At 36.6% G+C, this 72,089-nt stretch overlaps 1 protein-coding gene across 2 annotated transcripts; it reads right to left on the bottom strand.

The window, feature by feature from the left end:
- Nucleotides 1–4,530: 4,530 nt before the first annotated feature.
- ACBD3 (acyl-CoA binding domain containing 3) lies at nt 4,531–55,160 on the bottom strand. Of its 2 annotated transcripts, none has more exons than XM_044676565.1 (8): nt 54,811–55,160; nt 23,559–23,700; nt 22,636–22,776; nt 17,821–17,979; nt 15,938–16,112; nt 10,890–11,076; nt 9,437–9,703; nt 4,531–6,960 (listed from the first exon to the last, which is right to left on the bottom strand). In XM_044676565.1, exons 1-8 carry the CDS (start codon nt 55,121–55,123, stop codon nt 6,755–6,757), a joined length of 1,590 nt encoding a protein of 529 aa, XP_044532500.1. In that variant the 5' UTR covers nt 55,124–55,160; the 3' UTR covers nt 4,531–6,754. The 2 variants fall into 2 exon arrangements, with proteins under 2 accessions (XP_044532500.1, XP_044532499.1); XM_044676564.1 differs by having other exon boundaries at nt 9,437–9,721.
- Between the last annotated feature and the right edge of the window lie 16,929 nt (nt 55,161–72,089).

Raw genomic sequence — 72,089 nt, forward strand, 5'->3', positions numbered from 1 at the left:
AATCTCAGCACCAGAAGCAAAAGCAATAATGACTTTTTGTGATGGGATACAGGAAAGGGAACAGAAAAGTACCTTAGAAATCCAGTCCAATCCCACTCTCATTTTACAGATGATTACTAAATTAAGGGCAAGAGAGACTGTGACTTCCCAGGGTCCTCCTACATGTCAGTCAGCAGTGCAAGTGGAAGAAAGAACCTTACCCTCCTGCAACCAAGCTCCCATTCCAATGTGCTTTCCCCATCTGCCCTGACACTTGTTTTTGAATACTGCCTCAGGTCTAAGAATGGTTTTTACATTTTGAAATACCAACTTCATTATTTTAAAATGTAAAAACCAGTCTTTAATTCTGAGATCAGGTGGGTTGTTGACAGAAGATCCATGTTCTATAACCGTAATGCCCTTAAAAATATCACAAGGGAAACTGAAAAAGGAAGATTAAAGTACTTTGACTCGATTTCTGCTACAAATCCTGGGGTTCAGAAAGGTCACACCATTCAATCTGGTAGACTGGTATTTTTGGCCAGAGATAAGACAATCATCAAGCTATTTGACAGAATGTGAGCTGAGCTGGAGAGCACTGGATGTTGTCTTCCCTGTGGGTAAATAATATTCTGCTTTCAGGAATACACATTTTCCTAAGCCCTTGAAGGTATATAGTCAGTCACAAGCGCAAAACCTGTTAACTACACATACTGAGTACAAAAATGGTGTTCAAGGAGCACATATGGATTCTGATCTGTTGCTAATCCACTCAAGAGATTTAATTTTCTTGAACAAATCATTTGCAACCTCTCCAAAAGAACATCTGGGTCTGAAGGGTGATGATATCTTCCACCTCACTGTGGAACTATATTATTTACCTGATATCCCAGGCATCATACGCATATAAGCAAAGGCACATTTTGTAGGTGGACAGAGGTTAAAGGTTTTGCCCAAGCAACATTAATTGCTATTTCTGGGATATTACAGTTTGCATAATTCAGGAATGATTGACCCCTGATAGCCACAGGTGGGAGAATAGTTAAGAATTAAGGCTCACACTCCCTTCCTGTGTTTAAAGCTGGGCCTCATTCTATTTCTTTTCCTGTTGTGTACCCCCCTTCCCCAAAGAAGTCCTTATATATTGTAAAATATTGAAAAGGTATTTTGTAGCACAGAAGGAAGCCTTGGATTAAAGATACCTCTCAACTGCATTCACCACTGACATGTTTTAGGACTCCTAGGGAAGTGCAAAGTTTTGTTTTATCCACATCCTAATCCTGGAGTTCTTTCCTAATACAATCCCAAACCTGTGTGAAGTCAAAAGGGAGCGGCAAAAGTTCAAGACTTAGCATTATAAGAACCCAAATCTGAAACTTGTCCTTGTTACTTATTACTTACATGACTTTGAACAAGTGATTGCTTCTCTCCAAACTCTCAACTATAAAATATGAAACCTATACCAATCCCTTCCAGAACAAAGTGCACCAATAAGCATTTATTAAGTGCCTACAGTGTGCCAGGCACTGAGGATACAAAAACAGTTCCTGCCCTCAAGGAGCTTACATTCTATAAGTGGGGGAAGAATATACACATCTAAGTATATACATAATATATATAACTACACAAACACAAGATAATTTGGGGAGTGAGGCACTAACAGCTGGGGACACACAGGAAAGGCTTACTGTAGAAGGTGGCACTTGAGTTGAGCTTTGAAATTAGGCAGAGGTGTGACAGATGTACATTCCAGGCATAGGGAACAGCCTGCGCAAAGGCACAGATGGGAAACAGGAGTACTGTACGTGAGGAAAGGCAAGAAAGCCAGCTGGGTTGGACCACAGAGCACACGAATGGGAGTAATGTACAAGGTCAAAAAAAGCCAAACAAAGCCAATAGTAACAGAGGAGTTTTCATTTGATCCCAGAGGTAATAAGGAGCCACTGGAGTTTTTGAGCAGTGAAGTGACATGGCCTAATCTGTGCTTCAGTAAAATTCCTTTGGTAGCTATGGAAATTCTGTTATGTGGGATGATACAATCTGTCTTCCTTACACTGATCACCAGGATTTCATTCAATGTTTAAGATGAGTCAGAAATTCTGATCCAGCTGCTAGAGTGTGAAAAGCATTAACTCAAAAGCCAACATACCACCAGGCTGGCACAGCCTCCAGCCGCCTTAATGCATATGGAAGGAGGATCTTGTTTTTAAAAACTGAAGGAGAGACAGGCAAGACACCTCTGACAAGAGAGTTTCAGATTTTAAGAGATGAAAATGCTTGGGGGGGAAGGTAATCATTAAAAGATTATTTTGAGGGACAGCTAAGTGGTTCAATAGATAAAGTGTCAGGCCTAGAGAAGGGAGGTCCTGAGTTCAAATCTGTCCTTAGACACTTTCTAGCTACATGACCCTGGCCAAGTCACTTAACCCCAATTATCTAGCCCATACCACTACCATTCTTCTGTCCTGGAACTGATTCTGTGTTAAGTGTAAAAAAAGATTATTTCAAAATCTCATCCAATAAATGATTAGGGCAAAACAGGCCATTCTATACCCAAGTCTTTCACTGTAGGCAATACAGTTAAGAGGTTAAGTGAAAGAAGCCTAGCTGTTTCAGAGACATAAGTGGTCTAGATATACACTAGGAAATCAAAAGAAAGGTCACTGGATCTGAGAGCTAATAAATCATTTCACAAGTTTATAGCTTATAGGCAAAGTAGCAGTCATTCAGTCCTGAAGTACCACCCAAATCTGAGAATGATCCAGAGCCTGAGCCACTGAAACCAAGAAAGAGGTACATAAGCTCCAAGCCTGAGTGGAAAGTTAGTTCTCCTAGGAATCTTTCTCCATTATTATATGGCAGTAAGCAAATGGCCAGGTCCTTTAATGACTTTCATAATATCATCTTTCCCTCCCAAAAAATTCTCTTTCAAATATAGATACCTATTTATGTTATATTCTTTATGTATACAGTCATTGGCTCTGATGCCACTTATGCCTCCCGCCCCCCCCCCAAATACAGGGGGATTACACAAATCCAGGTTATGCCCAACATTCCCAAATAAGCTAGGAGGTATCTGGGACCTTTAGCACTGCCAATTATAAACAAGTCTGCTAATAGAAGACAGAAATGTACATCTGAACTGACGCAATGTTCTCTTCAATTCACATGGGCAGAAAATGATTTCAAGGCCCCAGATATATGCTCAAGCACAGGCAGCTATCCATTATCATAAGTGTGCTCATGGGACAATGGAAACTTGGTGCAACCTAGACAAATAAAGCACATTTCACATTCTATTTGATGGTGGGTAGAGAACTTTTAAAGTAAGGGTGAGTAAGAGATAGAGAGCGAGAGCGAGAGAGAGAGAGAGTGTGTGTGTGTATATGTATTTATGTGCATGCATGTGCACAAGAAACCAAATGACTGCCAGTTACTCCTTGGGTCACTTTGGGCAAATGATAACCTTCCCTGGGACAGGGAAATGAGGGGACTGAATATATCTATGCTTTCCAGCTCTAAATTGTATTCCCTCAAACTATTTAAACTGACATTTCTCCAAAAACTTATCAGGTGGCTGAATAAGGGATCAGTTCTATACCTCTTCTATAATGACTATATACGGATTAATATCAGAATACCTGAAAAGCTCACAAGCAAAGGTAGAATTTTGTGTCATTAATTAGATAATGATTATAAATTACAGCATGGCCTGTTAAGTATAGCTGATGTTTCTTTCTTTACTTCTCCAATCAGAAAGACTATTACTCTAACATTCCAGGTAAGGAATAAGGGAAACAATAATTAAGCTTTAAAAAAAAATCTACCAAAAATCAAGTCAAAGAATTCTAGGTTCATAAATAGTCAAGAACCAAATATGAACACTAATGATTGAAAACTTATTCATCAAGAGAATGATTATTCCCTCTTGTTCTGACTGATGAAATCTCTCCTGCCTCCCAATTCTAATTCTTAAATAGGTTATATCCTCACTGATGATCAAGTTCCCTGTAGAAGTGTAGAAGTGCTGCTCTGGTATAGAGTTGGGAAGGTGGGCATAATAGATCTATGTCTATTACTACATTACAAATTATTTTTAGCCAAGTCTCTTCTGTTGCTCCAAGAAAAAAGAATTGTTTCACAAAATCACAGCTACCAACAGGTCCTCTACACTACATGCCGAATCAAGAGTTCTCAATTAGCCCCTGGATTGGCTGCAAGGTGTCTCAGAACCAGGTATGGCAACCTGATCATTTTATTTTTGCTTTATAAAACACCACGTCACAAATGCTTCCAAATGTTTCTTAAAAAAAAAAAAAAAGTTACTCTGCAACCTCTAGAACCAAGTGAGGTCTATTTTAAATGGGTCAATTCCTGATATTCCAGATTACACCGATAAGGTATGACCCCACTGCTTCTGAAACATCAACTTTCAGGATCAGCAGGTTAGCTGCCCCATTTCATGTTCTATTTCAGAACATTCTTTACTTGTTTCAGGTAACAATATGTGCACACAATTGAGAAAGAGGAAAAAACTGTTTTAGAACAAGATGTTGAACAAGCAAAGGCAATGCTTTTAATCAATGAGTTTGAAAAAAAAATTTGAGGCCTATGTGAACATATGAGTGTCATTTATAGCAGAAAGAAAGAGTTGGCCAGAAAAGAGGTTTTTTTTGTGTTGCCTTTTTTTAAAAAACTAGGCCTTCTTAAAAACAGAAAAGGCCTTTTAATACATTTCTTTTTGTCATACCTGAATAGGAAAGCACAGTACTAACACTTCAGAAAAGAACCATATTTTTTTTAAAAAGTCAAGCAGTTACAAGTAAACATACTTTAATTGATTAAATATATTATTCTAAAGTATTTTTGAAATTGTATTTGCACTGTTCTAATCAATAGCCAAAGTGGAATAGAAAAAGTTAAAAACCAAAACATTTTGATGTGAACATTTGATGAACTATTGCCATTTAAAGTGACATGCTGCTCCCAAGAACAATGACATTCTATGAGTGAGATAATCTCAACATGGGCAAGGACAAAATCTGTAATCAAATCCTGGAAGAAATATATTAGTGTCTGCTTTTTTAAAATGTTTATTATTTTACATTTTTTTTTAAATACAGAATTCTTCTCATTAAAAAAAAATAGCAAAGAACTGCCTAACTTCATGGTTTTACATTCTGTATACACAAGAGAGCAGACTGTCTTAAAAATGTTTTGGGTATAACAGCACTGATAGCCATGAGCTGGAACTATGTTTCTGAACCAAATTCAAAAACCCCAAATTAATTGGTACTGTGGAAATACTTAGCAGGAAAAAAAAAAACCAGTTTGTGAATGAGGAGAAAAAAAGTTAGATATATAGATATATATATATTATATATACACAAAACCAAGGATCAAACAGAAACAAACCCAACACACAAAAAAACTCAAGTGTCCCCATTAGGTAGTGAACTGTACAAACTGTAGCTAATTAATGGAAATCCTTCTTCAAGAAGTGATTTGTGATTTTTAAAAATCCACATGTCAAAAACATACATTAACAGTGTTAAATGTATATTCACATCTGTCTACATCACATTCCTCCAAGGCTCCCTATACTGGCCAATTACTTTCACAAATATGGGCCTGACAAATCCATATTTGTTTGAACTGAACAGAACCACAAGATGCTCCAACATCATCCGTGACAGACATAATACAGATTAAAGCTAGAAGACGTTAAAATTTAGGTTATGTGATGGGGCATTTCAGCTTTCCACAATACTTCATTCTAAAGTAGAAATCGCATAAGATTTGTGCACAAGTGGTACCAAATGAGAAAATGGAGTGGCAGTGATTTATCAGTGCAACATGAATCCCCACACTGAATTATACTAAAATGATTTAAAATATTTAAATGCCCCAGGTGCCAATTTGCATTTATAAAATACAAAGCAAGATTACTGAACTGGATAGAAAACTAGGTTTGATATTTGACCTAAAAAGCCAATCAAGCCAATAATTTATTAACTTTCTTTTGCTACTGGTAGTCAATCTCAGGCAGAGATGGGAAGCTATTCAGCTGAGAGACAAGTTGACTCGCCTGTACTACCTATGTTGGTAATAAAGTTCATTCATTATCCTGGTTTAACAAATTCTAGCATCCAATTCTTCCAGAGAATCCTTCTTTGTATTACCTTGGACTAATAAAAAATAAAGGCAATCTGTCTAAATCATGCCATTTTGTGCTATGCAGGACACAGCCAAATAGAGACAACTCGTTTAAAAAAACTGCTTAAGGTAACAATTTCGAGTTTCTAATTATACCAAAAAAACCCTGACATTTCAAAACATTAACAGAGGGGCTTCAAATTAAAAGGCAATTCAACTATTAGTGATCATAAAGCACATGGGGTAGGCAACAGTGGACTAACCATCAGCCAAACAGGGTTCACACTGGGGCCTTTCATTTAGTAGGATTTGAAGGATTTAACATATGTAACTCACGTAATTTCAGCTTAAACACCATCCATCAGTGACTCTCTTGTTTGACCCCTAAAGTGCTGGATGAGTCTGGAGATCACTTTTCAACACCAAAAACTTCTTGTAATAATAATAGGGAGTCTTGGGGGTAATCTTGACTCTCAAAGAGTTCACAGACTGTTAAGACCAAAACCAAATGGGGTAAACACTGACTCTAATGCTCTGTAATGTTAGAAGAGATTCCCAAAAAAAAAGGCCATCTTCTGCCCAGCCCAAGCCTCAACTGATATTGTAACAAACACCACCTTTATCTAGTATAATAGACTCTGTAATAGACTAATTTCGATCTCCATAAAGAATATGAGTTGTCAAATTTAAGGAGATAGACTCCTTTCCCTGGGTACTGATGGCTGCCAGCATATACTTCCTCATGACAGTCTCGTCGATACACAGGTACAATTTCATCTAGCTGGGCCTTGTTGGACTTCCTTTTGGCTTTTTCTTCACTGTTTTCTGGATTAAAAAAAAGAAGAAGAAAAAGAATGAAGTCAGACAAATCACCAATTTAAGAAAATCATATCCATTTCAAACAACTCAACCAAAGTGGATTCTCAGAATAGCTATGATTTCTCTCAAACCATACCAGAACTATGGAACTTGGCAGCACAGTAGTATAAATTCTGTTTTTCTTCCCCTTTACCCTAATCTCCTTAATTACTAATGCTAAGTACTTTTCTTCCTCCACTAGGATGACCCAGAGGAAAATGTTACCATGATACTTTTTTTCAAGCATGGATTCTTATTCTTTTTTGGAGGGTGGGAAGGTAGGAGTAGACACAAAAAAGAGAATTGGAAATGACAGTTTATCTATTTTGAAAACTATTTGGCTAAGAGAGCCAGATATTTCATTTCACTTTAAAAGTAATTAGAATGTAGAACATATGGATAGATACCTAAGTGAAAAATAACTATATCTCTCTTGTTCTATCTGTGAAACTCATAGAATAGGGGTTCTTAATTTTATGGTATCACAGACACCTTCTCAGAATGTTTTTAAATCTGTAAAATAAAAGATAGGATTTACAAAGAAAATCAATGATACTGAAATTAGCAGAACTTTTAAACAACAATAACAAATCTGTAACAGTAATATATCTAGTGGCAGGTCTAATTACTATAATTTTGAAGTAGTGATGAGCATAAATAATTGAGATATCTGCAACAATTGTAATATAATATGAAAAATCTATAATTTCAATTGGATACAAATCACAGGTACTGTGTTATTATTATGGTAATTTAGTGCCTGTGTTAATGGAAGGAAATGCTAAATTTCAATTTGAGGTTAGTGAAAATAGATAATATATTTCCCATTCAAATTCAAAGACACCCTGAAATCTATGGGTTTTTTAGACTTAGGTTAAAAACCGCTGCTATAGAGCTTGAGGAGAAAACAAGTATTAAAAAGTATGACTTTTTTAATAGGTTTGTGTTAATTGCAGTTTCCTAAACATCAGTTATAATAGGAGATGAAAAGGGGGAGAGGGAGTAAAGAGAGGACTAGCCCTGAAATCTAATTTTTTTTTTTAAATGGATTTTGGTGGCAAAATTTTTAGAAATTCATGGTTATTATAAGGCATTTACAAATTTAATCCAAGTGAATAAAATCCAGAACATAAAATAAAAGCATCTAAGTTTGTGACCCTGGACATATATTTCTTTGGGCCTTAGTTTCCTCCACTGTAAAATGGGAATGGTTAAGAGCACCTGCCTCATAGGGTTGTCAGGATGATAAATATGTGTAAAGAGCTTTGTAAACCTTAAAGTACCATTTAAATGTTAGCTATTATTAAGATGATGGGGCATGGAGGCATCAGCAATTCCTCCCTCCACTCTTGGATGTAATTAAGGGGGCTCACAAGCAGCTTGAAGTTGCAGTTTGGGCAAGCAAACTTGAAAACTTTCACCAATGCTGCCCTATGAGGCTATATAATTTTATGAAAAGAATAATAAATCCTTTATTTGCCTTAAACTTTATCTCAGGAAGTGTTCTATATAAATGTTAATCAACTCAGCAAACGCTTTATAGAATACCATTACAGAGAACCAGAGATTGTAACACTAAAAACATTCAAATGTAGTTGCTATTCAAATGAATAAATACTAATATGTCTACATGGTGTCTAGAAATATGTGGAATTGAGCTTTTCTAGGAAAATGGAAGTGAGGAAACCAACTTGCTAATTATTCAGCAAAGTTTAGAGCATATTGTTTAAAGAATCTCCTTGCTAAACCAAAATGTCTGCCCCACTCCCATTGTTCTTCTGCCAGCTCTATCTGCTGATTCCACCAGATTCTGGCTTCAGATTTCTCTTCCACTTTCTCAATTTTCCTTTACCTATTCACTCCCAAGGCTTCGCTTCCCATTACATGAATACTCCTACATATTAATCTCCAGAAAAGAATTCATGGCTGAGAATAATACCTAAACAATGTTTCCATTAGGATATTCCAGATTCACATATTTCAAACTAGGCTTATCTGCTACCATGTGCCCCTGTCTAACCCATCCTTCACACTAGCCAGCACACATATATGATTGTCACTTCCATGCACAAAATCCTTCAAAAGTTCCCAAATACCTATGTAATAAAGTTCTAACTCCTGACCCTAGCATTCCACCTTAACTTTTCAACCCTCTCTCTCATATACTAACTCCCCTCCCCACATATACTGTGCTCCTGCCAAATTGTGGCAGTCACCTTCCCCTACATTAACATTAAGTCCTGCACTGTCCCTCCCCTCCAATGTCTTTTGTTCAGGTTGTTCCTTAAATCTGGAATCCTATCCTCCTCCTCTACCCCACAACCAACCTATGCCATTCAAAATACAATTCAAATTTTTTGTTCTGTCATTCTTACCAAAGATTTTTACAACCTATGTAGGCTTTTATTTTTAAGTAAGGTTATGAAAAAAAAAAATTCTATACCTTCATCTTCTTCATCATCATCACTGGATTCACTGACATGCACACTGACAGAAGTATTGGGAGAGTCTGTCCATTCAAAATATACCCCAAACCCAATGTCATAATTGTCTGTTGCAAACTCCCAGAAAAGGTAAGATCCTTCTTCATGTGTAGGTACTCGGACGGTGACTACTTCTCCTCTGCCCACTGTGATCACTGAATCTGCATCCTGCCGAATCTTCTCTTTAAAGTCTTTGATCTGAGGTCTCGTCCACATGGAAGGAGCAGCTATTACAGGAACAGAGTCTAGCGATAATAGGACTTATAAAAGTTAAACAGGCCTACCATCTATGTCTAAATGAAAGTATGTCTTAGAACTATTTACATAACACTACCTTGACAACCTTGTTCCACCAACCTAGTGATAAGGCTCAGGGGCTACTTCCTCTCTGGATTTATAAACAATAAATACAATCTCATGTCACTCTTTCCTCTTAGGCCCAATATATGGCAATACTTCAATATCAAGAGCATATAGAAGAAGTCATACAATATCTCAATTCTCATCAATTCCTACAATTCATAATCTTATTTACAACTCTTTTCTATACTTCATTTGTAAAAGGAACTTCAGCAATAGTATTTCCAGGGTAATTCCTGAAGTCCCATAAATAAATGAAGAGGCATTTTAACACAGAAAAGAAACTAAAGACACTGAGATACATTTATTAGATAGGTGATGGTCAAAGGAAATTTTCATTTTCATTCTACATAAAGCAAGAAGGTATATCTTTTGTAGTTCTCAAAACACCTTGAAATGGTCAAACAATAAAACTCAGAGGAATCCTCACTTCAATTTCTTAGAGAATGAAGTGAATGGAGGAACCCTGGATACTAAGAAGGTATACATATATACCCTGGAATATTGGACAGACCCTCTGTATTTAATTACAGAGATTTTGTTCAAAATTTCCCCTTGGAAAATGTTGATTTAGTGATAATGAAAGCTCCTATTACTAGGCAGAACAGCATGCCAGGGCATCTCTAAGGTTCCTTCTGATGTTACTTTCTAGAAAATGTTCCAGAGAGAAGCCACAAAGTATAAGTATAGTTTAGTTCTTGAGATTACAGTTACTACATGCCACTATCATTGCTGCTATTCCTATCAATCAAAAGAAATGTTTGTCTAGCATAAGATGTCTATCACAATGTAGGATTTTTACCTCTAAATCTATTGGATAAATAAAAGGATTAAGTAAGTGCACATACAATCGAGTAATCTTCACTCATTCATTTCTGAACTCTAGAGATAGGTCTGCTGGATGCAGTGTTTAGTCTATAACGGCAAAAAATGTTGCTCAACAGACAATTGTTGATGCTCTCATGAGTGATATTTAAATATGCTCAACTCACTCTCCTAAATTTTTTATTTTTAAAGTAGGAAGACTAAATGTTCACAAATTCCTAACAATACCTTTTGGTCCGTTCTCTAGGACTTCTTCTGAAATTTCTGGTTCCAGTTCTTTCACAGAGCTGTCTGGATGAGGTTTGGCCTGTCCATTGACTGAGAGTATTTCGCCAGGTGTGGTTGCATTCACCTTTGATGCTGCAGACAAAGACGTTCCAGCTGTTGCTTCCTCTTGCTGTTTCTGTAATGCTGCCTATAATTATATATATTTTTTAAAAAACTGAACGTGAAGAGTAACTATTTTTGCATAGATTGCTCTTTCAGAAAAAGAGAAAAATATGGACATTACTTCAAATAGCAATATGACTTAAGCCAACAGCCGTTAACAGAGAGTGCACAATACTCCTGGCTTATAAAAGTGCTTGAGACTACTAGTAATTGCACAATTGGGGAATGGAGTTATTTATATCTTTCAAATTTTTTTTCCTGGGGCAAATATCTACCTACACAAAGTAATTATTACTATGTTAAGTTTGTAAGGAGTACAACTTTCACTTAAAAAAAAAAAAAAGAAAATGATACATCAACTACAAGGTAGGAAAATTTTTTAAACTAAAGTTATTGTTAATGGACTAATATTTTTCCATATTAATAGGAAATTACCATGATTACAACAACTGAGGGATACCCGCAAAATTCCATTTCTAGAAATAACATGTTTTAAGTTTTTAGAGAAGATCACTTAATAATTCTATCTGGAAATATCAAGAAAGATACTATACTCAAGAAATACTAGTAACATAGATTTAGAGCTTACAGAGATCTTGGAGGCTACTGAATACAACCTTCTCATTTTACAAATTAAGAAAGTGAGGCATAAAGAGGTGAAATGATTTGCCCAGAGTCATATAGGTAGTAAGTCTGAGGCAGGATTTGAATTCTGGGTCTTCCTAAGTCCAAGTCTCCACTACACTACTTACCTACATGTATTGGCATCAAGAGCCGAAAACAAGGAGGTAGACAAAGGAATGCCAGCTATTGATTTTGGTTTCATAGATAAGAGGATCTCAGAGATGTGCCCTAACCTCTCATTTTATTTTTCTAATTTAAATTTTATTTTTGCAAAGATCTGACTTCTCTCCTTTATCTTTACCTTCCCTCCTCATTGAAAAATAAAACGAAAGTCCTATTACAAACATGTACACAGTGAAACAAATTCTCTCACTGGCCATGTAAAAAAAAAAGTCTCAAACTATATTCTGAGTCTATTACCTCTCTATCTGGAGATGGCAAGCATGTTTTTCAACATGAGTCCTCTAGAATCATATTTGGCCATTGTATAGATCAGGGTTCCTAAGTCTTTCAAAGTTGTTTGTCTTTACAATAGTGTTCTGTTCACTTCACTTTTGTGTAAATAGAATTAGCTGGAGCCCATTAATAGTCAAAATTCTACTCAACCTAGGCGTGCTAATGATGTCACCCTAACCTCCCTTAGTGGGGAGGGGAGACGAGTGACAATAAGTAACAAATCAAGAATAAGGGACTGCCCTTTGGGCAGTCCAAATCAATGTAGAAACTGCCATTTGTCCATTTGAATTAGAGGTGGACCACAGGAAGTGATGAAAGACACTATCTTTTTAAGTAAGTTAGTGAACTTCCTGTGGGGGCAGTTGCCATCTCGATCTGGAAATAGAAGCATCTCCTGAGACCACAGAACGCTTACACTCTATATTGTCACGTGGGTAAGTTAGGCTGACTTCCTTGGCCTAGCTGGGCCAATTCTAAACTCTGCCTATCTGGCTGTTGGGCCTGGACTAGCCTCTCCCTTTCTCTTTATTCCTACTCTTTACCTACCAGATTGTAAATAAACTCCTCAACCTGATGCTGACTTGGGTCTGATTTAATTATGGAATCAATCTGAACTGTTGATTCCTGGTTGATTCCTGGCGGCCACACATTCTAATATATATCTATAAATACTTAAATTTTCCTTCTTACAATTTGCATCTCCTGGTTCTGTTCACTTCACTCTGCATCAGTTCATACAAGTCTTCCTAGGTCTATGTGGAACTGTGCCCTCCATCCTTTCTCTTACAGCACAACTGTATTTTATCACATTCATATACCACAACTTGTTCAGCCAATTCCCAACTGATGGGCATCCTCTTAATTTCTGACTCTTTGCCATCACAAAAAGGGAAGCAAAAAAATGTTTGTATATGTAACCTCTCATTTTTATATATCAGGACACTGAAGCCCAGTTATAAGTGACTCCTCAAATGACTTAGAGTTAACTAAGTAACAGAGGAGCTAGTTAAACCAAGGAGTTTGGGCTCTGAATCTAATGTTTTCTAGTATATTGCATAGGATTCTCTACGAGAATTTTGTTTTTTCAATATGCAGCAAGGTTTTTTCCCCATTAACTAAGAAATCATTTACAAAAATGTATACCACTATGGGCAACTTTAAAAGTTGTAATATGATTTTTAAAAAGTCTTTTGCAGCAGAAGATGATGGAAGGAAGATTTGACTTAAAATTAAAAGAGAAACCGGTAATGAAATGACTTGTTTCTAATTTTTTAGCAGTCAAAGAATATTAAAATTTGGAAGGACTCTCAGAGGTCAATCTAGCCTAACCCATACATGAATGGGCCCAAATTTCCTCAACTATAAAATGGAGTTAATAATCCATCATACCTACCTCACACATATGTTGAAAGAAGCAAATGAAATAATATATGTAAAGCACTACCCACACACACACACGAGCAAACACATGCTATTTTCTTAATGCCAATTTTTAAAAATATAAAGTTTGAAAGAATGGGAATTATGAAATGAAGAAAAATTCAAGAAATAATTTTTTTCTCATTTAGCCACTATAGGGTGTGAATATATACAGTCACTTTAGCTATTGTCTGAAAATGTGAATCTGTTCCAGTATGACTGATACATTTGTGAACAAACTGAGCATAATGCAAATTTTTAGTTTGCTTTTACAATAAAAAGTAAGAAGGCATAAAACTGCACGAATTCACAATTACTCACAAACTACAACCTGTCCAATAATGCCCATTTCAACAAAGAAATTTCAGGTCTTTTCCAAGATAAAGTTCCATATTTATGTATATATTTTCTGGTGCAATAGGAACTGTTGGACAGAGAAGGGCATGCCCACATCCCTTCCCTTTCTGCCATGCTTCAGCCCAAAGACCCAGAGTTAGAAGCACACCTAGTTGCTTTTGCAACCTAGATCCAAAGCTGTGGAAGCAATTGCTATTGTAGTATGTATGCATTTCTCACCATTCAAGCTGTGTAAAACTTATGCTATCATTTTTCATTAGGTTAATATCTTTTTTATTTTGCTGACAACATATTTGTGTGTTATGCCCTTAATCCCGTTTTTCTCCACAATCCCAAGTAGTTTTTTTATTGCATGATTTTCCATAGCTAGGTGGTTTTGAGGAGCACATATATCATCTTATAGAAGAACTAATTGTATACACATTCCTCCAAAAATATAACTTGAATTTCAAATGAATTTTCATTTCACACCTCACCACTTTTCAACAGAAATCCATGATGTCTTTTGGCTTTTCACAGACATCAAAGATATAATTCATGAACAAAAAAGAAAACGATATGAGAACTCAAAGGACATGCCAGCTTGCTTCATACTGTCCTCTAAACTCTTGGTGACAACTCTTAATTATGTCACAAGTACAGAATTCACAAATTCTGTGTTCCAAAGAATGAGCTATACATTTGTACTATTTGGAAAACCTATTTATATAGAATGATTTGTGTTATATTGATGATAAATAGGAGGAATGTAGTCTCTCTTCACTCAGATTCTTTGCTCATAATTGCTCTATTACAGTGAAATAAAAAAATTTACTTGTAGATTTAAAGGCAAAACCTCAATGAGGTGGCAGGATCTGTCAAGAATCTGATCTCCATATGCACATCTTTCAAGAACCCAGAGCTACAGCCTAAACACAAGGAAGTTTCAGGGCCAGGGCTTTATCTCATCCATCTTATCAAACCAAGTATGATGAAAAGGAAAGTTCTGTTACCACCACTTTGCAGACTGGGAAACTGAGACAGAATCACATGAAGTTTAAATTATCTGCTTAAGTTCATAGAAATCTGGGAGAGCCAGGACAAATAAGTCAAGCCTGGTTTCTAGTCGAGTGCTTGTTCCAAAATGGTAGAACTAGGATCTTATTTTTAGCCTAGTGCTCTTATGATACATTATACTAGAACCCTATTATGTTCCATGGAGTACTGCCTAGGGACCTAACCATGGGTAGCAGGTCAGAGGTGCCTTCTGGACCACAAGCCAAGGTCAATTCAGGCTATCAATCAGCATCTTTCAAACTTATAGCCTAGGGAACGGTAATTTCTGCTTTTAGCTAGAGTCAGTTCTGTAACTTTGAAGGAGCTGCAGAATCAGAGGATCTATAGAGTTACAAGGATCCTTGGAACATAGATTCCAATCTTTCTCACAAAAAAGAGGAGAAAGCCCAGGGTGAAACACAGAGACAGGGCCTGGCACTAGGATTTCACTGGCGAGGGAGCTTCAGGTGAGGAAATGTTCTTCACAATGGTAGATCAGCACCTAATCTGAAACTCAAAAAGTTTTAAGAGAGCTGCCTCTCTTAAACACCCAAGAGGGTTAGGGACTTGCCTAGGGTCACATAGCCAGCATGAATCGGAGTGAAACTTAAAAGTCAAACCTTCCTGGTTCTAAGGATAGCTTTCTATTCTCTCTCTCCTCCATGCCATTAAAATTATAACTGACATTTATATAGTGCTTTACATAAATCATCTCATTTACTCCTCTCAATAATTCTATGAAAGACGTACTATACTACAGATTTATCTTCCTTTTACAAATGAAGAAAGGAAGTCTCAAAGAGGTCAAGTCATACCCATGGTCACAGAGGTCCTGAGAATCAGAGGCTGGAATGGAACTCAGGTCTGTCCTGATTCCCAGTGAAGGCCTCATCTTTCTAGAGCAGATTGTCTCTCAGCTACCATTTGCTAAAGTGAATCTCTCTTCCAATCAAACTGAAGACCTTCCCTAACACTGCATTCTGAGGCTATCATACCTGTTGCTGCGAAAGCTGGACTTGATACAACTGCTGCATGTACTGCTGATAATGCTGCTCTTGCAGCTGACGAATGAGAATCTGCTGCTGCTCATAGTTCCCTGGATACTGCTGGGCCGCGTACTGTTGGAACTGCACAGCAGTCTGGGAGTTTAGTGCTGCCATTATCTGTTGCCTAAAAATGTTAAAAATAGACCAGGCTGACTACAAAGGACTGTTTACTATGAAAGGCAAGTCATTGTTATATTTTAAATTTTACAAACCCTTTGAAATAACTAGGCCAGTTATGCTCATTAACACATACCTCTGGCCTAGAAATCAGGCACTGAACTTAAGCAGTTGTAATAAACTCTGTTTCTATCCAATTTTAGCTAACTTTCCAAGGCAGTCTGTCGTGGTGGTATTTCCTTCTTTCTCTTTCTTTTTTCAACAGGACCTGCCATTTCATTAGCTTAAGGAGCTCTTGGTGAAGAATTCCCTCTATCAATATGGACTGTGCCCTGCTCTGACACTTGTAGTCTTTAACAGACTTTGAGAGTTGCCTGGGGAACCAAAAGGTGAAATGGCTTGTTCTGTGCCAGAGGTGGGGCTTGAACTCAAACCTTTCTGACTCCAAGGCCAACTCTCTATCTATACATATATGGTGCCTTTTGTGGGTGCTTTTTATTAAGATATAAAGCAGCACAAAGGGACGAGATTTATTATTAGATAACAGTGGCTAGAATTATTAAATCCAAGTAAAATAAATAAAATTTTGTGGCTGCATAGGATTTTTAGGCCTACTTGAAAAAGTCCTCACTGCACTTCATTTTATGTAAAACCTTTTTTAAAAAATGTAAAAATTTCCCTCTTGTTGTTCACAAACACATAGATTTAGAATTAGAAGAAGCCTCAGGTCATCTAATCCAACTCCCTTCTTTTAAAGATGAGGGAACTAAAATTCAGAAAGCTTAAGTGACTTGCCCCAGGTCACAAGAGTAGTAAGTTGACAGTGAGGATTCAAACCAAGGACTTGATTTCAAATCACTGGTTCTTTCCACTCTCAACCTCTTTAGAACCTTGAAAAAAATTGTCTGGAATGATTTCATAAACTGAGAGCTATGCAGTTTAATCAACAGAAACCTAGAAGCCACCCAGGCACAGTGCAACAGCCCCAAATGTCACGACAGGTAGCATGAGTGCTCCCCATTTTGCTAACATAAGGAGAAAGGGGTGACATCCACAGACAGGATCTTCCCCAGGTCCTCTGATCTCAAAGTACTCAACAGTCTTCTTATTAATGCCAATAAGAACACCCAACCATGCCTAATTTCTCCCCACTGCATTTTCAGGTATTTGAGAACAGGGACTCAGAGTGGCAAGGTAGTTAAGACCATTGGACAGGAAACTTGAGGACTGGGTTTCAAATCTCAGCTCTGTCACTTTCTACTTGTATGACCTTGGACAAGGCACATAATCTCTGTTGGCCTCAGTTATTTCATCTACAAAATGACCTCTTTGAGCTCCAATTCCATGATCCTATGACTGTATCTTACTTATTGTTGCATTTCTCCTAGCACTTAGCCAAGTTTATTGCATGCAGTAGGCATTTACTCAGTGCTGAATGAAAGTGTCCAAGAAGACCAGAGGCAAGATAGGAGAAATTCCAGCTTTCTAAGAACCCCATCCCCCATGCCTAGAGGCAGAAGTCAAGAAAGAGGTCACTGTACCCCTTCAAGGACAAACCTTCAGGGAGGAGGCTTTTTTAAAATCAATGTTATCATTGGTCCAAATGGCTATCAAGCTGCAGTAACAGCAGTGCTCCAAAGCACATGATGAAAAGCAAGGCTCCAATGATTGACTTAGTAGCCCATTTTTAAGTGCAATCTAGGGAGTTAGCTTACTTCTGTTGTTCCAGACGCAGCTTCTCCTCCTCTATTCGCCTCTTTTCCTCTGCTTCCCTTTTCAATCTTTCAGATTCTTCCTGAATTCGTTTTTCTTCCTCTCTTTGCAAACGTTCTCTTTCTTCCTTTTCCCTACGCCTTTGCTCCTCCTCTTCCTTTCTACAAGACAAGAAACAGAAAGAATAAGTGTTAAATGAAACCCTCCCCTCGTTTTTAAAAGAGATGACAGACTTCAGACTCTACAATTTTGAAAATGTTCTGTGTAGCTAGTTATAATATTATAGGCAGTATGTTTCTGGTAAATTTAAACATAAAAATGGAAAAGCTAATATGAGAAGACATTTGCTGTCAAGTATTACTATGGTCAACATATATATAATCAATACCACCATCATCTTCATTACAGCATTTATTTAGTGTTTTGAGGTTTGCAAAGCCCTTTACATGCCGTCTCAATTGAGCCTCGCAACAGCTCTGTGAAGTAGCTAAAAAGTTTCTATTTTGTCAAATAAAGTTTGTGCAGTGAATCTTTGACACCAAAATACAAATAGTGTATTTATAAACCTATTATAGTAGCGACTCACTTGCCTGAACTCAAGCAGTGAGCTGTCCTGCATAAGTTAGTTTTTCCAGATAAAAGAAACTTATCCACACATTAATGCTAACATGTTTTCTATTTTTAACTATGTGGAATTTGAAATGTATCACAACCTCCTCTGGCATTTTAATATACACTATGCTGAAGAGAATTTAACTTCATCTTGGTGACTGATTATTGTTTGCCTCATTAACTATGTGGTGCCAGCCAAATCATTTAACCTGAGATTCAGTTTTCTTATTTGTATAATGACAATAATTAGCACTTAACCTCACAAGATTGTTGCAAAAATATATAAAGCACTTTGCAACCTTAAAGTGCTATAAAAATGAGTTATTATTATAAACCTCAATCACTAAGTTCAAAGAGTACAGGATTTGGAATCAAAGATCTGGATGCCACCTATGTGACTATGGGCAAATAACTTCTCTGATCTTCTATACGTTAATCTGCAAAATTAAAGGTCTGGACTAGATGACCTCTAAGGCCCTTTCTTGCCTAAACCTGTGATCCTATCTTGTGATCCTAATCAACTACAGTGATTGCTCTTAGGACTTATAATGGGTGTAGAGCTACTTGCCCCACTCTAAATGATCTTGTCTTGACCCTTGCTTTACTTTTAGTGCCTGCCTCTGAGGGTGCTGTCCCTTTCCAAGTGGCTGTAAAACCAGGTACACAATAAGAATACCTGGGTTCTACTATTATACATCTGGATTGGAAAGGACCTCAGAGGCCATTTATTCTCTTCTCTTCATTGTACAGATGACAAGTCCAGGCAGATTAAGTGATTTGTCCAGAGTTGCAGAGGCAATAAAAGCAGAGTGTCACGCCCAAGTCATCTGACTGCAAATCCTGCACTCCCCTCTGATTTACCATGCTGCCTCTCTCTAAGACGACTATATAAATTTCTTATGGCATCTTTTTGAGCCACTCAAGGGTCTCTTTTGCTTAAAAGACAGGATTCACCTATGTTTTGGATAATTCAAATTATGGATGTTTTATATAAAAATGCATATTTATACATTATATATTTTATGTTTATATATTTTAATATATGTGGGTATATGTTTTATATATATATTTAAATATATGTATATATGGTAAGAGACAGAGAGAGAAGAAGCATTTTAGCAAAAAAAGATTATTACTAAATTGAAAAAAAATCAAGCAGTTTTCTGCCTTGATTTCTAACTATGAAATCCCTTTCTTACTACTATCTCCTACTCTTCATTCAGATCTTTTCCTAACCTATTCTCTGTCCTCACCTAAGGTTTCCAGAGTCCTCACTCTGTTCCACAAGTACAGTACCACCATTCTAGTCTCACTTCCCTCCCTTGACACTCAACCTTTTGGTGAAGCAATTCAATCATAAACTATCAGTTATCCTTGAATCATTTACCTACAGTCTTCTCACAAGTCATACCTTGTCATACCCCAACCTTAATTTATCCTCACCATTCTCCTTCTTCACTCCTACTCAAGTGCTACAAATAGCATTGGAGAGTCACGCAATTGTGCCCACTAGGGTTACTACAAATGCATGTTACCTTATTTCAACCATATCTTCACTGTTACAAAACAGTCTTTCTATTCTTCCCTAATTAATTGAATCACACTCTAAACAGCATCCATTTCAAACCCTCTTTTTGTCTCAAACTTCTTATACCTCTCACCTTGTCTCCCCAACTCTTAAGCTCTCAGCAGAGAATCTTGCCTTCCCCTTAAAAAAATTAGATCATCAATGTAAGCTCCTTCCTTTCTTTTCACACCACACACTTAGAAATCCTTGAGCATCAATTTCATCCTCTCTTCTTTGCTGGAGCTTCTGATAAAAAGGTAGCTTTTCTTCTTACCCAGGTAAACCCCTCCACTCATGTTCTTGGATCTGGTCACCTCCAGGATTTTGTTCCTAAATCATTCCCTACTTTACTTTCAATTTGGTAAACATTTTTAATATTAAGTGCATCTTCGATCTCTTCTTAGCCACTGGCTCCTTCTCTACCATCTATAAATATATCTAGGTCTTGCTCCTCCTTAAAAAAATTATTTAACCTAACGATCTTCCCAAACTATCCCCCTTTTACAACCAAACTCCTAGAAAGAAGCACCTAAATTCATTTCCTCTATTTTCTCTCACTTTACACTCTCTTCTTAAACTACCCTAAGGTCTTCTACCCTTACTTGAAACTGCCCTGTCCAAGGTTACCAAGGAATTCTTTCCTGCTATATCCAAAGGCCTTTTCTCAACTTTCATTCTACTTGTTCTCTCTGCTGCCTTTGACACTGTCAATCAACCTCTCCCATCCCTGCCCTTCCTCTGGGTACTCTCCCCTCTCCCTATATAGCCTCAATTCAGCATCTTCTTTCCCGGATCATAATCCAGTTCCTACCCGCTACATATATTATGCACCTTTGAAGGCTCTGTCCTGGGCCTTATTTTATTTATTTCTCTCTATATACTTTTCCTCTGTGAGGTCTCATCAGCATATTCCAGATGATTCGCAAATCAATAGACCAAGCCCTAATCTCTCCCCCTCATTACTAACTACCTACTAGAGATCTTCACTCAATATCTTGAAAGTATATCAAAATTAACATATCTAAAAGAATACTCATATTTCCTTTCCAAATCCAACCTTCCTTTACATGTGCCAACTTTGTTGAGGGAATCTTTCCAAGTATTCCTAACCTTGGGGTCATCCATGACTTCCTTCTCCCTTAAGCACCACTTCCATTCACAGATGAAAAAACTCTTACCAATTCAACTTCCACTTCTCTCACATTAGTCCCCCTTCTTCCACTCACACAATCTCTAGTTTGGTTGTTTAGTTCTAATTACTTTTCATTGAGGTGACTATAAAAGGCTCTTGTCTCTGACATCTGCCCTGCCCCCTAATCTATCCTCCTGACAAACTAATATTCATGAAACACAAATCTATGATACTCTCATACTCAAAAATCCTCAATAGCTCTGTATTGCTTCTGAGCTAAAATTTAAAATCCTCAGCCTTCTATAATATGGCTCCCAACTGCCTCTCCAATCTTATTTCATATTACTAATCAAACTGATCTGCTAGGCCTTTCTATGGTTATAGAATGAAGCATTCTATAGCCAACCTCCATGTCTGTGCCAAAGTGGTCAGAAGATGGCAAGATCTGAAAGCTGGAGCTAGAAGAGGCTTCTCAGGGGGCCAACTAATCCAACTTACTCATTTTATACTTGAGGAAACTATGGAATCTCATGCTTAGCTCATATATTAGGGTCCCCTTATCTGCAGTTTTCACTTTCAGTTAATTTTCAGTTAAGTATGATCAACCAAAAACACAGAAGGTTCACTCACAAAACACCAGAAATCAGCCTACAGAATTGGTCTGTACCTCTATCCTACTTCCATGTTCACTTTTTTAAAGGTTTTTTTTTTTTGAGGGGGAAGGCAAGAGCACCTGGCCAAGGGATGGGAACATGGAGACAAACCAAGTATATATGGGATCAGCAGGTTTCAGCCATCTATATGGTAAGTCTTGTAACATATGCCCCACATAGACATGTGAGTACTACTGTATTCTCCTCAGTTCCCAATATAGTTCAGGGGTCACCTGAATTCTATACAAGGCCTTTCCCAATTTCTCTCATTGTTATGCTTTTCCTTCTTAAAATTATCTTGTGTTTTTGTGTATATTATTTATACATGTCATTCAGTAGAATATGAGCTCTCTGAGGTCAGGGAAATTTTCAATTTTGTATTCCTACCCTTTGAACATCACAGGCATTTAAAACATTTTTGCTTAAGTAGTCAAGGCCTTCAAAATTAACCAAATCAGATCAACATGAATGACTAAACTAAACCTACTAATTAACATAGCCAATTATATGAAATATAACTTAATTAGTCTTGACGAAGAGTGGAGAGTGAATTGGAGTGAAGAAAGTGGTTTGAAGGTTCAAGTTTTTATGAAATAAAAGGTTATCATGAAATTACTGTCAGAAAAAAAAGAAATCTGTCACCTCTACAGATGAGCTAGATAGCCATAATCTTTTATACCAAATTAGAGGAAAAGCAGTAATTCCAAAACACTAGCTCATTTTGGGAAGAGAAACAAATGCAACAAGACAGAGATTCTAAGAGAAAAGTTATTTGATATATAACCAATGTTCCTTAGGCTAAATCATCAACACAAATAGGACTAGAAAAAAATTCTGTGCCCTTAAATTTCACCTTCTTTTTTCTTGTTCTTGCTTCTCTATTTTATGGGATGTAACATATGTTGAAAAGAGATAGCAACATCTATTTAGCAGCTTGACGAACTCTAGCATAGCATCCTCTTTAGACAGATTTCCCAGGGCTGCCCATTCTTTCCTGTAAAAATTAAACAACAATCACCATTGTTAAAGGGAATTTTATTTATCTTAAAAATGATCCTAAGATGGAACAATTCTCAACTGCCACTAAAATGAATCCCATGGAGTAATAAAATGTTTGTTTTGTCATAACATCCCAACCCTGCCTCCCAAATGAAATCTTATATCTATTTACTAAAATAAATGACTATTTACTATATTATTTATACTACATATAACCTTTGCATAAGAGTACATTTCAGGTATCAAACCATTTTGGTCCAGAGGTTTATCTTAAGGCAGATCATGAACATCAATTTTCCATAAACATCAATTTTCACAGGCAAAAAGTTACCAGATTTTATTTTTCTTATCTTGTATCAGTAATTTTACTAACTTAGGGCTTTAAGAAAAAAATGGATAATTTTCCCTTCTGTCATAACCTTGTTAAGTAAATCAGGGCCTAGATTGGAAAGATCTTTGACATCCAACATGATAGTATCAAATTATTAAAATGAAAATAATTAAAAAGTCTGTTCCATAATATTTGGTTAGGAAAAATCAAGTAAAACTATACTTGTCTTATATTCATAACTAGAATAGTGGTTCTTACACAATATCTGGCCCAAAACATCTTTAAGCCAAACATTTGAAGACTCCAGAAAATACAGGTAAAAATAAGTTGACTCCAAAACATTTTTTCAGCTACTGAATTTAAGTCAAATTCCTTTCCCAGTCAGCTTGTCTTGTAGATCTCACTGGCATTTTCATTAAATTCCTCAAGTAGCAAATCCATGTTACCTTCTGTCATTCCCCAACACATCAAAAAATCCAACCTCAGGATAAGTATCTGGATTACACGGGCCCCAAAGAACCTGCTTATACAGTGCCACAAGTTTTAGTTTTTCTTCATAAGTAGGATGAAATGCTTTGCCATCTTTATCTGAAAAAAAAAACAAAAACAAAAACATACATATACACAAAATATGATACTAGACTGCAACTACATAAAAAGACAATATACATACGCTAATAGAGTCAAATGGACAAAGACAATGAAAGGAGGCCATGGGAGGTAGTTTATAAGTTATGGATAGCTGCTTGTTGAAGGTTTAAGTTTAAATATTTGTAAATATAAGCTTAACTGGCTTTGTCATTGTTTGAAATTCATAATAAATTAGTTATTTGAAAAAAGAAATTTATAATAACACATTCATTATGTTCAGAAACATGCACTAAAATCTCAATATAGGAGCTATGCCACCAAACCATCTTATTTTTGTTAAGAAAACAGGGTTATTCTTTAACCTCAAACCTAATGACAAAACCAGATCCACTCACCCCTATGTCCTAATACTAGTTTTTACATTAGAGAATAGTGTCATGGCTGCATGGCAGTATATGTGATTAAGGCCTATATACTGGAAGCAGTCCATTTGACACTGGAGTGGCCCGCCTGCAAAAAAGAACCTGTAAAATTGAAAAAAAGCTTGATTAAAGTCTTTAAAACAAAAACAGAGTTCAAAGATTATTTTCCAAACATAAGTTGAGTTAAATAAGTTAGTACTGTCTGTCAAGAAGATATTGAATTGTGTGGAAATACAACAAAATAAGAGGGAAAAGCAGTAGAGAGCACTTTTGGGTTGATACATGGTGAGATCATACTACAGGTAACTTAGCTTTAAAAAAGAAAGACATGTGTTCCTGATACAGATAATAAAACTGACATAGAGGCAGGAGATACTTATGAGGTGTGGCAGTCCATATCTGCTGAATCTTCCAATCCTCTGAAAGAAAAGCACTTGATAAATCCTTGATGTGACTTTTGATGACTGCCTAACTGCAGAAGCAATAATGTACCCTGTCACATGAGACCTAACTTCCATCCAGAAAAGAATTGACTGAAAAGGAGAACCAGAAAATTATCTTATCCTAAGGCCTTGTGATAGCCAAGATGGAAATAACAAACATGTTCAAAAAATACCCTACCCAGACTTTGGTGAAACTATTTCCAAAAGTTCAGAGAAAAGATAGATTCCCTAGCTAGAAACATTAAGATGAAAATTCTGGAAAGGACATACACAATAGCAAAAAAAAAAAAAAATATTCTGGTTTTCTTTTATGTTATAATAGCAAACTATGTTAATAAAAGGAAAAAGTTATGAAATTACAATGATCAAACTTGGTCCCAATAAAGAGAAATGAGAATGGATCTTCATTTCTCTTTTTTGTAGAGAAGTCTGAAGAGGATTTGGGACACTTCTTATTAACAGACTTTTTTGATATAATAGTTTGCTTGAAGTATGGAAAGGGGAGGATGTGGTTCAATCTGGCCTCTGACACTTCCTAGCTGTATAACCCAAGTCACTTAACTTTGATTGTCTAGTTGTTGTTCTGTCTTAGAATCATTCCTAAGTTAGAAGGTAAGGTTTAAAAAAAAGGGAAATGATGTCTGAAGAGGTTGGCTGACTGGAGTAGATAGTAAATAATTAGGGTTAAAGAAGATTATGTAGAATGAATCAAATACTATTTTGTTCTCATTCAAAGCATCTACAATTCAAAAGTATCTTTTCCCCTAAGTTCACTCCTCTTCTTAACTTCCTTTTTCTGTAAAGAACATCACTATTCTTCTAATCACTCTGGTTATCATCCTGGCATTCCTCTTATATTCCTCATTATTCCTTAGACATATCTATTCAGTTGCCAAGCCTTGTTAATTCAACCACAGCATCTCTCCCATTCATTCCTGTCTCTCCACTCAAGGTTACCAAACTAGCTGATTTGGTATTGCAGCAAAAGCCTAATTGGTCTGCTTACATCTTGTCTCTTCCCTCTCTCTAATCCATCCTCCACATGGCTATCACAGTGGTATTCCTTCAGTACAAATCTGACTATGTCAGTTCCCAATCCAATAAGCTTTAGTGGATCCCTTTGATCAAATACAAAAGCCTCTTTGGCATTTAAAACTTCACAGTACAGCTCCAGTCTATCTTTCCAAGCTCATTTATATACTCTTATTCTTCACAATTCTCTAAGTACAGCCCAACCAAATACTTTCTCACTATATTTCTCTTCTTTTTTCATTTATATTTAACAGGAACACTAACATTAAAACCAGAATATTCCACAGAAAGATACACATATATACACAACATTCTTTCTCTATCCCACCTGGAATATCCTCCTCACCTATCCCTATTAGAATACTTAGCTTCCCTAAAAATGCAAGCTGAGTCACTTCCTACATAGCTTTCATGATCTACCTCCAAGTTAAACTTGTATTTACTTAATACACAGTTATTTTTACACACACACACACACATTTCCTGGAGAGAATGTAAGCTTCTTGAAGACAAGGGATTATTTCTGTATTCTTAGCTTTGCATACTGCTTGGCATAATGATTTTCTTCCTTAGTATAAGGCAATTATAGGTGAAGAAACTCCCTCTACCAAAGCAGATTAGCATCTAATTTGCAATTTAAAGTCTCTGAGGGTTGGCCTGACTCACAGAGAGATTATTTGTCCACAGTTACCTAGCCAGTACTGTACATACAGAGGCCAGACTTGAACCTAGATCACCCTTATTTTCAGGCCCTATATCCACTATGCTAGCTCTGTGCCTAGAGCATAGAAGGAGCTCAATAAATGCTTTTATATTGACACTCTCCCTCAAAAAGAAACAGTTAAAAGAACACTGGAATCAAGTATAAGTAAGGAGAATAAGAACACTGAGATGCTTTAAATGAGTCCAAAACATTTGGCATGAGGGAATGACCCTGCAAGCCTTGACAGTTGAACTGCCTGCTTCTCAATGACAAGGAGAAAAATAATTGTCAGGCACCCTAGGTGTATGCTGGAAGATGAGTTGGACCAACTTATTCCAGTCTACAGACTAGTAAACTTAATGTGTGTGAAATGGAATTTTTATTCCCTTTGGCTATTTTAAGTTAATCAATCAAGAATTTGAAGTACCTCTCCTTTCACACTTACTTAGAAGAGCCTTTTACTAAAAAAAGTTCACACCCCCAAAGACCACAAGCACTGCCCTTTGGGCAGTGCCAGGCAAATTGGGAAGGTTATGATTGGTTCCTGTCAGGTGGGAGAGAGACAGGAAGTGACATGGAGAAATTGCTTATAAAAAGCCAGTTCCAGGACTCCTGAGGAGGCATTTTAGGAGGAATTCAGAAGAGGAGGCTTTTTCTGGGATTCATTCTTTGAGGCACTTTATGAAGATACATTCGGCACTGGTGAGTTGGGCCAAAAAAGCATTCTACAATGCATAGATTCAGGGTTGTGACTCGAGCTGAAGGAAGAGGCTTATGCTGGTGAGACCCTTGTTGAAGAGGCTACTGGACTTCCATGTGGAGATCAGAACTTTGTTGGGGAGTAAGCTGAATTTCTTCGGATAGGAGCTAGGAAATATTTTCTACTTCCCTTGTTATAGCCAAAAAAGCTTATAGAAATATTATAGCTTATAGCTTATAAGAATATTATAGCCAAAAAGCTAAACTTAGCAATTAAGCAGGGGATTTTTTGGATAACATCATGCCCGACTCAAGCAGGGCAGTTATCTCTCTGACTCACAGTCCTAGGGACAACTCCTGGCTGGAAGCCCCAGGGCCCCTAGATGAAACAGCCTTGAAGATTCCTAGACAGAACAGCCTTGAAGATTAAGAATCATATCCTGTGGCACCTGGAAGCATCCCTACTCCCTCTGTCTAGCTATTAGCTAACCCTAAGACAAAGGCACCTATATCCCAGAAACATATATATATATATATATATTCCTTATTCTAAATGCCCCCTCGGGACTCTCTTTGCTGAGTTTCCCCAGTGCGTACTGGCAATAAAGCTTTCTCCTGCTTTGATTGCATTGTCTCGTGTGTTCCTCTGGAGGCCACTCATTCTGAACCCTAACACCCTCATATATTTCCCTCCTTTTACTATATTTATATTAAATTAAATTATCAAGAGCTATTAACATTTTGACTTAAGAAGTTAATTTTATATATGGCAACCACAATTCTTTCTTTTAAACATAATTATTTTTATCAAACCAAATTTTTAACTATTACATTTGGCAAACAATTTTGGCAACCAACAGTTGATCCCAGGCAACATTCTAAAAGCATATTAAAAAGCTGACTTGTTAAGTACTCAAAAAGGGAAATAGCAATAACTATGAGATTGCATGGATTCACTAAGAACAAATCAAGCCAAATAAGTCAAATGTCTTCCTTGTAGGCTTGCTAAACAGAAAGATTAAGGAAAAACTGGCCATGTAAATTTTGGCTTTCAATAAAGATGCATGATCAAGAAATTTCAAGAAATTTCTTAAACACAAAATGCAGAAATGTGGATCAGATGTTAGTATAGGTTAGATGAACACTGGTTATATTACCAAAGAGTATTAATAGACTGATCTTAATGTGGAAGAAATTTTACAATGGTTTGCTGCACAGTTCTATCCTTCACTCTGTTCTGGTAAACAATTTCTTTCAAAGGCATGGAAAGAAATGCCATTAACATGCTTTTAGAGACAGTGATACACTGGGGGAAATAGTTCCTAGGTTCCAAGGGAAAAAATGACAGGCTAGAAAAATGAGGAGATAAACCAAAAGTTAAACAGGAATTAAAAGTCCTAAATGTTTATTTCTCCTTCTTTCTCCCTCAAAAATATTGCTCAATGACAGGGCAAAGAAAGCTTTGACAACAGTGGGGAGAAAAACATTTGGAACATAAATCAACCATGCAAAAAGGCTGCCAAAAAGGTTAATTTCTTTGGTTGCATAAATAGAAGCTCAAAGACAGTGACAATATCTCTATTTCCTGTATTGGTTAGACCAGATCTGAAATAATGTGTTTAGTTCTGGAAGTCACATTTTAACAGGAAAACTAACATTAAAACTAAAACATGTCCACAGAAGGATGACTGGAATTTTAAGGGACCTCAAAGCACTATCACATCACATGAGTTAACAGTTGAAGAAACTAGAGATTTCACTTGGAGAGTAAAAAATGATAAATATGATATGATCATTATCTTTGAATAGCTAAAGGGCTAACATAAAGGATTAGATCTGTTGTGTGACAAAATTTAAATAAAGGCAGACTTTGGCTAATATTAATTAAGAAGGAATACTCTAATACTTAGAGCTACTAAAAATGAAATATGCTATCTAAAGAGGGAAGCAGTCTGAGATCTCACCAGAGATCCTTCCACACCAAGTTCAGAATGCCAACTCCCCTCCACAGGAAGTTACCACCATATTTAAAAGATGGCATCTTTCATCACTTCCTGCATCCACCTCCAATTTCAAGTGGACAAATGGCAGTCTCAACACTGTTTTGGACTGCCCAAAGGGCAGTCCCTTGTTCTTGATTTGTTACTTACTATCATGTGTGGGTAACAGACCTCCTCCCTCCCCACTTAATTCTAAGTTGGGTGGGGTGACATTATTCCAGGTGGCTAGAGTCTAAACAATGAATGAGGATGAGCTAATTCCATTTACACACATTTTACAGATGAGAAAACTGAGGCTTAAAGAAATGAAAAGGTCACAAATTTAGTGAGCCATGATTTAAACATAGGTGATCTCTCCTAACTCCAGTCCTAGTTTTCCTCTATTATCATGCTGCTGATTCATCTCCTGGGTACATGATGGACAATAAAAGTCACTGGAGTCCCTTGAAATTCTATGGATGCCACAATTACATGGATTTTAAAATTTGTAATAAAACTTCAGTTTACATAAGTCACAATTCTAAAAAGTTGACTTTTTCAAGCTAATAGTAAAATCGTTCATGTCTTGAATCAAGAATTTCCCACTTGAACAGTTCTCATTTGCTAGTTTGCCTATGTGTACACTTATTTTCCAATGTGACAGTTAAAAGGCCTGACTTGACATGGGATAAATTGAACTAATATGATAGTTTCAGCTTTTTATACCTTTAACAAGACAACTAGTTTGCAAAGATATATTTGATGCTGTATGAGTATCTTGAACTATTAAACTCAAAACCTATCCATCTCAATCATTAGTTACCTTTGACTATTTTTTCTATTTTGTCAATTAAAAGAAAAAACAAAATTGGATTAAGGAAATCCTAACCAATCACTATTCCCTATAAGGGACATATCAATGTGTACTTTAAGCAAATAAACAGGGAATACTAATCATCAAGTTTCAATGGTATATTCTATTGTTAAATTATCATTTCCCCCAAAAAAGTTTGAAGGGGCTTGGGGGTGGAAGCACTATTTTTCATTCACTCACATTCAAAATGTACCTGAAAAAATTTAATGGTAAGAGAAAAATGTTTATGTAAAATAACTCCAGGACACAATTTTATGCATGAAGAAATACTTTAAAATCTCTATTTACCAACCCTCAGATTTACATCAGTAGTCTTTAATTGGTAATCTTAATCACACTGAAAAGAAAACCACAAGCCAAAATTCAAATTGTTGTGTAACAGCTAGGATTAACTTTCTTACTTGATACTTCCACAGTAAACAAGGATAAAAGCCACACCTTAGAGTTATATGCAGCATGCTAGTTTTCAAAATTTTTCCCAACAATGATCTCATTTAAGAATCTTATACAGATGGGCATTTTCTCCACTTTATAAAAGTTCATTAAGAGACGTGCAAAGTCAGAACTAGGTCCATCTTTGGCCTTTTAGTTTCCAGGCTCTTTGCACTATATACTATGCTACCTAGAAAGATGGTAATTAGAGCTGGAAGGGACCTATGAACTCATCTAATCTATCACCCCATTTTACAAATGAGGAAAGTAAGGAGCTGATGAGTATATGAATTTTCAAAAAAATTCTCTAAAGCCACACGCAGAAACATAGCTGATAGCATAATTTTCTCCCATCCATCTATAATGCAGATACATGCTTATGTTTCTATAAAGAGGTTCAATAGTATTAAAATATTTAAAATGTATTTTAAAGATCAATATTTCTAATGATAAACCATAGAAGAGTGCTACAAAACCCTTATGATCATTTATACTAAAATAAGACACACACACACACACACACACACACACACACACACACACACACAGAAAACAAAATGAGTAATAGGATATGGGTAAGAATGTTGCACAGCTCTGAAAACACCCACAAGGAGGCAAAGAGTACAGCATGAACACTATCAAAGGCTACCTAAAAGTGAAACAAAACCGTAGCGAAATGAAAAAAGTCACTAGTTTAAGAAAACTACAGAATCGAGGAGCAAAGGTAACACTCGCAGAAACCTAGAAATAGTCTTGTTATTTGACACCAAGGTAATCTCTTAGCAAACTATTTGAATCTGTCACCAAATAATTAACTTAAAAGATCTGGCTATTTTTCTTTCTTTTGGGGGAAGATTGGCATTTTAACTCTCCATTCTTATTACCATAAAGGTAACAAAGTCCACATTTCACCTCAGACACTTAACAGGTTCAGTGACCATGGGCAATTTTCATCTTTTTTGGGCCTCATTTCCTCATCTACAAAATGAAGCTAATACTTGCTATTGTGGCTACTTATTTGCCTCTGATACCTGTGCAACTTTGGCCAAGTTACTTAACATTCCTGGACCTGTTTCTTCATCAGTAAAATGAAGTTGGACTAGATGACTTGTGAGTTCTTTCCAACTGTAGATCTATGTGTATTAGATAGGACTGTTGTGAGAATCAAATGAAAAACCCTCTGTAACCAAGTATTTTGCAAACCTTAAAGTATTAAGTAAATGATCTCTTATTTAATGCATATAGTTTGGGAGAAAGGCCAAAAACAAAATTTCATCATTCAATTTTTTAAAAGTGAAAATTATTGATAAGGTGGCTCTAATAAGTCTGATCCCTAAGAAGCCAATTCAATTACCGGGCTTTGATGTTATACTGACTGGGCTTAGGCCAAAAGAATGAAAAAATTATCCACTGGAATAATTTTCAAATATCAAATTGACTAGAACTAACCCTGCTTTATTCCAGGAATAAAGAGACAGAGAGGACTTCCTGGAGTCACCTTCGCATCCATTAACTGGGCTAGTACCATATTTGACCAGATACTTTGCTGCAAAACTGTTTTATCTGACTTGAAAAATCTAGCAAACCTTGCAGAGGAAGAACTCCTGGTTCTATATTTCAGAATATCAACCAAGTTCCGTAAGAGCTCCAGCAATGAAATAGCAATCTTTCTTCTCCTACTCTCTTCACCAATAAGTGAACACATACTCAGGATACTAATGTGAACCAGAACAATAGTAACTTCTTATTGCTTTCAAAAGCACTTTACACATATTCTTTTGAGACTTAAAACAATCTTCTGAGGTAGTCATGAAAGTATTAACATCTCCGTTTCGGAGAGGATAAAACAAGACTGAGAGGTGGTGATTTTATCCATGGTCCCAGAACAAGAAACCCAGGTCTTTTAGACTATAAATATACCATTTTACCTCCTCTTCCATGCTGCTCCTCTACCACACATATATTCCCTTAAGATTTTGCCCAATACTTCTGCATATTCAAGTGAATTAATTATTTTATTTTAATTTAATTTTCCTTCAATTATATAGAAAAAGTTTCCAATATTTCTGGAAAGAATTTTGAGTCTTGAATATTTTCCCCATTCCCTGATGAGATGGTAAGAAATCTCATATAGATTTTACATGTACAATCATGTAAAATATTTTTCCATATTAATCAAAACAAAAAATCAAGAAAAAAATGTAAAAGTTTGCTTTTATCTGGATTCAGACACCATCAATTCTTTCTCTGGAAGAAAATGACATTTTTGAACAAGAGTCCTTTTGGATTGTTTTAGATCATTGTATTGCTAAGGATAGCTTAATTTATTTACAGTTGTTCCTTGTACAGTATTTTGTCACTACATACAATATTCTCTTGGTTCTACTTACTTCATTCTGCTTCAGTTCATGTAAGTGTTTCCAGGCTTTTCTGAGTTCCTCCAGCTCATCATTTCTTATAACACAATAGTATTATAATCATATGCTATAATTTGCCCAGTCATTCCCCAACTGATGGGTATCCCCTCACTTTCAAATTCTTTGCCCCCACAAAAAGAGTTACTTTAAATACTACTGTATACATAGTTCCTTACCCTTTTTGTTTTTTATCTCTCTGGGGGCACAAACCTAAAAATGGTATTGCTGGGTCAAAGAGTATATTTATTGTTTTACAGTCCTTTGAGTATAGGTCCAATTGCTCTCCATGGTTGAATAGGATCATAATTCCCCTAATAGTGTATTAGTGTCTCAATTTTCCCACATTCCCTCAAAGTTTTGTCATTTTCTTTTTTCTGTCATAATAGCCAATCTGATAAGCATGGGGTGGTATCTCAGAGTTGTTTTGATTTGCATTTCTTTAATTAATATGATTTAGAGCATTTTTTTGCATAACTTTAATTTAAAGCTTTAATTACTTTGCCTGTTCATAGTCTTTGACCATTTATCAATTGAGAAATGACTTGTATTCTTATACATTTGACTCATTTCTCTCTATATATTAGAAACAAGGCCTTATGACATCATGACTGTGTATTACCTTCTGCCCTATTTCCCCCTTTATCCTTTTCTTTCTCTTTCATTCAGCCCATTCTCAAAAGTATTTAGCTTCTGACTATCACATTCTCCAAATTGTCTTCTTTTCTATCAGCTCCACTCCTCTTCTCTTCTCTCCTTTTTTCCCTCCTACTTTCCTTTAAGGTGAGAAGTATGAAGATGGGATTAACTCTCCCTTCCCCAACTTTTAAATTTAATCTCTAGAAGCAAATACACCCTAGTTAATGCCTAAGTGGGGAAGGACCACAACCCAAGTGCTAAAGTGGGTGACAACTCAGAAACAACTGACTGCCCCCTGGGCAGTTTTAAGGAAAGTGATAGATGGCAATTTGTCCCCATAAAGTTGAAGAAAGGACAGGAAGGGACTGTGGAAAAAGGTACTATAAAAACCCTTAACTTCCTATCCAAAAGGCACTTTTGCATATATTTGTAAGCTTGTATCCAAATTATCCTCTTTAAGCTAATCCATGAAATATACTCTATCCCTAACTTACTTCCTACACTTTCTCCTTTGAACTTGGCCTTGGAGGAGCTCCAGCTTGGGACTTCGGACTGCTTCTGGTAAGGCTGCTCTTAGATCTTCCCTTTAGACTACCACACAGGTGAGTGAAAAGGCTGACTCCTTTCCTGGCTTCTGGAGAGATTAATTTCTGGGGAGGCAGCTGAAGGTCTTCCTGTGGAGGGTTAATGAGCACTGCCTGGTTCAAACCGGGCCAGAGTAATTATCTACTGTGATAGGATAGATACCTACTCTACTCTCCTTCACATTTCTCTACTTTATTCTCCCTATTTTGTAAATAAAGCTGCTAAAAAGTCATTTGACTTGAGATATATTAATTTTGGTGACCACATTCTCTTATATTTAGTCCAACCTTAATTTTTAACCCTTACATTTCAATTACTATATCCAATTAATTGTGTATGCTCTTCCCTCTCTGATAAGAGTAAGGTTCAGGTGCTCCCCTCTCTGCCTCCCCCATCTTTACTCCACTGTAAAAATGTTCATGCCTCTCTTATGTGAGATAATTTACCCCATTCTATTTCTCTTCTCCCAATACATTCATCTTTCTCATTCTTTCAGTTTATTTTTTAAGATATCATCCTATACAGTACTTCTAACTGCCCCAATGATGATAAAGTTCTTGGGAATTACAAGGTTTATCTTCCCATGTAGGTATGTAAATAGTTTAACCTTAATGAATATTTTTTAATTTCTCTTTCCTGTTTATCTTTTTATGCTTTTCTTGAGTTTTGTATTTGAGAGTCAAATTTTCTATTCAGCTCTGGTCTTTTCATCAGAAATATTTGAAAATCCTCTATTTCATTGAATAATTGTTTTCCGCCCTAAAGCAGTGATGAGTAAACTATTCCCCACAGGCCATCCAGGCTGCAGTTTGCCTGTCACTGCCTTAAGCAATTCCCTAATCACTACGCCCCCACATCCAGATGTAGTGATTAGAGAATTGCTTAAGGCAGTGATGGGCAAACTATGGCCTGGATCTGGCTGAGGGGAATAGTTTGCCCATCACTGCCTTAAAGGATTATGCTCAGTTTTGCTGGTGAAGTAATTCCTGGTTGAAGTCTTAGCTCAGTGATGGTGAACCTATGGCACACAGGTGCCAAAGATGACATGCAGAGCACTCTGTGGGGATGCGGCTGCCCCACCCCCAAAGTTTGTTACTAGAAAAGCAGAGGGACTCAAGCAGAGCTTCTTCCTTCCCCCTCTCCACTGCACCTGATGACATTTTTTCACATCATCAGTCCCTCTGCCCAGCAGCCCAATGGGAGCACACTGGGGGGTAAAGTGGGCAGCTCACAGGTGCCTGAGCTGGAGCAGAGCACTTGGACCACTCCTCTCCCACCTCTACACTTGCTGAAGCCATTCCTCACTTCACCCAAGCCTCCACCCAGCAGGCCAATGGGAGTACTTTTTCCCTCTCCATGAGGGGTAAGAAGTGAGGGCATGCCTAGCACTAGATCTGGGGTGGGGGCAGGGCCTGGTATTCTGTTTCTAAAAGGTCTGCCATTATCACTGTCCTAGCTCCTTTGCCCTCTGGAATATCAGATTCCAGGCTTTCTGGTTCTTTAATGTAGAAGTAGCTAAATCTTTTGTTATTTTGACTGTAGCTCCATGATATTTGAATTGTTTCTTTTTTGGCTACCTGCAATATTTTCTTCATGACTTGATATTCTGGATTGTGGATATAATACTTCTGGAATTTATCCTTTTGAGATCTCTTTCAGGAGAAGATTGGTAGATTCTTTCCATTTCTATTTTACCTTCTGAATCTATAATATCAGGACAGTTTTTTCGTGATAATTTCTTGAAAGATGTCTAAGCTCTTTTTTTGATCTTTTCAAATTCCAGGTCAGTTGTTTTTCCAATGAGATATTTCACATTTTGTTCTATTGTTTCATTCTTTTGACTCATTTTGATTGCTTCTTGATATTTTATGGAGTCATTTGCTTCCATTTGTCCAATTCTAATTTTTAAAGACATGATTTTGAGTGAGCTTTTGTACCTCCTTTTCCATTTAGCCAATTCTACTTTGTAAATAATTCTTTCCCTCAGTGAATTTATGTACCTCTTTTTCCAAAGGGCCAATTCTGCCTGTTAAAGAGTTCTCTTTATTGCATTTTTGTATATTTTTTTCCCAGTTGACTACCTCTGCTTCTTATGGAATTTTTTTCAGTGGACTTCTGTGCCTCTTTTACAAATTGGCCTATTCTGTTTTTTAAGGTACTAATTTCTTAAGATTTTTTTGGTGCCTCCTCTGATTCCTTTTTCATGATTTTCCTGTATCACTCTCATTTCTTTTCCCAATTTCTCTTCTACCTCTCTTATTTGATTTTTAAAATCATTTTTCACCTCCTCTACAAATTCTTTTGGGGCTTGAGAACAATTCATATTTTCTTGGAGGCTTTGAATGCAACAGAATTTGAGTTTGTTGCTTTCTTCTGAGTTTGGGTTTTGGTCTTCTACATCACAAAAACAACTTTCTATGTAGTTTCTTTTTTTTTTAAATTTGTTCATTTTCCAGCCTTTTCCTTTTCTTTTAACTTAAAAAACTCTTAAAATTAGGCTCTGTTCCTGGTGAGTTCTCCACCACCACATCATGCTTTTCTCCTGATCAATAAACAATTTATTCAAAAATATTCAAAGCAGCACAATTTGTAATTTTAAAAGTTAGAAATTAGTGAATTGCTGAAAATTTGTGAATTGAGGGCACTTCTAACTATAAATAGATGATCCTGTGATTTTAGAAATCTTCACCAGCAATGAAATATTATTGGACCATAAATAACAAACATGAAGAATTCACAAAAACATGGGAAGACATGAAATCAAAATAAAGAAAGTAAACCCAAAATACAAACGTACTGCAACTACTTATAAAAAATAAGGCATTAAATGGCAACAAAACTTAAGCTAAACACAATGAGCACTATTCCTATCTTGTCAGTGCCACAAATTTTACCTTTTTGTGTGTATATATGGACAAAAGGATGATAGATGTGGATAATTCCCACCTTTTTATTGTTTTGATTAAATGTTTTTAAGAATTGTACTTCAACAAGAATTTATCAATAAGAAATGAAAAAAAATATGAGTTTCTCCCCTCCAAAAATTATCTCAATCCTTGATTCTAGACTTTAAAATCATAGCTCAAATTCTACTTTTATTTGGTATTTATTTACCTCAATCCATTCCAGCAATAATTCTAGCCCTATTTACTCCTTTTTTTTAAAATCTACATACTGGGGGGCAGCTGGGTAGCTCAATGGATTGAGAGTCAGGTCTAGAGACGGGAGGTCCTAGGTTCAAATCTGGCCTCAGACACTTCCCAGCTGTATGACCCTGGGCAAGTCATTTGACCCCCATTGCCCACCCTTACCACTCTTCTACCTAGGAGCCAATACACAGAAGCTTAGGGCTTAAAATAAACAAACAAACAAACAAATAAATAAATGACATTTAAAAAAATCTACATACTGTATATTACATGTCTGATCTGATCCCCTATTAAGACTATAACCTCCAATAGATTGGAATTGTATCTTGAAGAAACAGTCCATTGTAGTGTAAAGAGTGCTAGATCTGAAATCATAGGACCTGGATTCTGTTCTGCTACTGTGTAATCTTAGCCTACTTATCTCAGTTCAGAGAATTGGGCTAAAATAGATGACCTCTAAAGTCCTTTTCAGCTTGAAATCTTATGATCCTATTTTTTAATACAAATGTTAGGTGAAACCATTAATTTGTATAAGATGGCATCAGTACTGATTGGGTACTAAGTACTTTGAATGTAAGCTTCTTGCAAGTAGGGACTGCTTTTACTTTTTACTTTTTATCCCAATGCCTGGTACATCTTAGGCACTTATTAAAGGTTTATTCTTTTGACTGATTGAAAAGATCCCTATCTTCATATCATGAAAGCGATCTAGTAATAATGAAAGTATGAATTTGGAACAGAATTAACTTAAGGTTTTAAGATTTAGTCTTCAAGGGTAATTAATTACTGAAACTTTATTTTTTAAATACTACTTCAAACACTACTATATATTAGACTTCATATTTAAATAGAATATAACCAGAAAGTATACAAAAACCGATCATGTATTTGAGCATAAAACTCTCATAAATGCAAAAAAGTGGAAATATTAAATGCAGATCATAATGTAATAAAAATTACATTTACTAAAAGGCCATGGAAGCATAAGATTAAAAATTAATTGAAAACTAAATAATCTAATCCTAAAGAATGAATGAATCAAGGAACAAATCATAGAAACAATAATTTCATTAAAGAGAATGGCAACAATGAGAAACATATCAAACTTTATGGGAAGCAGCCAAAACGTAAGAGAAAATATGTATCTTTAAACACCTACATCAATAAAATAGAGAAAGAGCAGATCAATGAATTGAACATGCAACTTAAAAAAAAAAAACTAGGAAAAAAAACAAATTAAAAATCCTCAATTAAACATTAAATTGGAAGTTCTGAAAATCAAAGAGATAGTAATAAAACTGGGGAAAAACATCAAACAAATGAAACTAGGACCTGGTTTTATGGGGAGGGATGGAAGGGATCAATAACCTAAACCATTGATTAACTTGATTTTTTAAAAATTAAGAAGAAAACTCAATTACCATAAAAAATGAAAAGGATAAATTTACCACTAATGAAGAGGAAATTAAAGCAATTATTAGGAGCTATTGTGCTCAATTATGTGCCAATAAATCTGACAATCTAAGTGAAATGGATGAATATTTATAAAAATACAAATTGCCCAGATTAACAGAAGAGGAAATAGAATACTTAATTTGATCTTAGAAAAAGAAATTGAACAAGTCATCAGCAAACTTCCTAAGAAAAAATTCCCAGCACCAGATGGATTCACAATTACATTCTACCAACCATTTAAAGAACAATTAATTCCAATACCATGTAAACTCTTTGGGAAAATCGGCAAAAAGGAGTTCTAGCAAATTCCTTTTATTACACAAATATGGTGATGATACCTACACCAGGAAGAGTGAAAACTGAAAGAAAATTATAGACCAACTTCCCTAATACACATTGATAAGAAAAAATTTAAAATAAAATACTAGCACAGAGATTACAGCAAAATATCACAAAGATACATTACTACTGGATAGTATTTGTACCAGGAATGCAGGGCTAAATCACTATTAGTTAAACTATCAGCATAATTGATCATATCAATAACAAAATTAACAAAAAATCATATTATCTCAATAGAAGCAGAAAAAACTTTTTGACAAAATACAACACTCATTCCTACTAAAAACCCTAGAAAGCAAAGGAATAAATGGAGCTTTACTTAAAATAATAAGTAGTACTTATCTAAAACCACAAGTAAGCATTATCTGTATCCTAACAGAATCAGGAATGAAGCAACGATATTTATTATCAACACTATTATTCAATACTGTACTGAAAATGCCAGATAGAGCAATAAGAAAAATAAATCGAGGAAATTAGAAAAGGTAATGAGGAAACAAAATTATTCTTTGCATATGATGTGATGGCAACATTTTAGAGAATCAACAAAAAAATTAGCTGAAATAACAAACAACTTTAGCAAAGTTGCAAGATATAAAATAAACCCACATAAAGAATCATTATTTCCATATATTACCCAAAGAGTCCAAAAGCAAAAGACAGAGAGAGAAAAGTCATTTAAAATCACTATAAACAGGGCAGCTCAGTGGATAGATTCAGACCTAGAGACAGGAGTTCAAATCTGGCCTCTGTTACTTGATAGCTATGTGACCAAGGGCAAATCACTTAATCTTAATTGGCTAGCCCTTTCCACTCTTCTACCTATTTGGCATTGATTCAAAGAGAGAAGGTAAGGGTTTTTAAAAATACAATATAAAACGCTTGGGACTCTACCCATCAAGACAAGCCTAGGAATTATATAAACACAATTACAAAACATTTTTCATACAAATAAAGTCAGATCTGAACTGGAAAATTATTAATTTCTCATGAATAATCTAAGCCAATATAATAAAAATGACAATTTTACCTAGATCAAATTACTTATTCAGCTCCATACCAATTGAAATATCAAAAGATTTCTTAAAGAGCTAGAAAAAAATAAAAACAAAATTTAGAAGGTCAAAATATTAAGGGAATTAATGGAGGGAAAAATGTGAAGAAAGATGGCCTAACATTACCAGATCTCACTGTATTACAAAATGGTCATCATCAAAACAATTTGGTACTGGCTCAGAAATAAAGTAGTGCATCAGTGGAATAGAATGCGTACAAAATACATAGCAGGAAATGACCACATCAACCTAATGTTTGATAAATGCAAGGATCCCAGCTTTTGGGATTCACTATCTAATAAAAAAACAGCTGGGAAAACTGGAAAGCAATTTGGCAGAAACTAGGTATAAACCAACATCTCATACCATATATCAAAATACAAACAAAATAAGTACACGATTTAGACATAAAGGGTAATAATATAAGCAAATTAAAGAAACATGGACATATGTCAGATCCATAATAAAAGGGAAGAACTGATAACCAAATAAAAAAAGCATTATCAGATGCAAAATGGATCAATTTTGATTATATAAAATTTAAAAGTTTTTATACAAAACAAATGCAGGCAAGGTGAGAAGAAGAAAACGGGGGAAAAATTTTATGGCAAGTTTCTCTGATAAAGGCCCCATTTCTCAAATATATAGAAAAGTGAGTCAAATTTAAAAACTCCAAGTCATTCCCCAATGGATAACTGGCAATTTTCAAAAGAAGAAATCAAAATGATATATAATCACATGAAAAAAATGCTCCAAATCACTATTAAGTAAAGAAAACAAATTAAAACAATTCTGAAGTGCTACTTCACACCTATCAGATTGAGTAAAATTACAGAAAAGGAAAATGACATGTTGGAGGAGATGTGGGAAATATGGGATTAATAATGTACTATTGGTGCAGTTTGTAAACTGATCCAGTCATTCTGGAAAACAATTTGGAACTATTTCCAAAAGGCTATAAAATTGTGCATTTCAAATCTTTTGAACTAGCAATACCAGTACTAGGTCTAAATCCCAATGAGATCAAAAAAAGATAAAGGAAAAGGATCTATACCTACAAAAATATTTATAGCAAGTATTTTCCTGGTTACAAGAAATGTAACCAGAAAGGTGCCCATCAATTGAGAAATGGTTGAACAAAATGTGATATGTGATTGTGATGGAATACTACTGATGAAATGATGGGCAGAATGTTTTCAGAAAAACTTGGAAAATACTTATATGAACTGATACAAAGTAAAGTAAACAGAACCAGGAGACTTTTGTACACAATAATAGCAATACTGTACAAAGATCATTTGTGAATGATTATCTATTCTCAACAACAAAGATCTAAGACAATGTGAAGGATGTTATGATAAAAAATGCAATCCACCTTCAGAGAAAGAACTGATGGAGACTGAAGGCAAGGTCAAAGCATACTATTTTTTACATTTTTTTTTGGTCTCTGTTTTCTTTCAGGACATGACTAATGTGGAAATGTTCTGTATGACTATACATGCATAATCTTTATTAAATTGCTTGCCTTTTCAATGAGAGGAAAGGGAAGGGAGAGAATTTAGAACTCAATTTTAAAAACAAATGTTAGTTTTTACATGTAATTGGAAAAAGTATATAAAAAAGAAAAAATCTTCTAAAATGTAGAATGTAAACACAAATATGTTTTCATTTGGTTCAGTATTAGGAAGTGATATATTTCAATTCATATTCGTAGCAAATGTATCTGCAAAACAATTGCAATAAAATTCTGTTAAAAAAACATACAATTCTAAGGTAGGGTTTCAGAATTCCTTTTTGAGTCTTTTTGTGTTTCAGAACCCAGATGAACTATCTTAATTTATGCCAAGATTTTTAGGAAATTAAAAGCTGGATGAGAATTCAATAGACTAGGATTTGTTCCAACTTCTTATAATGCAGAATCCCCTACTATTACTATTGTAGTCCCAGAGAAGATAGTTATCTTTTGGGTTAAAAAAAAAAATCCAAGAACCAAACCAACAATATTTAAAAAGAACTGTACATGTAATAGGAAGACATTATTTTTTAAGTAAAAAGACCTAGAGTTTTCATTCTCGCATCACACTTGCAAGCTATGCAACCTTAAATAACTGTTTGGTTTCCTCACCTGCAAAATAAACAATAGCTAACATTTATACATCAATTTACATGTTATTGTATCCTCATAATTCTTGAGAAATAGGTTGCTATTGTTATTTCCATTTTACAGATAAGGAAACTAAGGCAAACAAATGTTAAGTAAATTCCCCATGGTCACACACCTAGTAAATATCTGAGGAAGGATTAGAAAAAACTTTCAGTTTCCAAATCTAGTATTCTATTAACTATATCACTAAACCCAGTATTTGACACTTTATAAGCGGCAAAGAACCATAAAATTGCATGTTATTGTAACCCTACCGCCATGCACTGAAGACATTTGACTATTTACTGAAAGTGAACTTAAAAAAATAATACTCTAATTCCATGCAAATTTGCTACTCAGAAGGCTAGGGATTGGCAATAATAACAATAAAAATAATTTCATATAGCACTAGTACTAAGTACTTTACTAATATTTCTCACATCAACCTTAGGAGTAGGTATTATTATAAACCCCATTTTACATGAGGAAATCCAAGCAAACAGAAGTTAAATGACTTGCCTCAGGTCACAAAGATATTAAGTGTCAGGCTGCATTTAAACTCAAATCTTCCTGACTCAAGCCCCAGCACTCCATCTACTATGCCATCTAGGTTTTACCTGACTTATTTTATCAGTGGTATACAGGTAATTCCAGGATGAGTATATTGCCTCTGAAAATGCAAAACAAAACAAACAAACAAAAAAACAACAACCAGCATTTAAAAATTCTGCTTTCAAATGCAAAGAAAATTCACTCTCCTTTACATCCTTCCCACTTCTCCTGATCTTAGTATTTTCCCTCTAAAACTGCACCCCAACTTATTTCTGTATATATCTTGTTTGTATGTTGTCTTCCCCATTAGACTATGAGCTCCTTGAGAGTAGGAACTGTTTTTGCCTTTCTTGGAATCCCCAGGCTGACCCTGAGTAGGCAATCAATAGACACTAGGTGTGACTTGAAAAGACAAACAGATCAGCTTTGACAATAATCTACTGAATATAGTATATCCTTTTTTTAAAACCCTTATCTTCCACTTTAGAACCAACAGTAAGTATTGATTCCAAGGCAGAAGAGTGGTAAGGGCTAGGGAGTTAAGTGACTTGCCCAGGGTCACATAGCTGGGAAGTGTCTGAGGCCAGATTTGAATTTAGGACCTCCCATCTTTAGGCCTGGCTCTCAATCCACTGAGTTACCCAGTGCCCCCATAGTATAAACTTTTAAGAAAAAAGAGGGGCTTCTCAATGGCACAGTGAATAGTGTCAGGAGGATCTGGGGTTCAAATCTGACCTTAGAAGCTGCCTGGAATAGTAAGGTGTAAGAAGATGAGGCTTTGAAAAATAACATTTTGCATTTTCTCCTGGAGACAAAAAAAAAGCCACTGGAGTTTGAGTAGGGGCAGAGATATGATCAGGCCTGTGCTTTGGAAAAAATCACCTTAATGGCTGAATGGAAGATTCAGTGGAATGGGGAAGAGTTGACAAAGGCAAACTCACCAGCAGACTACTGAAACAATCCAGGTATAAAATGATGAGGGCCTGTATCAAGCTGGTGGCAGTGTCGAGGAGAGAAGGGGCACGGGGAACATTCCAGAGATGTTACAAAAGTGAAATTAGACAGGCCTTACAGCTTGAATATGGGGGTAGGAGATATCAAGTAATCCAGTTTGACTCCTAGGTTCCAGCCTGAGAATCTGGGAAGAAAAATATGTTGCCCTCTATAGTAATGGGGGTAGGGGGATAAGGGTTTACAGGGAAAGATAATTGTTTTGGACATAGAATTGTCCCTCACTACATTGTGGTTCACTTATCAGCCTCACTGTATGGAGGGTTTTTTCAAAATATATATCTAATTCTGTATTATGGAGTTATACTTATTGCAGCACACTATTGGCTGATGAAAGGAAAGGTGACCAACCACAGCACTGTGTTCTGTATCCTGGGAGCTGATTGGCTCAGTGACTGTAAGTTAATAAGAGTGGGAAGGGTTTATAAAGCCTTAAAATATAAATATATGTAATAAAATAAAATAACCGCTACTTGGCGGATTTTCACCTATTGAGGAGGTCTCTGGAATGTAACTCCCACAATAGGTGGGGGAATCACTGTATTGACTTTAAGATGTCCACTAGACATTCAGATTGAGAAGTCTGAAAAGAAGTTGAATGTGTGAGATTGAAACCTGAATAGAGACTGGAGCAGGATAGATGGATTTGAAAATCATCAGCAAAGAGATAGTGATTTAAAGTGGAGCTAAATGAGAACATAAAGTGAACTAGTAACAGAGGAGAAAGAGAAGAGGGTCCAGGACAGAACCCTGAGGGATACCTATGATTAGAAGGCATAATATAGAGAAAGACCCAGCCAAGGAGATGGAGAAGCAGCAGTCAAATAGGTAGAATAAAAACCAGGAGAGTGGTGTATCAAAACCTAAAGAGAGAGTGGACAAGGGTCAAAGGCTGAAGAGATCTCAAGGAAAAAGAGAACTGAAAAAAGGCCACTAGATTTGGCAACTAAGAGCAGTTTCAAAGGAATAAAGTTGGAAGCCAGATTTAAGGAGTTAAGAAGGGAGTGAGAGGAGAAAAAGTGGAGACACCTATCTAAGAGTTCAGCTACAAAGGGAAGAGTTAAAGGTCAATAGTTAGCAGGAATGGAAGGATCAAGTGAGGATTTTTTTCAGAATGAGAGACATGAACATGTTTGTAGGCAACAGAAAATGAGCCCATTGAGAGACTGAAAATGAATGAAAGAGTGGGGATAAAAGAGTGAGCAGTCTGTTGAAATATATAAAATGGAATGAGATCACTTCAACAGGTAGGGGTTAGCCTTCATATGGAGGAAGGCCACTTCATCATGTTAGATGAGATGGAGGAAAAGAAAGTGGCAGAAGGCACTGGAGTAATAAAGAGGAAGATAGGAGGGAGTTCGCATCAAAAAGCCTCATTTTTGGGGGGCACAAATATGATACAAGGATTTCAGCTGAGACAGTAGAGGAGGTATATGAAGGGAACCCCCGTCCCAGGATCATGCATTTGGGTCAGACCTGCATCCCTGCACTCAAAGCATGGTTCACAGGTCAGTGACACTTGCCCTGGAAAGGAGTGGGATATCGATCTGGGGTAAAAGGGAAAAAATAAAAGAGGTGGTTCCAGGAAGTGGGCTCTTTATTTGTTTGGGTGCACGGTGAAAGGAAGGTGGCTGAAGGAGTCATGTGAAGAAATAATCACATGGTTAGTTTAGAATAGATTTTTCTCTCTCTGCCTTCTCTTATTCAAGTAAATATTAATAAACTCTATGAAAATTAAGGACCAGGGTTCAGTTATAACAGAGGGGAGGAATCCACGGTAGGTTCAAGGAGTGATGAAAACTTCTAGAAGAACCACAGTGGAGAGAGGGGTAGTGAGGTGATAAGAGAGGCATAGCAAGATTGCCTAGCAGCAATTATAGAACGTAAATTTATGGACCCAAAGGTTATGTAATTTTCTTCACTTTCAATAGGTAGCATGTAAATATGAAGGGCATAACTGATAATATATATAAGGAGGATAGATTCAAATAAGGAGTATCCATGTAGTTGGTTCACCAAAGAATTAAGACAAAGAAGTAGCCAATGCAGGAGAGGAAACAGGGGGGCCAAAAGATTATAGGTCCCAGTAAGGAGGAAAAGTAGTGTTATATAAGAGAAGGAAGAGTGATAAAACACCAAAGGATAATAAGGGGATTTCAGAATTCTTGAACATGGGTACGGTACATTCGTGGATGATGGGAAGATCAAAGGTATGATTATAAAGGTCACGTGTGGCTGAGGTGAGGTGGAAGGTGAGCAGATTGAGGAAGTGAATGATCAGGGTATTTGAGAGAATCAATACCCTGGTATGTTAAGTATTATCAAGTTCCCTAGGATAAAGGCAGAAGTTGGGGAGGAGAGAAAATCTGTAAGCCAGGTACCAAATTAATTGAAGACAGAACAGAGTGACCTAGGGATCTATAGACAACAGAGACCAAGACTCTGATAGGGTGTTAGCTATAAAAAGCATGAACTTCAAGAGGAAGAGCAGGTACTAAGTAATAGAGGAATGAGAAAAACCCTGGAGTGGCAATGGGGAGCAAGCAGTATTCTAACTCCACAGTCTCACCAGTGAGCTAGAGAAAATGAATACAGATGCAGGCAAAATTGTAAAGGTTGACCAGAGAGGCTGCCATACACCATTATCCTTCCAGTTATTCCCCAAGTCTAATGTCTACTCTAAAAAAATCTAACTGCACACAGACAGTTGTTTGATCAGTGGCTCCCACATCAATGATTCTTTTCAAGTCTGTAAAATATAGTCGATTTCATTGTTTGTAATGGTATGCATTGCTCGTCATATCTAATATCTTCTTATTTTCTCAAAGAAAGCATTCATTGACATAGGAATATTAGACTTCTGTAAACCTTGCAAGTCTTCAGCCTCTCTTTCATTCCTTATTCCCAATCTGTTTTCAAATATGCTTCCTCACTACCTATTCCCATGTAAACAAAATCAGTTTATTACTGTAATTTTTGACATCGTTTAGTTATGTCTAACTTTGTGACTCAATGGACCATATCATACCAATACTAACTGTGGAGTTTTCTTGGCAAAGAGGTCAAAGTGGTTTGCCACTTCCTTCTCCAGTGGATTAAGGCAAACAGAGGTCAAGTGACTTGCCCTAAGTCCCAGAGCTAGTAAGTGCCTGAGGCTGAATTTGAATTTAGGTCTTATTGACTCTGAATCCAAACACTCTATCCACAGTGCCATCTAGATGCCTCTTCTATTCCACTATCCTAGCTTTAAGCTCATTGTTCAGTGGTAGAGCATATTCTTAAAAACTTGTTATATTTTGTTTTGTCATTTGATATCAGGGACTATCATATTTGATATTATTGTACTATAAAATGAGTATGGGTAACATCTTGATCTTAAAGACTTGATCAATAAAAGTTTCCATTTTTTCCTCTGGTTTTCTTTTCCCATGTGCTTGTTAAATTAGCCATTGTATAATTTTATAAATCTTCATCTTAGATTTTAAAATCAGGAAAGAATAAAAAAGATTAAATAAAAGTTTACCTTTGCTTATGATTATACCTTATTTCTAATCCTAGTAATAGTTTTCTCAAATCACCAGCAGAATAATTTTAAGATTTTACAACAGTTAAGTGCCTGCTTTCTGATTCTTTAAGAAAACAACAAACCTCTCAAAAAATTATTATTCTTTCAGTCATGAAGTTGAGACCCAGAAAGTTTTAACTGTTTTGGTTGTACTTCATAATAAAACAATTTTGTTTTTGAAACATTAAAGACTTTTAAGTTAGGAACATACTAGGTACTCACAAGAGAATATTTTTTCAAAGGATAAAAATATAACACTGTGGTCCTTAACAGGAAAATACTTCTAATAGTTTTTTTAATTAACAAAAGTACTCCTTCTTTAGCCTCCAAAAGTTATGACCCTGAATTAAGATGATGGGAATGGAAATGGTAAAGAAGAAATAAAGGCATAAGAGTTAGAATCAAATTTTCAGCAAAATTGATGAACATCAATAATGAAATGCAATTCAGATTGTTTTACCTTTAAAAAATTAGCTTAAAAGGGCTTGGAAGCAGCAAAAGAAGTCAACTGACAAAGTTGCCAAATTTTAGGCAACTTTACTGAAAATGCACATGAGAGGAAAACAATATATACACATACACACACTTTCATTTATTCAATGGCCTATTCATATGGTAAATGGAGCATGCAATAGTGTCCTAAGTGACTCAAGAGACAGCTTCTAGGTTATATTCTTGCTTAATTTGTTAGTGTAATGACTTTACACTTCCTAAAAAATTTCTGAAACCTCTATTTAAAGAATTTGACAGTAAGTTATATAATTATAGCTGCATAGCTAAAAGTGGGCAAGTCTTGAATAGAGAAATCTGCTCCCACCTGAGAAGCAACACAGGTCAGGAAGGGTGTCTGGGTTCAACCTATAATACTAATTAATTCTCTGACTCAGTTTTCTCATCTTAAAAATGGGAAGAGTAAGATTTATATACTGATAACATTAAAGCATTTCTGTGAGGAAGGTGCTTTATAAACCTTAAACCACTACATATGTATGAGTAATTACAAAAAAATTTTCTGAAGTCTCTTCTCTCTTAAAATACAGTGTGTACCAAGGGGAAAATATGTTCTCCAAAGTTAAGAAAAATATACAACTACCTCGGAGATGGCTTAAGGGCAGTACTGCTAAAGGGGATGAGGCAAAGAGCATTCAAGATTCTTTTAAACATTGATAATCTCTAGAAAAGTTTACCTTCCCTCCTAAAAAAAATATTGCCCCCCTCCCAATAGTACACTGATGTGGAAAAAAAAAAAACCAAACAAATACAATGGTGGAAGAGATCAGATTTTTAAAAAAATTAAAATTGGATCAATACTAAATTCTCACAACAATCAATCAAAATACCTCTAACTAACAAGACAGTAAAATCCAGAAACAAATTAAGATTAACAGCATTTTTATTATTTATGAAAAGAGTATTAACATGTGCTGGCTCATTCACAAAAGCAGCCATCTTTTGGAAATGGACCTGAGATAACCTCCGAATGAGAAAAATCTGTTTCAATCCAACTGGATAAGAACTATCAAACTGGAACAGAACTGTTTAAGGCAAAATTGGCCAAAGGCCTAGCTAAATTTTCTGGTGACCCACATCTTTCCCTTGGCATTTCACTAGCTATATATTTGTGTCTGAAAGGGGGAAAATGAAAGCATGAAAACGAACATTTCAAGTGACAGTTTCAAATAATATTTGACCTTGGGGAAAAAATTACTTGAGAATTTGCCCACACACATAGAACAAACACCCTTCTCTCCACCATTACAATCCTATTTCATATTCTTTAATATGCCTTTTAAAATAGATAAAGAAAATAAAAATAAAAACCATCTTAGGATTTCCACAAAACTCTCTTTTCTATTAGTAACACTAATTGTCAGTTAATAAGTAACTATTCCCAAATATAAGAGAAAAATCTAAATCATTTCTGAAGTGTGAAAATTTCAAATGGCTCAAGTTAACAAGTTAACATGCTAGGCACTGTGATAAGGACTGGGACATACAAAGAAAGGTAAAAACAATTTCTGCACTCAAGTTCATATTCTAATTTAATAGACCACATGCAAATAAATAACTATGTACATACAAGATATATGCAAGATAAATTAAAGAAAAAAATTTTCCTCAAATTGCCTCTAATATAAATCCAAATAAAAACTTAAAAGAAGTCAAGAAAAGTTTAGGCAAAACATGAATATCAAACTCTTCTTGGAATCTGAGGTATTTTTCAGTGTGTATTTTTATTGTTATTTCATCTAGATATAGTCATTCTAACATTTATTAAGCATAAATCAATACTATGTGGGAGGGGGTGAGTAGCAAAGAAAAGGCGAGACATAAAGATACATATGAGTTTTTGTTTGTTTGTTTGTTTTTTTTAATAAACCCTTGTACTTCGGTGTATTGTCTCATAAGTGGAAGATTGGTAAGGGTGGGCAATGGGGGTCAAGTGACTTGCCCAGGGTCACACAGCTGGGAAGTGGCTGAGGCCGGGTTTGAACCTAGGACCTCCTGTCTCTAGGCCTGACTCTCACTCCACTGAGCTACCCAGCTGCCCCCTACATATGAGTTTTTATGAAAAGGATAAAAAGGAAAGCAATCTTCTGGGATACTGATTCACAGTGAACACTACATTAAAATAGTGTTTTCCCCACCTTGTGAATTAAAATTCGCCCTTAATTAAAAGAAATCAAGTTGTAAAAGTATGAAACCTAGTCAATCATTGTAGTAATTGTTACATAAAACATCTCAAATGATGAAATACTATGCCCAAAGGCCTTTAAAAGACTGTCTGCCTTTTAATCCAGATTTAAATCCACTGCTGGGTTTATACCCCAAAGAGATCATAAGGAAAAACACTTGTACAAAAATATTTGTAGCCGCACTCTTGGTGGTGGCAAAAAATTGGAAAATGAGGGGATGCCCTTTGATTGAGGAATGATTGAACAAATTGTGGTATCTGATGCTGATGGAATACTATTGTGCCCAAAGGAATAATGAACTGGAGGAATTCCATGTGAACTGGAATGACCTTCAGGAATTGATGCAGACTGAAAGGAGCAGAACTAGTAGAACCTTATACACAGAGACTGATATACTGTGGCACAATTGAATGTAATGAACTTCTCTACTAGCAGCAATGCAATGATCCAGGATTCTGAGGGGCTTATGAGAAAGAATGCAATCCACATCCAAAGAAGGAACTGTGGCAGTAGAAATACGGAAGAAAAACAACTCTTTGATCACATGGGCCGATGGGGATATGATTGGGGATGTAGACTCAAAGGTATTAATAATATGGAAATAGGTCTTGAACAACGACACATGTAAAACCCAGTGGAATTGCTCATTGGCTATGGGAAGGGGTTGGGAGGAGGGAAGTGAAAGAATATGACAATGAATATTACAAGGAAAGAATTTTCCATGTAACCATGGAAAAATATTCTAAATTAATTAATTAAATAAGAAATTTCAAATTAAAGAAAAAAATCTTGTTCCAGGAATAAGAAAATAGTCTGGCAAAGCAAACTAATATCTCACAAGAAACAAGAAGAGTCTACACTTCAATTTTTTGATGGCTGCATAGGAAAATTTTTTTTTTTAAACCCTTACCTTCGGTCTTGGAGTCAATACTGTGTATTGGCTCCAAGGCAGAAGAGTGGTAAGGGTAGGCAATGGGAGTCAAGTGACTTGCCCAGGGTCACACAGCTGGGAAGTGTCTGAGGTCACATTTGAACCTAGGACCTCCTGTCTCTAGGCCTGGCTCTCAATCCACTGAACTACCCAGCTGCCCCCGCTGCATAGGATTTTAAAACCCTTAAGGTTTGGGTTTTTTTAAGTCATAGAAAAATTTCAGCAGCTGGGTGGCTCAGTGGATTAAGAGCCAAACATAGAGATGGGAGGTCTTGGGTTCAAATCTAGCCTCAGACACATCCTGGCTGTGTGACCCTGGGTATCACTTATCACAATCACCTAACCCTTACCTTTACAGAGTATTGATTCTAAGATAGGAGTGTGGGGTGTGGGTGTGCAGGTGTTTTTAAAGAAAAAGAAAATACCTAACACATTTTTTTTAAACCCTTACTTTCCATCTTGGAGTCAATACTGTGTATTGGCTCCAAGGCAGAAGAGTGGTAAGGGTAGGCAATGGGGGCCCCTACCTAACACATTTTAAAATACATCCTATGAAGAAATACCTTCAAAAAGGCTACCCACATTTTCTTACTGCCATTTGAGAAATTGTCTTGAAAAAGTCTGACATCAACCCAGATGTTCCTATTAGTTTTTAATATTCTGAGGTTAGGACATTTTTTGATTTCCTTCCTTTTTCTGTTCTTCTTTGCATATAGATTTTTTTTTGTTGTTTATTTCATTCAAAATTTTTTAAATGAAACTTTTTTTAAGGAGATTAAAAAAATTATTTCTGACAGGTCCTAGCCAACTCTAAAACTGGGTCCACTAAAGATTCCCAATGACCTTCATCTGTACCTTGGTCCTCTAAACCTCCTATTTAGATATCTACAGCTTCTGAACTGCTAAAAATTATTTAAATTATCTGATTTTCATTCCAAGTACTCTACTTCTTATTCATCCACAAATTACAACTTTAGTATAACTAAATAAATTAATTTCATCATCTGAGATGTTTTATTTACAATTACTACAATAACTGACTAGGTTTCATGTCTTAGGGCCAGCCTGTAACTAGAAACTACCTACTAAAGCCCACAACAGTATTATCCTGTTCACCTTGATCGAAATAGGCTAAGCTAATTCAATTCTACATGCTGTTTCCTTACTCCATTTGATTAAAATTTGCTTTAAAAAGAAAATACTTTATGCTTACATTTAATTTTTTTCAAATTACTTTCTTCTGTTCTCCATTTCATCTTCATACTAATGTGCAGTACAATAAAGTATTACCCCCTTTCAAACGGACAGATAGGGAAGGGTACAGAATATTAGCAAGGTTATAAAGCTAACTTCTCAACAATGGTCAGAGAACCAGGAATAGAACACAGATCTCCAGTCTTCCATCATCTTTCAAACGAATAAGGATATCCTCATTTTCAAGGTCTATTTTTATTCTATCAAGTAAAAAGAAATATTTCATATCTTTCAAACCTATTGAAGAACTGGCAAACTTTTCTGAACAAAATTCACATAGTGATCTTGTTGCAAATCCTAAGAGAAATTTCACCTTGCAGCACTGTTTTAGAAAAATGAATCAAAGCTCAAATAGTTTACTAGGTTAGCAAACTGGAAAAAAAAAGTATGCTTGATAACAAGGAAGGCAAAGATTCCACTATTAATTTAATCTATTTAATTAATCCAATTTATAGTTCTTCTAACCACTTTTGGTCCCTCCCTTTTATTTTTTAAATTAGGCATTTGCTATATTAAACATCTTGCCAAATGATCCAGAAATCAAGAAGGCCTTTAATCACTACTACACTGGTTCCTTAAAGTAAACACTTTGCTCCAGCTTTAGGTAGTTTAAACTGAGAATTAAATGAACTCTGCAAATCAGGTACCTTTTATTTTGAGGTATGAGATTTCTAGCTCAAAGAATAAATACTTTGATACTTTCAGAATAAGTCAACTATCCAAACATGTCGTCCAAGTATGCCATACAAGGAGAATTCATTCTACCAATTTATTCCAATATTTGTCATATTCCTTGGAGGCTGAAAACTTAAGATAGTAGGCAACAATATTGAAATAAGAGACAAAAGAGCTTTATGTAAATGAAGTTTACAAACAGAGAACAAGACGTAGTGGATAAAGGGCTGATTTTGGCTTCAGGAATATGTAAGCTTAAGTTCCGACTCTGACCCAAAGCAATTGTATAACCCTAAACAAGTTGACATTTAACCTTTCAAGGCTCCTAGACAACAAAGGTTATAAATTACAAAAATTACAAAAAGGTGCCTAATCTACTTTGGTGGAGGGCTTTGATACACTCGGAGTTCCCTATATACTGACAAAATTGCTGGGCCAGGACCAAAGAAATGTCTTGGCATTATTATCAGTTTACTCCATAATTCAATTTAAACATCTTCAGCCAGTATCTAGAACATATAGGAACTTAATAAATGCTTGTCGATTCACATTTATTAAGCCCTTATTACTTACAAACCCCTCAAAAACGAATCTCCTGAACATCGATCATTTAAGTCAAATGTTCTAAACTTGTTTTCCACTACTACTTCCATAAGCTGTGTGAGTCTCAAAGAACTGAACTCAAATTAACAATAACTGTGAATATTTCCAGAAGAAAGAGAATAAGGTGCAATGAATTTTAAACAAAACAGCTTGATCAAACCAGAAACCAGGTAAATTAATCTGGCAAGAGATGTCTAAATTAGTGTGTACAGTTAAAATTCAAAGGCAGTTTAATGACAGAATCGCTCATAATTTCTATTAAATGTGTATATATAACTTGCAAGGCATTCTTCAGAAACTTCTTTTAAAGTATTTAACTCAAACACATGGGAAACAGCATGGATTAATGACTAGAATGTTGAATTAAAGAGTCAAGAGACCTGAATTTGAATCTCACATCAGTCCTATACATTGTGGGTAAGATTTTGAATCATAGGTTAAATAGATGACCATGAGGTGCCTTCCAAATCAAACATGCAACTGTGTAATCACAGGGAAGTGACAACCTCTCTCTCTCTGCCTCCATTTCCTCTATTTTTTTTAAAGGCTTGTGAGGAAAGCACTTAGTTATTACCCTACCTAACAATAGGTCATGTCTTCCATGAAGATATTTTGAACCAACTTTTCACAAGTAATTATCACACTCACTGCTTTATCTTTAACATGCTAAAAGGCCCTTTACCATATCAGCAGCCCCATGATTCTGTCAGGGGAAAGGATATCACCACCAACAGATCAGATCATTCATTAAAATTTCCCCTGTCCTTTAGAAAAGCACATACGGTTATTGGTTGGAATGGAAAAAACAGAAGTAATTTTAAATATAGTAAAACAAACAGAATTCACATACTTTCTAGTGAGAAGGGGAAAAGATTTTAAGTCCAGAAGTCACAAAGGCCTAAAGAACATTCCTTCATCTTTGGGTGTGACATACAGGAGAGGCTATAAAAGTAAACTCCGATACTTCCTCCAGGGTGCCCAAAAGACACTCAGACTACCAGGTAATTAAATGCAATTTCAGGTTAGGAATCTCCAAATTCCCAGAAGATAGAAATAAGTCCACGAAAAAGTCCCTCCCCCGAAAAAAGAATAGGAAAAAAGTCTCTATCTGGTGTGCCTAGAGTATTACCAAATGGGGTAAAAAGGGTCTGTGTTCCTAGTTTGTTTGCTTTTGCCTGGGGTAGGAATCAAACCTATAACAGGACCCTAGGAAGAGAACGGGAGACAGAGTTTTTAGAAACTGCGCAGCAACAGGGGCCCCGGGAAACCTGAGAAGGTGAAGCTGAGTACAAGTCTGGTCAGTAACCCAAGGAGCCCCAAGAGAAGCCCCTGAGGGCCCTGCCTAGAGGGGACACGCGGGGGCCAGAGGCTGCCGGGGCGCCCAGCTCGAGCGGACCGAGGGGAAGGGAGGGAGGAGGTGGGCGGGGCGGGTGGCAGCCAAGGGCCCGGCTCACCTTTAAAGAAGCGGAGAGCCAGGCCGTACAGCTCCTCCAGGCCGAAGCCCCAGAACTCCTCCAGGGACAGAGTGTTGTCCGCCACTGTCACCCGGGACGAGGCCGGGACAGCCGCCGGGACCGGGCCCTTGGCCGCCGCCTCCTTCTCCCCCGCTTCTCGCCGCCTCTCAGACGCTGCCTCGGGCCCAGACCCGACCGGGGACGGCGACAACAGCGGAGCCCCGTCGGCGCTGGGCCGCTCCTCTGGGTCAGGGCTTAGCGTGAGGCCATCGATGGAGACCTCGAGCCGCTCCGCGCTCAGCACCCCCGCCATATCGGGCTGCGCCTCCTCTGCTGCGGACAGGCGGCGGCCACGTATCTATTTCCTGCTGCCCTCTGACCTCCGCCGGCCCACAGCGGAACTTCCGGGAGGAGAAGCAGTAGGAAGGACAGGTCTGAGTTACTCCGCCCTCAAGGACGTTCCTTTCACTCAGGCTCCGCCTCTTCGACGTCTCCTTCCCCTCCCTACTCCAGTCCCGTCCCTTTGGGAGGGCAAAATGTACGGGACTGTCCTTGTTATCGACCCGTAGCCCCTACGTGGCAAATCTTTCTGTTTGGTTCTTTTCCTTTGACCACACCTGACTCTTCTGTTTGATATTTAAAGCCTGTCAGAACTTGGTCCCTCGGGTCCCAGAGGGCTTCTCCATAACCAATGCCTTCATACGCAGGATGTCTTCTATTGCCCCTGCTTCCAGGAATCCCTAATTCCATTCAAGGTCTACTAAGATCCCCAACCCACAGCCTACATTATCATGCTTTTCCTGATCTCTCTAATCTCTAGTTCTGTCCCCCATTATCCCAAAGGAAATTTCTTTCTATTAACTTTATTTGTTGTGTACATATTGTGCCCCACCCAGCCCAGCAAATTCTAAACTCTGATGATGACTTTTCACTTTTTTATCTTTATATTCCAGTGCCAGGAACATTATTTGATACATGTTTCTTGATTTGAATTGCCATCAGGTCCACGAAGTGTCATTCCCTCTTCTCTGGGACTATCAGTGGGCCCTCTAGTCCAAGCCTTGCCTTGAGCTCTGTAAATCCCTACATCTGTCAACCCAGCATTTCTTCCTTTAGCATCCCCTGCCTGCAGAGTTTGGCCCATTTTCCTACCCCCTCTCTTCTCTTCTTTGGGAAGCTTACCCATTTTCATGGTTTCAGCTCCCTGTTCAATGTACATTTCTCCCAAATCCTTGTTTTTGGTCCTTCTCTCAGTTCTGTTTACTCCATTTGTAAAATGAGGTTTTAGAAGGTCCAACTCAACACCTATGATAGTAGGACCTCTAGCTGCATATAGAAATCATTCTTCTTCTTGTCACCTTTACTTACAGCTAAGCATGTCCAAAACTGAGCTTATTCCTTCTAACCCTTTCCTTTCCCTAACTTCTCTAATTCTTTTAATGGCATTGCTCTCCTAGTCACTGAGACTCAATCATTCTATTCTTCCTTCTCCCCTACCTTCTACACAATGGAGCCAAGCCTAAGCGTGATCAAGGAAGGCACAACACAAACTATAAACCAGATGAAACAAAGGATATTTTTTAAAACATTTATTAATATTTATTTTTTAGAAAAGTTAACATGGTTACATAATTCATGCTCTTACTTTCCCCTTCACCCTCCCCAGCTTCCACCCCCCCACCATGGCCTATTGCACATTTCCACTGGTTTTAACATGTGTCCTTGATCAAGACCTATTTCCAAATTGTTGATAGTTGCATTGGTGTGGTAGTTTCAAGTCTACATCCCCAATCATGTCCACCTCAACCCATGCTTTCAAGCAGTTGTTTTTCTTCTGTTTCCACTCCTGTAGTTCTTCCTCTGAATGTGGGTAGCATTCTTTTCCATAAATCCCTCAGAATTGTCCTGGGTCATTGCATTGCTGCTGGAACAGAAGTCCATTACATTCTATTTTACCACAATGTATTGGTCTCTGTGTACAATGTTCTCCTAGCTCTGCTCCTCTCACTCTGCATCAATTCCTGGAGGTCATTCCAGTTCACATGGAATTCCTCCAGTTTATTATTCCTTTGAGCACAATAGTATTCCATCACCAGCATATACCACAATTTGTTCAGCCATTCCCCAATTGAAGGGCATCCCCTCATTTTCCAGTTTTTTGCCACCACAAAAAGCGTGTCTATAAATATTTTCGTACAAGTCCGAAACAAAGGATATTTTTTAAAATGCAAATATTTTCAACAACAGAAAATTAAGTTATTCTTAGTATATTCCCCAAGAAGATTCAGCCCTGAAATTCATACCTCATCAGTATTCTCTGCCTTGGCATCCATTATATTGAATGGAAAGTAGAGATCAACTCCCAGAACCCTTATTTAGGAGGGCACCCATCTCTTTCTTTTCTACCCTATTGAATGTTCTAGATTCTCAACATGCCTCCACAAGGGTACCTTCCCTCCTGTTCTTCCATTTTCTTCTGTGTGTTGTCTTCACTCATTAGATTGTAAGCTCATTGAGGGCAAGGACCATTTTTTTCCTATATGAATTTCCAGCTCTCAGCACCGTGCCTAGCATATAGTAAGCATCTAATAAATGTTTAGTGACTCTCATTTTTGACAAATATTTATCTGTCATAAGCCAAATTGAATGTGTTACTATGATTGTTTTCTATAAAGCAATAACCCACAAGAATTCAATATTCAAATAGAGCATAATCTTGACTTGGTCCCATAAACTGATCAATGGTCAAATTTGTATTGCTTCTACCTCCAATTCTATCTCTTGCATTCATTCATTTTTTTCCTTTTCTACTATTATATTTGACCTGAATTATCGAGCTCTCAATAAGAATTTGTTAAATGTCTAATAATGGGCTCAGTACTATACTAGGCAGCAGGGATACAAGAACAAAAATAAAAGTCCTCACTCTCAAAGAGCTTGCCTGATAAGAAGATGATATGTAAATAACTAAGCATGTTCAAGATATAAACAGTGTAGGCAGAATGGAATCTGAAAAGGGAAGGAACTAAGAAATAGGAAGGAGAAGAGATTGGGAAAGGCCTCCTGTAGTTGGTGGGACTTGAACTAAATCTTGAGGGAGTCTAGGAAAAAGTAGAGGTGCGGAGACAAAGCAGTCTAGCATAAAGAACAACTAGTGCAAAGACAAAGAAACCAAATATGAAGGGTCTCATGCAAGGAACAGTAAATCAGCCAATGTCACTGGATTGCAGAGTATCTGGACAGGACTAAAGTATAAGAAAACTGGATAAGTAGGAAGGAGTCAAGTTATGAAGAGCTTTAAATACCAAAGAGAGGCATATATATTTGATCATGGAAGTAATTGGGAGCCACTGGAGCTAACTGAGTGGGGCAATGACATGGTAAGACTTGTGTTTTAGAAGAGTATGCTAGAGACAATGAAGAGGCTCAGTGGATAGAGAGCTAGCCCTGGAGACAGGAGATCCTGGGTTCAAATCTGACCTCATATATTAACTAGCTGGAAGTCTCAACCTCAGTGGCCTAGATCTTTTGCCTTGGAACTAATACTTAGTATAGATTCTAAGACAAAAGGTAAGGGTTTTTGAAAGAAAAGAAAAGTGATCCTAATAAAGTATTTAAATAATTAAATTCAACAAGCATTTCTTGAAAATATAAGACATGGACCCAACATTTGCGGAGATAATCCTTTATTTCTATGTCCTTTTCATTTACTACAGTGCTCTGCACATATTGTTATTCAGTCATTTCAGTTGTGCCCAATTCTTTGTAACCCAATTTGGGGTTTTCTTGGCAGAGATACTGGAGTGGTTTGTCTTTTCCTTCTCCAGCTCATTTTACAAATTAGAAAACTGAAAGAAACAGAGTTAAGTGACTTGTCCAGTCACATAGCTAGTAAGTCTCTGAAGTCAGCTTTGAACTCAGAAAGATGAGATTCCCTGACTTCGGGCCCAGCACTTTATCCTCTGTGCCACCTAGCTGTCCTGACACATATGATGCACTTGAATACTTGCATAATTTTATTTTATTTATTTTTTTAAACCCTTACCTTCCATCTTGGAGTCAATACTGTGTATTGGCTCCAAGGTAGAAGAGTGGTAAGGGTAGGCAATGGGGGTCAAGTGACTTGCCCAGGGTCACACAGCTGGGAAGTGTCTGAGGCCGGATTTGAACCCAGGATTTCCCATCTCTAGGCCTGGCTCTCAATCCACTGAACTACCCAGCTGCCCCCAATACTTGCCTAATTTAAGTAAATTGGAGACAAGAAGATTTTGGGGTAGTGTACATCTGGTAGCAACAAAAGCATATTAAGGGGGGAGGAACATATTAAAATGTCTGACTCAATATTGTGAGCAACGAGTGGGGCCTGGGAAACAAGCCTGGAGGTACCTAAGCACCTCGTACTAATTTCCAAGAGTTACGTTTACCAAACCATTCCTTTTCCAAGCACTGCCCATGATTTCGGTTGGCCAAACCCATTAAGGGAGCCTGGATCTAGAGAGAAAGCCAAGTTCTTCTGGTTGTCCTAACACCACGGGTTCTTCTTCTGTTATCTGTGCCTAGCAGTGCTCTTGCTCACTCTCCCAGTGCCGGGCTGATTATATCAGGGGTAACACTGATGGATGGAGTGCCTCTCCTCTAATGTTGGCTGGAACCTCAAAGGCTTCCATCTCCGTACTGTTGTTAGCACCAGAGACCAGTGCCCCTGTTCTGTTGGAACATCAGTTTTCTTTTACAGAGAGATACTTGCTTCAAAGGCATAATAATCACAAAAGTCTAAACACCCCCCAAAAACATCTTGGGGGCACACACTCCCCTACACCACTTGGTGTCTGGGGTGAGCAGGCTCAGACTTAATACAGTTCCTATATAGTATCGGACCCACCAAGTTCCTCTCTACTTGGGTAGAAAACTCTTCAGGGAATCAGTAATGAGCTGGCTACAAAATCCAGCATGGCCTTAACAACTTAACAAGGCTTGCCCTTCAGCCCTTTCCAAACTTACAGGGAAGTGGCCTCCAATTCTTCTGCACCAAATAAAAGAACAAAGCCTAAGGTCCAAGGACTGAAGCCCATTTTCATAGGGTCGTAGGTCAGCCTCGAAGGAGAGGTCCCCAGGCCTCTCCCCTTCCATCGCTGATTCTCATTAGACTTTGTCAGCTTAGGTGTCAAACCAAGAACAGATGTCCACTAATATAAAGAGGGTCAAAGCCAACTAAAACCTTTTGAAGGCAACTGCAATCCGGATCTGCCACTGTCTACCACTTAGTGGACCACAACCAGTTAAAAAATGACTAAGCATGCCCCAGAGACGTTCTCAGATACTTCAATCATCTGACATCACAAGTCTCCCAGAAGCCAGATCTTCCTCAGCCAAGCACGCCGATGTACTTTGTGAATAGGTTTGTGGCTGGTTACATATAAAATTATTGTTACCTTGGGGCAGCTGGGTAGCTCAGTGGAGTGAGAGTCAGGCCTAGAGACAGGAGGTCCTAGGTTCAAATCCAGCCTCAGCCACTTCCCAGCTGTGTGACCCTGGGCAAGTCACTTGACCCCCATTGCCCACCCTTACCACTCTTCCACCTATGAGACAATACACCAAAGTACAAGGGTTTAAAAAAAAAAAAAAGAAAAAAGAAAAAAATATTATTGTTACCTTGAAGAATTATTACATTGAAAAAACAGGGGTAGCTAGTTGACTCACTGGATTGAGTGCCAGGCATTGGAGATGGAAGATCCTGGGTTCAAAACTGGCCTCAGACATTTTCTGGCTGTGTTAGCCCTGGATAAATTACTTAATCGCCATTGTCTAGCCTTTATTGTTCTTCTGCCTTGAAACCAATACTTGGTATTGATTCTAAGATAGAAAGTAAAAGTTTAAAAGAGAAAAAGGAAAAGGTAAAAGAAAAAACCAACTAGCCTTAGAGTCAGAAGACCTGGGTTCAAATTCTACTTCTGATACTCAATATTTATTTGACCTTGGGCGAGTCACTTAAATTCCCCCAGGTCTTTCAGTTTCCTCTTCTATAAAATTAGGGAGTTGCACTAGATGGAATAGATAAAGGCATGGAGGACAACCCATGGAAATTCTTGGACATTCATATGTTACAACTCCTGGTCAATTTAATGGATCTTTTAGAATATTCCACTTTTTCACTTAGTAATTTACCATTATTTTTGTTATTTTGTAAAAATAATATGCCTATTCATGCACCTATAAATATGCTTCAAGATGATTTCAAAATTCAATTCTGTATGATTTGACAAAATTTTATTGATCAGCTACTAAATACATTAGGGACTAAGGTTGCAAAAATTAAAAAAATGAAATCATTTCAGATCTGAAGGAATTTAAATTATACTAGAAGGATATAAAATATAAACAAATAAGCAATTTGTTTATGCAAATGTATACAAAACAGAACAAAATATCTTCAAGAAGAAGAGCCACCTAATAACAGAGAGGATCAGAGGAAGCCTCCTATAGCAGGTAGCAAAACAAGAGATTCTTAGAGGTAGAGAGAAGTGGATTCTGGACTCTGAGGACCTGCATGTACTAAGGCACAGAAATTGAGAAAGGATTGTGGTTAAAACAGGCAGCAGGACAGTTTGCCTGAAATGAAGAAATTTTTTTTTTAAGCTTTACCCTTTGTTTTAGAATGGATATTAAGATTGAAAATTGCCACTTTCTGGAAATAGCCCTTCATAAACACCACTGTTTGCCTGGCCACAGCTTAAGAATCATCATGGCTGAGGCTTCCTAACATTCTTCCATCATCCTCAACTGTATCCCTTCTGCATCCTTCCACTCTGGTTCTGTCGGTTCTGGCCTCAACATGGGAAGTCTTTGATCCACCCTGATTTTGGATGCATCAATTGTGGGCCAAGTTTGGATGCTTTATTAGTTTGCTTTATTAGTTTACTTCCATGTTTTTTCTGCTTCCTTCTATATTCCTTTAGGTAGTTCCAGCTAAATAAAATCAACCCTTTCTTAGACACAACAAAAAAAAGGTCTCTCACTTTCAACATTACTCATTCGTCCAGTTCTTGTACAGAATCCTGTTAGTCCTGGAAACAGATTCCAACGAGGAGTGATAGGAAATGAGACTCTTTAGAAGGATAGAAGTCAACTTGTGGAGGCTTTAAAAGCCTATATTTTATCCTAGAGGTAGTAGGATGCTGATAATTTTTTTTAGAAGGGCAGTAACATAATCTTATCTATGTTGAAGACAAATCTATTGTTCAGTTTGAAATTAGAAGCTAAAATTGTAAAATATGTTATTCCAAAGGGATTGTTCTTCCTGTTCTAATTTTGCTAAACTTACTCAGCATTTCCTATATTTATCTTAAAGTAACTTTTTGATTTCCTAAAAAAACTAAACATCTACTTAGGATTCAACAAAATTATTAACATATGGCAGATTTGATGAAACATTCATAGTCTTGTAAATACAGTGGATAAGTTTTTGCTATTAAAATAGATTCCATTTTGTTTATATTAACTAATCCTCAGATAAGCATACTGAACTCTTGTAATGGAGTAAGCTTAGGATCTAATTACTCCTTGGTTAGAGCAAAAGGCATACTTATTTGAATCTTTTTACAAGTAAAACCAATATAGATGGTGCAGTGAATAGTGCAAGTCAGGAAGACTCATATTCATGAATTCAAATCTGGCTTTAGACATTTACTAGTTGTGTGACTCTGGACAAGTCACTTAACCCTATTTGCCTCAGTTTCTTCATTTGCAAAATCAGCTGGAGAAGGAAATGGCAAACTACTCCAGTAGTTCTGCCGAGAAAACCCCAAAAGGGGTCACAAAAAGCTGAACATGACTAAAACGATTGAACAACAAAAACTGACGTGATCTTATAGAAGGATCACATAAAATCTTTGTATTATTTTTTGAAAATGTGTAATATAACCGTGAAACATAATGATGATTTTGGTACTGCCACACAGCCTCCTTAACTCTATCTGCCCTACTTCTGAAGCGGGAGGGATTGGGGACCAGGTAGCAATAGGAAGTAAATGTGACCTAGCTGTGGCAAAGAATCCTCCTTCTCTCCCCAGTAAGGTAGAAAAGAGAAAGGGTCAAAGGGCCTTGTTAGGGGGGCTCCTTGCTGGGGCTGGTGGCTGAGAGGGTTCATTTGGCTCTTTGATGGGCTAGCCAACACCAGGAGTTAGAGGTCCCATACAGCCTAAACTCTAGAAAGCACATGCCTTCTGGATCAAGTGGCATCAACCATTTGATAATAATAATAATTGATTCACATATTAATAATTAATTATACAACTAATTAAATATTGGACAATATGATCATGTTTATTATATATTGTTCTCTGGTTATTATGTACTATTTATTTGCTGTGTTAATATTGCATATGGTATCCAAGTATATGTGTCTGCTTCTAATAATAATAAATCATAATAGCTAATATTTGTCTAGCACCTACTATGTGCCAGGCACTGTGCTAAGCGTTTTACAAAGATCATCTCATTTTATCCTCACAACAATCCTGCTATTATGATGCCCATTTTGCAGAAGAGGAAATCGAGGCAAACAGGAATTAAATGACTTGCTTAGGGCCACAGTAGTGTCGGAGGCTAGATTTCAACTCAAGTCTTCCCGACTCCAGACATAGTTCTATCCAGCTTGTCGCCTAGCCATAAAGTCGATGCCAGTCTGTCAAAGTCCCACCATTAATGCTCAGTGGATTATAACCAGTTTAAAAGAAGGGGGAAGGTAAACCAGTAAATTGGGACTCGGGGTTCATTTTGACAGGGGAGTTCCAAAAATTCACATACCCCTCGCTATTGAGGCAGTGTTTTACTGCCCAGGAAGGCCCTTGACTCTCTCTGTTAATGGTAGAGAATATATTCTTTTTCCAAACTTCTGCCCAACTAGACATGTCCAAACTGACCAGGTGAGCAGGAGCAGGAACTCCTAATGAGTGGCTATTGCTGCCACCTGGTGGCTAAACATACAAATAGGAAAAACTTTGAAAAAGATTATTTATTTTTTAGAAGATGCTTTATGTATAAGCCAGTGGGATTGCTTGTCAGCTCCAGGAGCAGGGAGAGAAGAGGGAAAGGAGAGGATGTGAATCATGTAACCATGGAAAAATATTTTAAAAATACAATTATATGAAAAATATATAAATTTAAATTAAAAAAAAAGAAAATGCTTTATCTCAGGCCTCATTTCTCAGAAATATAGAGAACTGGGTCAAATTTATAAGAATATCAGTCATTCCCCAATTGTCAAATGGACAAAGGATATAAACAAGTTTTCAGAAAAAGAAATCAAAGCTATCTATATTCATCCACATGAAAAAAATGCTCTTTATCACTATTTATTAGACATGTGCAAATTAAAACTACTCTGAGTGGAATTATACATTGGCTATGGGGAGGAAGGAGGGGGATTTGGGGGAGAGGGAAAGAACATGAATCATGTAACCATGGAAAAATATTCTAAAAATAAATAAATAAAATGTCAAAAAAAATAAAAATAAAAAAACAAAATTACTCTCAGGTACCACCTCACACCTCTCAGGTTGGCTAATATGACATAAAAGGGAAATGACAAATTTTGGAGGGGATATAGAAAAATAGGGATATTAATGGGCTGTTGATGGAATTGTAAACTGATTCAATCATTCAGGAAAGTGATTTGGAATTATGCTTAAAGGACAATAAAAATGTGCTTATCCTTTGACCCAGAAATGCCACTAAGAGGTCCATATCCCAAAGAGATCAAAGAAATGAAAAATATCTATGTGTACAAAATTGATAGCAGCTCTTTTTATGGTAATAAAGAACTAGAAATTAAAGGGATGCCCATCAAATGAGAAATGGCTGAACAAGTTGTGGTATGTGATTGTGATGGAATACTATTGCACTATGAGAAATGATGAGTAGGATGCTTTCAGAAAAACTTGGAAAGACTTCCATGAACTGATGCAAAGTGAACTGAGCAGATCCAAGGGAACATTCTGCAAAATAACAATAATATTATATAATAGTCGACTGCAAATGACTTAGCTATTCTCAGCAATACAAAGATTCAATACAATCTGAAGGACTTCTGATGAAAAATGCCATCCACCTCCAGAGAAAGAACTGATGGAGTCTGAATGATGATCAAAGCATACTTTTTAAACTTTATTTTTCTTGAGTTTTTCTCTCTGTTTCCTTTCCCACCATTATAAATATGGAAACATGTTGTTTTATATGACTGTGTATGCATAATCTACATAAAATTGCTTGCCTTCTCAATGAGAGGGAAAGGGAAGAATTTAGAATTCAGAATTTTAAAATTTAGTTTTAATTTTTTAATTTTAAATTTTATTTAAAAATTTTTTCTATGGTTCCATGATTCATGTTGTCTCCCTCCCTTTTCCTTCCCCTCCTCCCAGAGTTGAAAAGCAATTCCACTGGGTTATACATATATTATCACACAAAACCTATTTCCTTATTTTGTAATAATCTTTTAAAACCAAAACCCCAAATCATATACCCATATAAACAAAGTGATAAATCACATAGAACTCGGAATTTTAAAAAAGATGTTTTATTTTCCCAATTATATGTAAAAACAAATTTCAACATACATTTTCCAAAATGATAAGATCCAAATTGTCTCTCTCCCTTCCTTCCCTGCCCCCCCTTCCAAAGATGACAAGCAAAGATGGTAAAAATCAGGGTTATACATATATTTTCATGCAAATATATATTTCCATATTGGGCATTTTTGTAAAATAATAAACAATAAAAGCAAAACCCCAAAGCAAAAACCCAAGTAAACTATAATGAAAAATTGCATGCTTTGATCTGCCTTCTGACTCCAACAGTACTTTCTCTGGAGGTAGAGAGCATTCTTTGTCCTAAATCTTTCAGAACTATTCTGTATTGCTGAGAGTAGCTAAGTCTTTCACAGTTGATCATTCTACAATATATCTGTCAATGTGTACAATGTTCTTCTGGTTCTACTCACTTCACTCTGCATCAGCTCATGTAGGTCTTTCTAGCTCTCCCTGAGCTCATCCTGCTCATCCTTTCTTACAGCACAATAGTATTCCATTACCAATATGTACCACAATTTGCTCAGCCACTCCCCAACTGATGGACAACTCAATTTCCAATTCTTTGCCACCACAAAAAGAGTTGCTATAAATATTTTTATACAAGTAGGTCCTTCCCCCCACTTTTTAAAAAATCTCTCTGGAAAACCAATTTAATTATGGTATTGCTGGATCAAAAGGTATGCACAGTTTTATATCCTTTGGACATTAGAACTCAAAAAAGAATGTTAAAAACTATTTTTATGTGTAACTCAGAAAAAAACTAAAAACAAAAAGAAAATTCTTGATCTCTATTGACAATTTAGTAGTCTCATTTGTTTAAAAAAACATTCAGAGACAATTTTAGGGAAATCAGTTTTTGAAAAGTACACTTTTGCCATATTTTATCATTCCATTTTGTTATAGTTATGCCAATACATAAAAATCTTATAAAAACTTATGTTCTTTACATCCAGCAAGCTAGGTCTTTAACCATAGGAGAATTTGACAGAGAGAAGTTTACTTCTGTAACCCCTGTGTTCTCTCCTTATTTATAAATGTGAATGCTCCGCCCTACTGAGAGAGGCAGGTTTGAGTTTCAGAGAGGCAAGGGCTTCAGATCTGTCAAATCCCTTAGATTCTCCTTTGGGAAAATCATCAAGCTTGAGTCTTCTTGACTCTTCAAGAAGAGTAAAGTAGCTTCAAGCACTCTTGACTTCCAGCTTTGAAAGAAATGACTCTGAGGTCAATCCCACTTCAAGGTGCTGAAGGAAAAGACAGAGAGAAGCAAACATTCTCCATAATGTCTCTATTCTTCACTAGCAACTCTAGAGCATTCAAAGAGTTTCCCCTTGGGTGAGATCCAGTGTACTCCATGATTGAACTGAATTCTCTTATTTCCAATTGACAAGCTTTTTCACTCTGTATTGTCGGCTAAATATTCTTATTCATACCTTCTCTGATTTTTGTTTTGCTATGATTTGGATAAATGGGTTTCTTTGCTATTTTCTATGAGGAAAATATGTTTCTTTGTTTATTGTGGAGTTGTTATTAGATGCCAAAGGGGTCAAACCTTGGATATAGTGCTTAGGGTCCTCCTTACCACTGGAAATGACAAAGCATTCAAAAGTTAGATGGAACCCTAACATATCTCTTTAAGGAAGCAGATAGATGTATTTATAGGCATCATGTGAGTTGTTAATTGATCCAATCATTCTGGAAGGCAATTTGGAATTACTCCCAAAGGGCGCTAAAAGACTGCCTGCCCTTTGATCCAGCCATAACAATGCTGGGTTTATACTCCAAAGAGATCATAAGGAAAAAGACTTGTACAAAAATATTTATAGCCACGCTCTTTGTGGTGGCAAAAAATTGGAAAATAAGGGCATGCCCTTCAATTGGGGAATGGCTGAACAAATTGTGGTATCTGTTGGTGATGGAATACTACTGTGCTCAAAGGAATAATGAACTGGAGGAATTCCATGTGAACTGGAACGACCTCCAGGAATTGATGCAGAGTGAAAGGAGCAGATCCAGGAGAACATTGTACACAGAGACCGATACACTGTGGTACAATTGAATGTAATGGACTTCTGTACTAGCAGCAATGCAATGACCCAGGACAATTCTGAGAAAGAAAACTATCCACATTCATAGGAAGAACTGTGGGAGCAGAAACACAGAAGAAAAACAACTGCTTCATCACATGGTTTGATGGGGATGTGATCGGGGATGTAGACTCTAAGCAATCACCCTAATGCAAATATCAATAATATGGAAATAGGTCTTGATCAATGACACATGTAAAACCCAGTGGAATTGTGCGTCTGCTATGGGAGGGGGTGGGGGCAGGGGAGGGAAAGAATGTGAATCCTGTAATCATGGAAAGATGCTCTAAATTAATTAATTAGTTAAAATGTTCAAAGATAACCACATGTGGGACTGTTTACATTCATGAGGACCATTCATTTTGCTGTACTTCTGGCTGGAGAAATACTACTTACTCCTCTGAATTCAGATTTGATCAGATCATTCCCAGATTTCCAGCCATCTAGGTACACTTCACCATGTCAGTCTGTGAATTCTACTCTCTATCAGCAGTTCTACTTGGCTTCCACTTCAAGAAGCAAGCTGCCCTCCATCCCCTTCTCCTCCTCTAGGATAAGATTATCACCTGTTATCTTATCACCATAAAGAATGAGTCATGTTTGGACTCTCATCTTCTCAGCAGAGAAGATGCTTCTTCCCTTTGATTATTGGAGCATGAAATTCCTCCCACAGCCTTCCTTTATTAAGAGCTCACAACCTTCCTATGGTAACACCATTTTCTATCAACAGCTCTACTTGGTTTTCACTTCATGGAACAACCTGTCCCTTGATTTCCCCCTTTGTCCTCCTCCTTTCCTTTTCCTGAGACTAAGGATTGTCTTTTTAAAAAATTATTATTACTGGTTTCCCCGGGGCTTAGCACAGTGCCTGGCACATAGGTACTTAATATATGTTTATTGAATTGACTTGAATAGTGGTAGCTGGATTAGGGACATTTGGGGGGGAAACAGAAAATATCATGAGGATGATGATTTCATTCTCCCTTTTCTTCAGTAACAGTTAGCATTCCCACCCCTTAATAATACCTTTTAAAGGGCTGTAAGGTTACAAAGCATTATGAGTAACAGCCTGTGAGTTATGCAGGACAATTATTAGCTGCCTTTTAAAGATGAGGAAATTGAGATCTAGAAGTGTTAAATAATCACACAGTTAGTGATAGGGAAAAAACCTGGATCTAGGATCTACTGATTCCAGGATCTATACCACACTGTCTTTCAAGATGCTGACATCCAATAATTCTCAACCCCGGTATGTGATTTGATGGCTCTTCCTTCTGGCCTTGGCTACAGATTCCTCATCTATCCCATCCTTATATCCTGACTCATTCATATTCTATTACAACTTGCTTTCCTAGGCATCTCTCTTTATTTTTTCTTTTATCTCAAACATCTCTGTAGTATTTCCCTCTCCTGAATCCATTGTCACCATCCTAGCATTTATCATCTTCCTTTTTAAGGTAGTGGATAGGTAGCTCAATGAATAGAATTAGACCTAGAGTCAGGAAGAATTGACTTCAAATCTATTCTCAGACCTATGTAATCCGGGGCAAGTCATTCAAACCACTTGGTGACTCAATTTCTTCATATTTAAAATGGGGGTATAATAGCACTTACCTTCCAGAATTGCTGTGAGGATAAGATGGAATCATATATATAGTGTATTGACTCACATATAAAAGGTTGCTTCATTAAACAAATTAAAGATTTTTTAAAATTACCTATCAGATCTATTGACAGGAGGAATATTTGTATCCAAATAAGGAGTATAGAGGATCACAGAACAAAAGATGGATAGTTTTCCCTATACCAAGATAAATTCAAAATGGGTAAATGACTGAAATATAAAGAGAGAAATTAGGGGGCAGCTGGGTAGCACAGTGGATTGAGAGCCAGGGCTAGAGATGGGAGGTCCTGGTTCAAATCTGGTCTCAGACACTTCCTAACTGTATGTCCCTGGGCAAGTCACTTAACCCCTATTGTCTAGTACTTACCACTCTTCTGCTTTGGAACCAATACACAATAATGATTCTAAGATGGAAGGTAAGGGTTTTAAAAAAATAAAACCAAAAACAATAAAGAGAGAAATTATAAGTAAATTTGGGGAATATAGAATAGTATACCTGTCAGATCTATGGGAAAGGAAAGAATTTAAGACCAAGTAAGAGATAGAGAATATTACAAAATATAAAATGAATAATTTCGATTATATTAAATTAAAATGGTTTTGTACAAACAAAACCAATGCAACCAAAATTAGAAGGGGAGCAAAAAACTAGGAAAAAAGTTTTATAATAAAAATCTCTGACAAGGTTGAATTTCTCAAATTTATAAGGAAATACATCAAATGTGCAAGAAATCAAGCCATTCCCCAATTGACAAATGGTCAAGAGATATGGATAGGCAGTCCTGATTAGAGAAATGCAAATCAAAACAACTCTTGGCCAATATGACAGTAAAGGAAAATAATAAATGTTGGAAGGAATGTGGCAAAATTGGGACACTAATGCATTGTTGGTGGAGTTGTGAATTGATCCAACCATTCTGGCAGGCAATTTGGGCTTGAAAAGAATGCCTGCCCTTTAATCCAGCAATACCACTACTAGGTTTGTATCCCAAAGAAATAATAAAAAATGGCTGTACAAAAATATTCATAGCTGTACTCTTTGTGATGGCAAAAAATTGGAAAATGAGGTAATGGCTAAACAAATTGTGGTATAAGGAATGATGAACTACTTGACTTCTATATGAACTGGAAAGACTTTCATGAACTGATGTGGAGTAGGATGAGCAGAACCAGGAGAACATTGTACACAGTAACTGAAACACTGTGGGATGATCAAATGTAATTGACTTTGCTATTAGAAGCGATGCAATGATCCAGGAAAAATCCCAATGGGCTTATGAGACAGAATACTATCCACATCAAGAGAAAGAACTGTGGGAGTAGAAATGCACAAGAAAAACATGATTCATCTCTTGTTTATATGGGTATATGATTTGGGGTCTGAGTTTTAAAAGATTACTCTATTACAAAAAATAAATAATATAGAAATAGGTTTTGAGTGATAATACATGTATAACACAGTGGAATTGCTTTTTAGCTCAGATAGTGGGGAGAGAAGAGGAGAGGGAGAGAACAGGAATCACGTAACCATAGAAAAATATTTTTAAATTAATTAATTTTTTAAAAATTAATATTTTTGATGACATTAAATTACAAAGATTTTGCACAAAGAAAGCTAATTAAGATAAGATCAGGGGCAGCTGGGTAGCTCAGTGGAGTGAGAGGCAGTAAGATAAAGGTTTAATTTCTAAGAAGATTTCTAAGGAACTGATTCAAGTTTATAAGAAAATGGGCCATTCCCCAATTGCTAAATGGTCTAAGGATATGAACAGACAGTTCTCAAAGGAAGAAACCCAGGTTATTTATTGCCATATTTTTAAAAATGCTTCAAATCATTCCTAATTAGAGTACTGCAAATTAAAGCAGTTCTGAAATTCTGCCTCATGTCTGTCACAATGGTAAAGATTTTTTAAAAAGCCAAATATTAGAGAGACTGTGAGAAAATAGGGACAATGATTTACTGCTGACAGACCCATGACTTGATACAACCATTCCTGAAAGCAATTTTTAAATGCACACAAAAAGTTACCAAACTGTGCATGCTTTTGACCCAGTTATACCACTGAATGGGTGGTATAGCTATACCTTTGTGAGAGATCAAAGAAACAGTAAAAAAATCTTTCACCTACAAAAATATTTATAACATATCTTTTTGTGGTAGCAAGAAAAAACTAGAAAGCTAATAGGATGTCCATCAAAATTAAAGAATGGTTCAGTAAGTTGTGATATATGAGTACTGTTGTGCTATAAGAAATAAAAAAAGAGATGATCTCAAATAAAGTTATGGAAAAACTAATATGACCTGGAACAGAGAAAAGTGAAGACAACCAGAAGAACCATTTGTACTTTAACATCAACGTTAGAAAAATGAACAATTTTGAATATCTTTATAAACTGATAGAGAATAAAAACAAGCACAATTAGAGCAATTTATTTAATAACAACACTGTAAAAATAAATTACTTTGAAAGCTGTAAAAATTGTAATTAAAACAAAGGCCAATCAAGATTTTAGAGCACTGATGATAAAGCATGCTATTTGTTGGGGAATTCCTCAGTCCAAAAGTCCAAAAATCCTCCCATGTTGGTTTGTTTGACTCAAAGTCAATAAATCAGGAAGCGAGAGTAAAATATTTTAAAAGCATGCTAGTAATTCTTCTGGGCCCCTGAAAATTGTCTGCAGCCCCATCTCACAGATGCAAGATGGCTCAATCAATCAACGATCATTTAATAAATACTTAGTATATGCTGGACATTGGGGATACAAAGACAAAAAAAAATGAAATGATCCCTGCTTTCAAGGAGCTTACACCTAAATATATAAAATGCTGAATAAAGGGCCCTGGATGAATGTTCATCTGTTCATTTATAACTATAGCATGCCAAATTGGATTCTGGAGAGTTAAGAGTTAAATGAGAAATTCAAGCCATGAATAAACCTTGGCATCTTTGTTCTTTGGTTCTTTGTGTGTGTGTGTGTGTGTGT

This window comes from Gracilinanus agilis, chromosome 4 (genome assembly GCF_016433145.1).
Source record: "Gracilinanus agilis isolate LMUSP501 chromosome 4, AgileGrace, whole genome shotgun sequence".
Lineage (NCBI taxonomy): Eukaryota > Metazoa > Chordata > Mammalia > Didelphimorphia > Didelphidae > Gracilinanus > Gracilinanus agilis.

Bases quoted from the DNA above. Each gene is read 5' to 3' on its own strand.
- ACBD3 (XM_044676564.1), bottom strand. From the start codon at position 55,123: ATGGCGGGGGTGCTGAGCGCGGAGCGGCTCGAGGTCTCCATCGATGGC. The intron at 22,777-23,558 runs GTAACATGGATT...TAATTTTTACAG, and splicing joins GTGTTGGGGAATGACAGAAG to GAAAGAATGGGCAGCCCTGG. The intron at 11,077-15,937 runs GTATGATAGCCT...ATATAATTATAG, and splicing joins TCCAGCTTTCGCAGCAACAG to GCAGCATTACAGAAACAGCA.